This window comes from Aegilops tauschii, chromosome 3 (assembly GCF_002575655.3).
Source record: "Aegilops tauschii subsp. strangulata cultivar AL8/78 chromosome 3, Aet v6.0, whole genome shotgun sequence".
Lineage (NCBI taxonomy): Eukaryota > Viridiplantae > Streptophyta > Magnoliopsida > Poales > Poaceae > Aegilops > Aegilops tauschii.
This window is the reverse complement of record NC_053037.3, coordinates 43426390-43498478: the sequence shown is the minus strand read 5'-3', so window position 1 is coordinate 43498478 and position 72089 is coordinate 43426390. Positions and strand designations below refer to the sequence as shown.

At 45.8% G+C, this 72089-nt stretch overlaps 1 protein-coding gene across 1 annotated transcript; it reads left to right on the top strand.

Moving 5' to 3' along the window:
- Positions 1-51789: 51789 nt before the first annotated feature.
- Positions 51790-53498, top strand: LOC123497505 (uncharacterized). Its single transcript, XM_073495891.1, has one exon. It carries the CDS (start codon positions 51881-51883, stop codon positions 52541-52543), a length of 663 nt encoding a protein of 220 aa, XP_073351992.1. The 5' UTR covers positions 51790-51880; the 3' UTR covers positions 52544-53498.
- The last annotated feature ends 18591 nt before the right edge of the window (positions 53499-72089 follow it).

Below are 72089 nucleotides of genomic sequence, written 5' to 3'. Positions count from 1 at the left end.
TATGATTTGTAGCTCCACTATCGAGCAACCATGATCCCCCACCAGAAGCAAACACCTACAAGAGATCAATGCTTGGTTTTAGGTACCCATTTTGTAATGGTTCCTTTGATGTTAGTAACAAGGGTCTTAGGAACCCAAATAGACCAATCAATGTACTCATGAGGAGAACCAACAAATTTGGCATAAACATGCCCATCACTAGCACGACATAACACATAAGAAGGATTAAAGTCACCGGCTTTGTTGGAAGGAGCGGCATTGCCCTTCTTGACACCGCCACCCTTCGCATTGTTCTTCTTCTCCTTGGAAGCACCCTCTCCCTCCTTCACAAAAGTTTGCTTGAGAGGAGGAGGTCGTTTGATCTTGTCATTCTTCTTCTTGTTCTTGGGATTGGGTGCGAACCTAATCCCCTCCTTGGCCACAACTTCCTTTTGATTGCTCAAAAGGTCGTTGAGGTTCTTCTCACCTTGTATGCATGACACAAGGCCTTTCTCAAGTTGCTCCTTCAACTTATCATTCTCCTCAACAAGATGCACATGCTCACAACACGGGTTAGTAGCATTTGCATTATCAATTAACACCATAAGAGGAAAGGTGGCTTTCTCCTTAGTTAGCTTCACTTGGAGTTGATCATGAGACTCCTTGAGGTTAGCATGAACACCCTTCAAGACTTTGTGAGCCTTGTCGAGAATGTCAAACTCCTCTTAGAGTCTAGCAAGATCAACCCCAAGCTTTGCCTTCTCGGAGTTTAGCACACGAGACACAACAAGAGCATGGTCAAGATCTTTCTTTAACTTAGCATGATCATCGTTGTGTGACTCCTCAAGAGCCAAACGAAGACCACGCTCTTCGTCAAGAGCATTGGAAAGATCCGAAATCTCATCGGCATAGTCACGACTATGCCCCTCCATCTTAGAGATGGTATCTTCGTGAGTCTCGATCATGTCATTGGCTTCACCAAGTTGTTCCAAGAGAGCAACGAAGTGCTTCTTGGATTTAACCTTGAGTTTACCCATAAAGGTCTCAAACTCATTCTCCTCCACATTTGTCCCCTCATGTTCATCAAAGCTATCCGTCGAAGAAGGATGATTAATGATGGTAGTTTTGATGTTGGGGGTTACCTTGTTGGTGGCTTTTGCCATGAGGCACTTGGCGGTGATGTTCTCATTGGGTGAGTCGAAGAGAGACATCCGTGGAGTCATCGCAATGGCAACGGAGGCCATGGCAACCGACTCACCATCTTCATTATCGTCATCATCCTCATTGTACTCTTCTTGTACCACCAATGCCTTGGGAGGAGTCTTCTTGGTGAAATTGCTCTTGTTGGGGAACGACTTGGCCTTGTCCTTTCGGATGAGCTTGCCACCATTGTCTTCCCTCTTCTCGTAAGGGCACTCCGCAACAAAGTGGCTCACATTGCCACAATTGAAGCAAGTCCTCACTCGTTTCTTGCCCTTTGCGCCACTTGAATTGTTCTTGTTGAAGTTTGGCCTTGAGTTCTTCTTGCTCCAAAATTGCCTTGAAGCAAGAGCCATGTGTTCATGATAGGCATACTTCGTATCTTCGAGGTTGCTCTCCTCTTCTTCCTCTTCATCCTCTTCCTCCATACTAACCTTGGCCTTTAGAGCAAGGTTGGGCTTGTTTACTCTTTGAGAGCGAAGAACCGCATTGTCGGCGGTCTTGTCCAAGATGCTCATAGCAACGAACTCATCCAACACTTCACTTGAGGACAAGGTGTGGAAGTCCGGCCTTTGACGAATGACGGGGGACATGGCTTTGTGGTAGGGCATCATTGCCTTGAGGAATTTGCGCTTGATCCAATTGTCATCCATGTCCTTACTTCCATGACCTCGGAGAGAGACCGCGAGTTTGGTTACTCTCCGATAAAGCTCACGAGGTTCTTCATCTTCTTTCATTGCAAACTCATCGGCTTCATCTTGCACTACTTCATAGTTGGAGCGTTGAATGCTTGCGCTTCCCCGATAGAGGGAAATTACTTGTTGCCAAGCATCTTTGGCAATGGTGTAAGGCCGGAGATGAGGAAGATCTTCGGGTGGGATTGCTTCTTGGATGATGAAGAGAGCATTCTCATTGAATTGATGGTCCGCGACTTCTCTAGGAGTGAAGTTGCTTTGGTCATGCGGATAGAAACCTTCTTCAATGATTCTCCAAAGGTTAGAGTTCACATGATTTAAATGACGCTTAAAACGATAGACCCAAGAATCAAATTCTACATTCTTCTCAATCTTAGGGGCCGGGCCGGCATGATTCAAATGAGTGGAAGGAAGCGGTCCACCATAGACAAGTGGAGGTTCCACATGGGCAAAGATGCCGGTGCCATTTTTACCACTAGAAGAAGGAGCTTTCTCGCTAGTAGCTTCCCCCTTGTCGGAGGTAGCATCCGTCACCTTATTAGCGGGATCACCCACTTTCAACGGTGCGGTAGAAAGTTTAAGCCCTTCTAAGAATTTATTAAACATGCTTTCGACCTCGGTCATCATGGAGGTTTTCAATGTGTCCAACGCCACATTGAATTCCTCACGAGAGACCGCGGTTCCCGCATCTCCCGTAGACGAGACCGGATTCACACCGGAGTGCTCCTCCACACCGTCTACGACATCAACCATACTCTTCGGACGGTAAAGTCCTTAATAAAGAGACGAGGCTCTGCTACCAATTGAAAGGATCAATATAGTTGACTAGAGGGGGGATGAATAGGCAACTAACAAATTTTAGCTTTTCTTTACCAATTTAAACTTTGCATCAAAGTAGGTTGTCTAGATATGCAACTAGGTGGGCAACCTATATGATGCAATAACAATAAGCACACACGCAAGAAAGAGATACAACACAAGTAAGCTTGCACAAGTAAAGTCACGAGATAACCAAGAGTGGAGCCGGTGAAGACGCGGATGTGTTACCGAAGTTCCTTCCCTTGAGAGGAAGTACGTCTCCGTTGGAGCGGTGTGGAGGCACAATGCTCCCCAATAAGCCGCTAGGGCCACCGTATACTCCTCACGCCCTCACACAATGCGAGATGCCGTGATTCCACTATTGGTGCCCTTGGAGGTGGCGACCGAACCTTTACAAACAAGGTTGGGGCAATCTCCACAACTTAATTGGAGGCTCCCAATGATACCACGAAGCTTCACCACAATGGACTATGGCTCCGCGGTGACCTCAACCGTCTAGGGTGCTCAAACACCCAAGAGTAACAAGATCCACAAGGGATTAGTGGGGGGATTCAAATTTCTCTTGGTGGAAGTGTAGATCGGGGCCTTCTCAACCAATCCCTAGAGAATCAACAAGTTTGATTGGCTAGGGAAGGAGATCGGGCGAAAATGGAGCTTGGAGCAACAATGGAGCATGGAGGTGGACAAGGTAGTCAACTAGAGGAGGAAGACACCCCTTATATAGTGGAAGAACAAATCCAACCATTATCCACCAACTCAGCCTGCGCAGCGCGGTACTACCGCAGGGCCACGCGGTACTACCGCACCTGAGGCGCGGTACTACCGCAGGGGCACGCGGTACTACCGCAGGGCCCCGCGGTACTACCGCCCACACAACAGAGACAAGAACAACCGAAGGTGAACTAAGGCAGAGGGCGGTAGTACTGCTGGCGCGGTACTACCGCTCCCCCTTGCGGTACTACCGCAAGGCAGGGACTGTCGAGGGATGGAAGGCACGGATATAAAAAATTACATCCGTGGCTACTTCCGCAGAGTTGGAGTTGATGCAAAAACCTGACGCGGTAGTACCGTAAGCCAGCTGCGGTACTACCGCGCGGGGCGCGGATGTAAAAAATTACATCCGCCCCTTACTGCCGCGGACTTGCGGAACTAAGTCAGGGACCACGGTACTACCGCTTACTCGAAGCGGTACTACTGTGGGCCCTTGCGGTACTACCGCACCAGCGGGCGGTACTACCGCAAGGTCCTGCGGTACTACCGCTCTAGGGAGCAGTACTACCGCATGCCTTAGTTCGGCAAGCAAGAGCAATATTGCATAGACACGGAAAACACAGGATGCTCCAAAGGCTAGAGGAAAGGAGTTGCAAAGGGAGATGTGTACGTGATGAATCCACCCAACCTTTCCAACGCGGACCCCCTCTTAATAGTACGGCTTCCCTACGACTCAATACCACCGAAAAGAACCGAAGAGAAACACCGTCTTCCATAGCCTTCGAGGGGAACCAAAACATCTTGTGCCTATTCAATATATCTGAAATATTCGATGCACATGATTAGTCCGCAAAAGCATTGTCATCAATCACCAAAACCAACTTAGGGATAAAAATGCCCTTACAATGGATCTTCAAGAAGAAGACTGACGCTGACGGTAATGTTACTGTCTATAAAGCTTGACTTGTTGCGAAAGGTTTTCGACAAGTTCAAGGGATTGACTACGATGAGACTTTCTTACCCGTAGCGATGCTTAAGTATGTCCGAATCATGTTTGCAATTGCCGCATTCTATGATTATGAAATTTGGCAAATGGATGTCAAAACTGCATTCCTGAATGGATTTCTGGAAGAAGAGTTGTATATGATGCAACCGAAAGGTTTTGTCGATCCAAAAGGAGCTAACAAAGTGTGCAAGCTCCAGCGATCCATTTATGGACTGGTGCAAGCCTCTCGGAGTTGGAATAAACATTTTGATAGTGTGATCAAATCATTCGGTTTTATACAGACTTTTGGAGAAACCTGTATTTACAAGAAAGTGAGTGGGAGCTCTGTAGCATTTCTGATATTATATGTGGATGACATATTACTGATTGGAAATGATATAGAATTTCTGGATAGCATAAAGGGATACTTGAATAAGAGTTTTTCAATGAAAGACCTTGGTGAAGCTGCTTATATATTGGGCATCGAGATCTATAGAGATAGATCAAGACGCTTAATTGGACTTTCACAAAGCACATACCTTGACAAAGTTTTGAAGAAGTTCAAAATGGATCAAGCAAAGAAAGGGTTCTTGCCTGTGTTACAAGGTGTGAAGTTGAGTAAGACTCAATGCCCGACCCCTGCAGAAGATAGAGAGAAGATGAAAGATGTTCCCTATGCTTCAGCCATAGGCTCTATCATGTATGCAATGATGTGTACCAGACCTGATGTGTGCCTTGCTATAAGTTTAGCAGGGAGGTACCAAAGTAATCCAGGAGTGGATCACTGGACAATGGTCAAGAACATCCTGAAATACCTGAAAAGGACTAAGGATATGTTTCTCGTTTATGGAGGTGACAAAGAGCTAGTCATAAATGGTTACGTCGATGCAAGCTTTGACACTGATCCGGACGATTCTAAATCGCAAACCGGATACATGTTTACATTGAACGGTGGAGCTATCAGTTGGTGCAGTTCTAAACAAAGCGTTGTGGTAGGATCTACGTGTGAAGCGGAGTACATAGCTGCTTCGGAAGAAGAAAATGAAGGAGTCTGGATGAAGGAGTTTATATCCGATCTAGGTGTCATACCTAGTGCATCGGGTCCAATGAAAATCTTTTGTGACAATACTGGTTCAATTGCCTTGGCGAAGGAATCCAGATTTCACAAGAGAACCAAGCACATCAAGAGACGCTTCAATTCCATCCGGGATCTAGTCCAGGTGGGAGACATAGAAACTTGCAAGATACATACGGATCTGAATGTTGCAGACCCGTTGACTAAGCCTCTTCCACGAGCAAAACATGATCAGCACAAAGGCTCCATGGGTGTTAGAATCATTACTGTGTAATCTAGATTATTGACTCTAGTGCAAGTGGGAGACTGAAGGAAATATGCCCTAGAGGCAATAATAAAGTTATTATTTATTTCCTTATATCACGATAAATGTTTATTATTCATGCTAGAATTGTATTAACCGGAAACATGATACATGTGTGAATACATAGACAAACAGAGTGTCACTAGTATGCCTCTACTTGACTAGCTCGTTGATCAAAGATGGTTATGTTTCCTAGCCATAGACATGAGTTGTCATTTGATCAACGGGATCACATCATTAGGAGAATGATGTGATTGACTTGACCCATTCCGTTAGCTTAGCACACGATCGTTTAGTATTCTGCTATTGCTTTCTTCATGACTTATACATGTTCCTATGACTATGAGATTATGCAACTCCCGTTTATCGGAGGAACACTTTGTGTGCTACCAAATGTCACAACGTAACTAGGTGATTATAAAGGTGCTCTACAGGTGTCTCCAAAGGTACTTGTTGGGTTGGCGTATTTCGAGATTAGGATTTGTCACTCCAATTGTCGGAGAGGTATCTCTGGGCCCACTCGGTAATGCACATCACTTAAGCCTTGCAAGCGTTGCAACTAATGAGTTAGTTGCGGGATGATGTATTACGGAACGAGTAAAGAGACTTGCCGGTAATGAGATTGAACTAGGTATTGAGATACCGATGATCGAATCTCGGGAAAGTAACATACCGATGACAAAGGGAACAACGTATGTTGTTATGCGGTTTGACCGATAAAGATCTTCGTAGAATATGTGGGAGCCAATATGAGCATCCAGGTTCCGCTATTGGTTATTGACCGGAGACGTGTCTCGGTCATGTCTACATAGTTCTCGAACCCGTAGGGTCCGCATGCTTAAAGTTTCAATGACAGTTATATTATGAGTTTATATGTTTTGATGTACGGAAGGTAGTTCGGAGTCCCGGATGAGATCATGGACATGACGAGGAGTCTTGAAATGGCGAGACATGAAGATTGATATATTGGACGACTATATTTGGACACCGGAATAGTTCCGGGGGTTATCGGATATATACCGGAGTACCGGGAGGTTACCGGAACCCCCCGGGGGTTTAATGGGCCTACATGGGCCTTAGTGGAGAAGAGGAGAGGCGGCTAGGGCAGGCCGCGTGCCCCTCCCCCTCTAGTCCGAATTGGACAAGGAAGGGGGGCGGGCGGCACCCCCCTTTCCTTCCTCTCTCTCTCTCCTCTTTCCCCCTTCTCCTAATCCAACAAGGAAGAGAGGGAGTCCTACTCCTGGTGGGAGTAGGACTCCTCCTGGCTCGCCCCTCTCCTGGCTGGCTGCCTCTCCCCCCTTGCTCCTTTATATACGGGGGCAGGGGGCACCCCAAAGACACAAAAATTGATCATTGATCTTTCAGCCGTGTGCGGTGCCCTCCTCCACCATAGTCCACCTCGATTATATCGTAGCGGTGCTTAGGCAAAGCCCTGCATCGGTAGAACATCATCATTGTCACCACACCGTCGTGCTGACGAAACTCTCCCTCAACACTCGGCTGGATCGGAGTTCGAGGGACGTCATCGGGCTGAACGTATGCTGAACTCGGAGGTGCCGTGCGTTCGGTACTTGATCGGTCGGATCATGAAGACGTACGACTACATCAACCGCGTTGTGCTAACGCTTCCGCTTTCGGTCTACGAGGGTACGTGGACACACTCTCCCCTCTCGTTGCTATGCATCACCATGATCTTGCGTGTGCGTAGGAATATTTTTGAAATTACTACATTCCCCAACAAATATGTTTTGCGAAAAGCCAATTTTTCCCTACAACAAAGGAATATATTTTATTTAACTACAAAGTAGGTTGAAGACATTGAGAATGGTAAACCCCATCTCAATCCCAATTAAAAGGTAATTAATAACCCCAACAAAATTAATTTAGAGTGATGAGATCCACATGATAATCCAAGTACCAGATACTCAAGATGTCCATAACCGGGGACACGGCTAACCATGATTAGTTTGTACACTCTGCAGAGGTTTGTGCACTTTTCCCCACAAGACTCGATCTCCTCCGTTGGTTTTCTCGCACTACATGATGTTTGAGAAACGGATGACCGAGACACAGTCTTTCCGAAGAGGTCCCCTTAACCGATAGATAGGCCTGTACACCTACAATCCCCTACATCTGCTAGCCCATCATGGAAAGGTTTCCCACCTCTTACTCAACTATGCTAGAGCCCATAATGGCATGTGGCTGCACACGGAAGTTTCTAGCATGAATAATCTTATGATCCCTTTGAGCCTGGGTGGCAGTCCATAGGAGAATCACACGGTACCCTAGGATTTCCAAAAATACATGCAATCACTGGATTCCCCAGGTACCTCAATCCACCCAGATGTGTATTAAAGTTGCCACCTTAAGTTAACCATTAATTAACAATAGTCACATCTGTCATGAATGCGCTCAAACCCAATCCACGTCTACGAGCATAGCATAGCAATATAAGCAACGTAGAAGTAACTCCCATAGGTTTGATAGTAAACAGGTGAATAGGTACTACCTCAACTACTTCCCAAACCCACAATTTAATCAGATCCTAACCATGCAATTGTTTGAGGATTGATCTAATGCAATAAAACTGGGTAGTAAAGAGGTATGATCGAAGTGTTACTTGCCTTGCGGATGATCCGTGAAACCTAGAGACTCGTAGTAGCACGCTTCGCACTCCGGGTACTCTATCGCAAACAAACAAGCATACAATAAGCAATCAAGAAAGGGCACGAGTTAAACTCAAATAAGAAGATCTAACCAGAATGTTCAACTTAAGAACTCCGGTTTACAAAAAGAATCAAATCAAACAAAGCAACGAAACTCAAACTGCGAAAGAAACAAGCTTCGTTTACTAATCTGGACTAAAGTCAAATTTTACAGTAGCAAAAACTTGTTTAAGTTAATTAAACAGAAAGATGGCTTCGAAACAAAACTCTAGCCGCTTGAATCGCCTGATTCCGATAAACGACCAAAAAGATAAACTAAAACGAAAATCAAATCAGAAATCGCGATCGAAAATAATCGCGGAAAATCCGAGAAATAGAAAAACTGACGAACAGACTAACGAACGAACATTTGCTGTCTGCAGCTAAACGGTGAAAACCGTTCGTTAAAACGAACGAATGAACGAACGGGCGTTCGCTAAATAACTAAACCGGAAGAAAAAAAGATCTAAAATAAAAAACGCATCCAGGGTTTCGAAAAAAACCGATTGGTTTTCTCGCGAAAACCGAGGCGGCGGCGGCGACGACGGCGGCGGGGTCGGGCGGCGACGGGCGGTGGGTGGCGGCGCGAGGCGGCGGGGTGGCGGCGGCGGGGCTGGCGTGGCGGCTAGGGTTGGCGGGGTCGGGCTGGTGGGCTGCGGCCTCGGCCTCGTGGCTTATAAAGCTTCCCCCGGGCGGAGTCCCGGGCGGATACGACCCAAAGTCGGTTTCCTTTTTTCAAATATTCCGCGCAGAAAGACAAATAAAAGAAATACTAAACGGACTCCAAAAATCCTGAAATAAATTTTCCCCGTCCTCTAAAAATCTACCGGACAAGGTCAACATTTATGTGGGACTCTAATGCAATTTTGAAAAACGCATATTTTTCCTAATTCAAATAAAATAGCGATAAAACTCCGAATAAAATTCTTATTTGATTTTAATATTAAATCTCCAATATTTCTTTATTTTGAGGAAGTCGTTTTATCCTCTCTCTTTTATTTTCATAAAAGAAATATTCGAAGAGAAAATAATTCAAATCAAACGATCCTCTTTTCAAAATTCAAGAAAAACTCAAATATGAAAATAACGAAATTCCCAACTCTCGCCGTGGGTCCTTGATTTGTGTAAAATTTCTAGGATCAAACCAAAATGCAATAAAATATAATATGCAATGATGATCTAATGCATAACATTCCAAATTGAAAATTTGGGATGTTACAAACCTACCCCCCTTAAGATGGATCTCGACCTCGAGAGTCGGGTTGGCTAGAAAATAGGTGAGGGTGATCCTTCAGTAGGTCTTCCTCTCGTTCCCAGGTGGCTTCATCTTCGGTATGGTGGCTCCACTAAACCTTGCAAAACTTGATAACTTTGCTGCGTGTAACTCGGCTGGCAAACTCAAGAATCTTGACTGGCTTCTCCTCGTAGGTCAAATCGCTATCCAACTGTATCGCTTGCAGCGGCACTGTATCTCTCAGAGGAATATCAGCCATCTCAGCGTGGCACTTCTTCAACTGAGAAACGTGGAACACATCGTGAACTCCTGACAATCCTTCGGGCAATTCCAAATTGTAAGCAACTTCTCCCATACGTTCCAAAACTTTGTATGGTCCCACAAAACGTGGTGCTAACTTTCCCTTAACTCCAAAACGCTTCACTCCTCGAAGTGGTGATACACGAAGATACACTCTGTCTCTGACTTCGTAAACTGTCTCCTTGCGTTTAGAATCCGCATAGCTCTTCTGCCTAGACTGGGCTACCTTGAGCCTATCGCGAATCAGCTTAACCTTCTCTTCAGACTCTTTAATCAAATCTGGTCCAAACAACTGACAATCTCCAACTTCATCCCACAACAACGGGGTCCTGCACCTCCTTCCGTACAATGCTTCGAAAGGGGCCATCTTCAAACTGGCTTGATAGCTGTTGTTGTAAGAGAACTCTGCGTAAGGCAAATTGTCGTCCCAACTAGATCCATAGTCTAATGCACAAGGTCTCAACATGTCCTCCAGAATCTGATTGACTCTCTCAGTCTGTCCATCCGTCTGCGGGTGAAAAGCTGTACTGAACTCTAGCCTGGTTCCCAAAGTTTCATGCAACTGATTCCAAAACTTTGAGGTAAACTGGGTTCCTCTATCTGATACAATGGTCCTTGGAACTCCATGTAGACATACGATCCTGGTCATGTATATCTTTGCCAACTTAGCACTGGTGTAAGTGGTGTTCACTGGGATGAAATGAGCTACTTTCGTCAAACGATTGACTACAACCCATATCGAATCATAGCCTGAACGAGTCTTGGGCAATCCCGTGATGAAATCCATGCCTAGATTATCCCACTTCCATTCGGGCATCGGCAATGGTTGTAGCAATCCTACTGGCTTCTGATGCTCTGCCTTCACTCTCTGACATACATCACAAACTGCTACATACTCTGCAATATCCTTCTCCATTCCGGTCCACCAGAAACTATCCTTCAAATCCAGATACATTTTGGTATTTCCTGGGTGAATCGAATGCGGTGAGTCATGGGCCTCTTGCAGAATCAACTTCCTGATCTCCTGATCATTTGGCACATATACGCGGTCCTCAAACCATAAGGTATCATGCTCATCCTCACGAAATCCTTTAGCCTTTCCTTTGCTCATCCTTTCCTTTATATCGGCAATCTCCTTGTCCGTCTTCTGAGCTTCTCTGATCTTCTCCATCAGAGTAGATTGAATCTCCAAAGCTGCTACATAGCCTCTCGGAACTATCTCCAAACATAGCTCACAAAGGTCCTCTGCCAACTCCTTGGCTAACTCTCCGGTCATGAGGGTATTGACATGACTCTTGCGGCTCAACGCAGCGGCTACTACGTTAGCCTTTCCGGGATGATAATGCAATCTCATATCATAATCCTTAATGAGTTCCAACCATCTCCTTTGCCTGAGATTCAACTCCTTCTGTGTGAAGATATACTTCAAACTCTTGTGATCCGTGTATACCTCACAGTGGTTTCCGATGAGAAAGTGTCTCCATGTCTTCAACGCATGCACTATGGCTGCTAACTCCAAATCATGCGTAGCATAAATTTAACTTATGGGGTTTAAGCTATCGTGAGGCATATGAAACAACTCTCCCCTCTTGCATAAGTACGGTTCCAAGTCCTCGACGAGAAGCGTCGCAATACACTTCATAATCCTTGCGTTGATCTGGCAGAATCAACACTGGTGATGTAACTAAGCGTTTCTTCAACTCCTGAAAACTGGCCTCACATTCCTCAGTCCATTTGAACTTGGTGTCCTTCTTTAACAACTCCGTCATAGGCTTTGCAATCTTCGAGAAGTTCTCAATGAACCTCCGGTAGTATCCTGCGAGTCCAAGAAAACTCCGGATCTCTCCAACTAACGTGGGTGCTTCCCAATTTGTCATAGTGGCAACCTTGGTGGGGTCTACCGCTATTCCTTCTCCGGATATAACATGTCCAAGGAATCCAACTTCCTTCAACCAAAACTCACACTTGCTGAACTTGGCGTATAGCTGATGTTCTCTGATCTTCCCAAGTACTAAACGCAAAATGCTCCTCTACATTCTTCGAGTAGACCAGAATATCATCGATGAACACCACGACGAACTTCTCCAAAAACTTCATAAACACCTTGTTCATCATGTTCATAAAATAGGCAGGTGCGTTAGTTAGGCCAAATGACATAATGGTATACTCATATAGCCCGTACCTCGTGGTAAAAGCTGTCTTAGGTATATCCTGCTCTCGAATCTTCAGCTGGTGGTACCCTGATCGCAGATCGATCTTGGAAAACACCTTAGCTCCTTGCAGCTGGTCAAACAAATCATTGATCATCGGCAGTGGGTACTTGTTCTTGATCGTCACTTCATTCAATCCTTGATAATCAACAACCATCCTTAATGATCCATCCTTCTTCTCCACTAGAAGCACTGGCGATCCCCAAGGTGACGAACTTGGGCGAATATAACCTTTATCCAGTAACTCCTTAATCTGCTTCTTAATTTCCTCCAAATCCTTTGCGGGCATTCTGTATGGTCTCTTAGATATTGGTCCTGTGCCTGGCAAAAGTTTGATCAAAAACTCAATGTCTCTATCTGGTGGCATGTGTGACAACTCTTCTGGAAATACGTCCGGGAAATCCTTTCACCACTGGTACTTCCTCCTGTACAACTCCTGATAAGGAATTTACTTGAGTCCTATTCGGCACATGTCGGGATACATACTTGATCCTCCTTCCTTTTGGGGTGGTGAGCAAAATAGTCTTACTGGCGCAATCGATGTTTCCTCCATACATCGATAGCCAATCCATACCCATAATTACATCCAAACCTTGCGAATCCAAAATTATCAGATCTGAGGGGAAAACATGCCTACCTATGGTCAATGGCATCTGAAAACATCCTTGGCTTGCCATATACTCTGCTCCTGGCGAGCTTACTAACATGGGTGTACTAAGAACTTTCGTGGGCAGTTTATACTTATCCACACTTCCCCTTGATATGTATGAATGCGATGCACCAGTATCAAAAAGAACGACTGCAGTAAATGACTTAACCAAAAACTTACCTATTACTGCATTTGGTTGGGCTTCAACCTCCTCCACGTTAACGTGGTTCACTTGTCCCCTATTGAAAGGGTTGGGCTTCTTCCCAGAGCTTCCATTGTCGTTTCCATTCTTAGCTTCAGGACATTCATTGGCGTAATGTCCGGTCTTCTGGCACTTGTAGCAAGTAACGTGGCTTAGGTCTTTCTTGGCAGGCGTTGCCGGGTTGGAACAGTTCTGTCCGTTGCTTCCTCCATTACCATTCCCGTTCTTGGAGCCACTATGGTTGTGTGAACTTCCTCCATTGTGAGTGTGGCCTCCATGGTTATGGACAAGTCCTCCCGAGTTCGGGGTGAAACGGGGTCTCTGCTGGGTTCCAGAATTATACTTCCCTTGTCCATACTTCCTCTTGCGGTTGTTAATCTGCTGCTGCTTCCCTTCAATCATGAGAGCTCTATCTACCAACTCCTGGTAGTTATTGAAATTTGCCACCATCAATTGCATGCTCAGCTCATCATTCAGTCCTTCCAAAAATTTCTCCTACTTAGCTGCATCTGTAGCAACGTCATCTGGGGCATAACGTGCTAGCTTACTAAAGTCATCCACATACTGGCCAACGGTGGGCCCTCCTTGGCGTAAGTTGCGAAACTCACGCTTCTTCATGGCCATAGCTCCTATTTATACATGGGCAGTGCGAAAAGCCTGCTGGAACTGGTCCCATGTAACAGTGTCGATGGGGTAAGTGGCTGTGAAATTCTCCCACCATGATGCTGCGGGTCCATCAAGCTGATGTGCGGCAAAACGCACTCTCTCCGCATCTATGCATCCTGCAGTGGTCAACTCCCTTCCAATCTTGCGGAGCCAATCATCTGCAACTATCGGCTCGGTGTTACTGGAGAACACCGGCGGATTCAGCCTTAGAAAATGGGCTAAGTGATCAACAGGTGGTGGTGGGTTGTTGTTGTTGTTGTTGTTCCCCTAGTTCTGATTCTGGACTAGTATGTGCATCAATGCATTCTGCTGCTGGATCAACTGAGTGAGCTCCGGTGGGAAAGCAAATCCATTATCGCGTCTTGGAGGCATCTGTTGGGTTTAGAAAAGGTGAGAAAACAGAGTAGAATGAGGTCTAGGGGGAAAACACTACCCATATGCACATGAGGCAAACTCAAACATATCACTCAATCAATCAAACAAGGGCATACAATCGGTCTAGAACTATCGTTACAAAAGTGCTCGGACTATACTATATACATGGTGGAATGCTACTACTGATATGGTGGTCGACTAGAAAAATTGATCGGTCGAAGACTCCATGATATCCGCTCCAGCTTCATCAACATAGTCATCATCGCTATCGTCGCGGTCCGAGTCGGTGTCGTCAATGATGATATAGTTCTCCGGGCAAGTGGAACCGTCATCTTCTCCTCCTAGCATGGGGTCTCCCATGAATACTCCCAACTTCCTTGTCAGGTCGTCATTCTTCTCCACTAGTATGACGATTTCCTCCTCATAGTCTTCGCGAGTAGCCTTGAGTTCTTCCTCCAGCTCCGTGATCCTTTTCATCGCCTTCTTCAAATCTGTCATGCCTGCGCACATCTGGTTCTCCTGGCGTCGAATGTGCTGGTTTAACTCCTGGACGAAAGCTGCAACGGACCTGTCCTTCCTGGTGCTGATCATCTCCCATTGCTCATCTTGGCGCCCACAAATTTGGTAGATAGTATCCTTGAGATCCTTGTGGTAAACTTCTCCAATGCGTCCCATGGTGATGTGGGCTGCCATACTCTTTCCTAGACTCCAGGTTGGTGCATCAAAGGAAAACTCTATGGGCTCAGTGATTGGCGTGAATGTCCTTCCTGGAACTTGAACTTGAATCATCCAGCGCTCCTCTTCTGGTAAAGTGGCGTTATAAGTCCCGGTGAAGCTTGGTATTCCGATGTTCAGGTACCTAGTAACTTCCTTCAAGTGGCGTCCAAAAGGGATGTCTTCATCCGGTTGCGTGAACTTGATCCTTGCATCCGCCATCCTAAAGAGTAGAAAATGGAGAGGAGTTAGAAATGAGAAGAGAGTAGTGATATAGGGCTTTAGCTTAGTGGTCGTGTCCTACAGTCAGCGTGTGCTCTGATACCATCCTGTAGCGACCAGACCTCAAACAGTCCGATCTCTGTGCATCAGTGTCATCCCTAGATCGGTAATGCTGACACGCACAGTACTTGAAGGATTTATAACAGAGTAGCAATCACACACTTATTACATCGAATGTCTCAAAAGAGAACTTATTACAATAAATATGGCTTAAGGCCATCTAATACGATAACAGCGGAAGGCTTGGAAGATAAAGTGAGTCCATCAACTCCAACGTCATCACTGAGTGAAAGACCACGACCTAAGGTTCCTTACTCGTCGTCTGAAAAGTCTGCAACATGATGCGTTGCAGCCCGAAAACGGGTCAGCACATGGAATATGCTGGCAATGTAACACAAGAGAGTAATGAACAGAATAAAGTTATCACTATATGCATATATGGCTGGTGGAGGCTGTATGGTTAATATGTTTTGCGAAAAGCCATTTTTTTCCCTACAACAAAGGAATATTTTATTTAACTACAAAGTAGGTTGAAGACATTGAGAATGGTAAACCCCATCTCAATCCCAATTAAAAGGTAATTAATAACCCCAACAAAATTAATTTAGAGTGATGAGATCCACATGATAATCCAAGTACCAGATACTCAAGATGTCCATAACCGGGGACACGGCTAACCATGATTAGTTTGTACACTCTGCAGAGGTTTGTGCACTTTTCCCCACAAGACTCGATCTCCTCCGTTGGTTTTCTCGCACTACATGATGTTTGAGAAACGGATGACCGAGACACAGTCTTTCCGAAGAGGTCCCCTTAACCGATAGATAGGCCTGTACACCTACAATCCCCTACATCTGCTAGCCCATCATGGAAAGGTTTCCCACCTCTTACTCAACTATGCTAGAGCCCATAATGGCATGTGGCTGCACACGGAAGTTTCTAGCATGAATAATCTTATGATCCCTTTGAGCCTGGGTGGCAGTCCATAGGAGAATCACACGGTACCCTAGGATTTCCAAAAATACATGCAATCACTGGATTCCCCAGGTGCCTCAATCCACCCAGATGTGTATTAAAGTTGCCACCTTAAGTTAACCATTAATTAACAATAGTCACATCTGTCATGAATGCGCTCAAACCCAATCCACGTCTACGAGCATAGCATAGCAATATAAGCAACGTAGAAGTAACTCCCATAGGTTTGATAGTAAACAGGTGAATAGGTACTACCTCAACTACTTCCCAAACCCACAATTTAATCAGATCCTAACCATGCAATTGTTTGAGGATTGATCTAATGCAATAAAACTGTGTAGTAAAGAGGTATGATCAAAGTGTTACTTGCCTTGCTGATGATCCGTGAAACCTAGAGACTCGTAGTAGCACGCTTCGCACTCCGGGTACTCTATCGCAAACAGACAAGCATACAATAAGCAATCAAGCAAGGGCACGAGTAAAACTCAAATAAGAAGATCTAACCAGAATGTTCAACTGATGACCCACAAGTATAGGGGATCTATCGTAGTCCTTTCGATAAGTAAGAGTGTCGAACCCAATGAGGAGCAGAAGGAAATGACAAGCGGTTTTCAGCAAGGTATTCTCTGCAAGCACTGGAATTATAGGTAACAGATAGTTTTGTGATAAGATAATTGGTAATGAGCAACAAGTAACAAAAGTAAATAAAGTGCAGCAAGGTGGCCCAATCCTTTTTGTAGCAAAGGACAAGCCTGGACAAACTCTTGTATAAAGAAAAGCGCTCCCGAGGACACATGGGAATTATCGTCAAGCTAGTTTTCATCACGTTCATATGATTCGCGTTCGGTACTTTGATAATTTGATATGTGGGTGGACCAGTGCTTGGGTGCTGTCCTTACTTGGACAAGCATCCCACTTATGATTAACCTCTATTGCAAGCATCCGCAACTACAACAAAAGTATTAAGGTAAACCTAACCATAGCATGAAACATATGAATCCAAATCAGCCCCTTACGAAGCAACGCATAAACTAGGGTTTAAGCTTCTGTCACTCTAGTAACCCATCACCTACTTATTACTTCCCAATGCCTTCCTCTAGGCCCAAATAATGGTGAAGTGTTATGTAGTCGACGTTCACATAACACCACTAGAGGATAGACAACATACATCTCATCAAAATATCGAACGAATACCAAATTCACATGACTACAAATAGCAAGACTTCTCCCATGTCCTTGATGTCTACTACTCAACCTTCTTCTTGTAGACATTGTTGGGCCTCCAAGTGCAGAGGTTTGTAGGACAGTAGCAAATTTCCCTCAAGTGGATGACCTAAGGTTTATCAATCCATGGGAGGCGTAGGATGGAGATGGTCTCTCTCAAACAACCCTGCAACCAAATAACAAAGAGTCTCTTGTGTCCCCAACACACCCAATACAATGGTAAATTGTATAGGTGCACTAGTTCGGCGAAGAGATGGTGATACAAGTGCAATATGGATGGTAGATATGAGTATTTGTAATCTGAAATTATAAAAACAGCAAGGTAGCAAGCGATAAAAGTGAGCGTAAACGGTATTGCAATGCTAGGAAACAAGGCCTAGGGTTCATACTTTCACTAGTGCAAGTTCTCTCAACAATAATAACATAATTGGATCATATAACTATCCCTCAACATGCAACAAAGAGTCACTCCAAAGTCACTAATAGCGGAGAACAAACGAAGAGATTATGGTAGGGTACGAAACCACCTCAAAGTTATTCTTTCCAATCAATCCGTTGGGCTATTCCTATAAGTGTCACAAACAGCCCTAGAGTTCGTACTAGAATAACACCTTAAGACACAAATCAACCAAAACCCTAATGTCACCTAGATACTCCAATGCCACCTCAAGTATCCGTGGGTATGATTATACGATATGCATCACACAATCTAAGATTCATCTATTCAACCAACACATAGAACCTCAAAGAGTGCCCCAAAGTTTCTACCGGAGAATCAAGACGAGAACGTGTGCCAACCCCTATGCATAGGTTCATGGGTGGAACCCGCAAGTTGATCACCAAAACATACATCAAGTGAGTCACGTGATATCCCATTGTCACCACAGATACGCACGGCAAGACATACATCATGTGTTCTCAAATCATTAAAGACTCAATCCGATAAGATAACTTCAAAGGGAAAACTCAATCCATTACAAGAGAGTAGAGGGGGAGAAGCAACATAAGATCCAACTATAATAGCAAAGCTCGCGATACATCAAGATCGTGCCAGATCAAGAACACGAGAGAGAGAGAGAGAGATCGAACACATAGCTACTGGTACATACCCTCAGCCCCGAGGGTGAACTACTCCCTCCTCGTCATGGAGAGCGCCGGGATGATGAAGATGGCCACCGGTGAGGGATCCCCCTCCGGCAGGGTGCTGGAACGGGCTCCCGAGAGGTTTTTGGTGGCTACAGAGGCTTGCGGCGGCAGAACTCCTGATCTATTCTGTTCCCCGAAGGTTTTAGGGTATATGGGTATATATAGGTGAAAGAAGTACGTCAGGGGAGCCACGAGGGGCCCACGAGGGTGGAGGGCGCGCCCGGGGGGGTGGGCGCGCCCCCTGCCTCGTGCCTTCCTCGTTGCTTTCTTGACGTGGACTCCAAGTCTCCCGGGTTGCTTTCCTTCCAAAAATAACTTCTCCAGAAGGTTTCATTCTGTTTCGACTCCGTTTGATATTCCTTTTCTTCGAAACACTGAAACAAGGGAAAAACAGGAACTAGCATTGGGCTCTGGGTCAATAGGTTAGTCCCAAAAATAATATAAAAGTGTCTAATAAAGCCCATAAACATCCAAGATGGATATTATAATAGCATGGAACAATCAAAAACTATAGATACGTTGGAGACGTATCAGCATCCCCAAGCTTAATTCCTGCTCGTCCTCGAGTAGGTAAATGATAAAAACAGAATTTTTGATGTGGAATGCTACTTGGCATAATTTCAATGTAGTTCTTCTTAATTGTGGTATGAATATTCAGATCCGAAAGATTCAAGATAAAAGTTCATATTGACATAAAAGTAATAATACTTCAAGCATACTAACTAAGCAATTATGTCCTCTCAAAATAACATGGCCAAAGAAAGTTCATCCCTACAAAATCATATAGTTTAGTCATGCTCCATTTTCGTCACACAAGAATGCTCTCATCATGCACAACCCCGATGACAAGCCAAGCAATTGTTTCATACTTTAGTAATCTCAAACTTTATAAACCTTCACGCAATATATGAGCGCGAGCCATGGACATAGCACTATGGGTGGAATAGAATATAATGATGGGGGTTTATGTGGAGAAGACAAAAAAGGAGAAAGTCTCACATCAACGAGGCTAATCAATGGGCTATGGAGATGCCCATCGATTGATGTTAATGCGAGGAGTAGGGATTGCCATGCAGCGGATGCACTAGAGCTATAAATGTATGAAAGCTCAACAAAAGAAACTAAGTGGGTGTGCATCCAACTTGCTTGCTCACGAAGACCTAGGGCACTTGAGGAGGCCCATTGTTGGAATATACAATCCAAGTTCTATAATGAAAAATTCCCACTACTATATGAAAGTGACAAAACAAGAGACTCTCTATCATGAAGATTATGGTGCTACTTTGAAGCACAAGTGTGGCAAAGGATAGTAACATTGTCCCTTCTCTCTTTTTCTCTCATTTTTTTGGGCCTTCTCCTTTTTTTATGGCCTTTCTCTTTTTTTATTCCTCACTTGGGACAATGCTCTAGAAAATGATGATCATCACACTTCTATTTATTTACAACTCAATGATTACAACTCGATACTAGAACAAAGTATGACTCTATATGAATGCCTCCGGCGGTGTACCGGGATATGCAATGAACCAAGAGTGACATGTATGAAAGAATTATGAATGGTGGCTTTGCCACAAATACTATGTCAACTACATGATCATGCAAAGCAATATGACAATGATGAACGTGTCATAGTAAACTGAATGGTGGAAAGTTGCATGGCAATATATCTCAGAATGGCTATGGAAATGCCATAATAGGTAGGTATGGTGGCTGTTTTGAGGAAGATATAAGGAGGTTTATGTGTGAAAGAGCGTATCATATCACGGGGTTTGGATGCACCAGCGAAGTTTGCACCAACTCTCAATGTGAGAAAGGGCAATGCACGGTACCGAAGAGGCTAGCAATGATGGAAGGGTAAGAGTGCGTATAATCCATGGACTCAATATTAGTCATAAAGAACTCACATACTTATTGCAAAAATCTACAAGTCATCAAAAACCAAGCACTACGCGCATGCTCCTAGGGGGATAGATTGGTAGGAAAAGACCATCGCTCGTCCCCGACCGCCACTCATAAGGAGGACAATCAAATAACACCTCATGTTTCAAATTTGTTACATAACGTTTACCATACGTGCATGCTACGGGACTTGCAACCTTCAAAACAAGAATTTCTCAAATTCACAACTACTCAACTAGCACAACTTTAATATCACTACCTCCATATCTCAAAACAATCATCAAGCATCAAACTTCTCTTAGTATTCAACACACTCATAAGAAAGTTTTTACTAGTCTTGAATACCTAGCATATTAGGATTATTTAAGAAAATTACCATGATGTTTAAGACTCTCAAAATAATATAAGTGAAGCATGAGAGTTCATCTATTTCTTCAAAATAAAACCACCATTGTGCTCTAAAAGATATAAGTGAAGCACTAGAGCAAACGACAAACTACTCCAAAAGATATGAGTGAAGATCAATGAGTAGTTGTATAATTATGTAACTATGTGAAGACTCTCTAACATTTAAGAATTTCAGATCTTGGTATTTTATTCAAACAGCAAGCAAAGCTAAAGAAAATAAAATGACGCTCCAAGCAAAACACATATCATGTGGTGAATAAAAATATAGCTCCAAGTAAAGTTACCGATGAATGAAGACGAAAGAGGGGATGCCTTCCGGGGCATCCCCAAGCTTAGGCTCTTGGTTGTCCTTGAATATTACCTTGGGGTGCCTTGGGCACCCCCAAGCTTAGGCTCTTGCCACTCCTTATTCCATAGTCCATCGAATCTTTACCCAAAACTTGAAAACTTCACAACACAAAATTTAACAGAAAACTCGTAAGCTCTGTTAGCGAAAGAAAACAAAACACCACTTCAAGGTACTGTAATGAACTCATTCTTTATTTATATTTGTGTTATATCTACTTTATTCCAACTTATCTATGGTTTATAAACTATTTTACTAGCCATAGATTCATCAAAATAAGCAAACAACACACGAAAAACAGAATCTGTCAAAAACAGAACAGTCTGTAGTAATCTGTATCAAACGTATACTTCTGGAACTCCAAAAATTCTAAAATAAATTGTTGGACCTGAGGAATTTGTCTAGTAATCATCTGCAAAAAGAATCAACTAAATATCACTCTCCAGTAAAACGTTGAAGCTAATCTCGTGAGCGCTAAAGTTTCTGTTTTTTACAGCATGATCATAAAGACTTCACCCAAGTCTTCCCAAAGGTTCTACTTGGCACAAACACTAATTAAAACATAAAACCACATCTAAACAGAAGCTAGATGGATTATTTATTACTAAACAGAACCAAAAAGCAAGAAACTAAAATAAAATTGGGTTGCCTCCCAACAAGCGCTAACGTTTAATGCCCCTAGCTAGGCATGATGATTCCAATGAGGCTCACATAAAAGATAAGAGTTGAAACATAAAGGGAGCATCATGAATAATATGACTAGCACATTTAAGTCTAACCCACTTCCTATGCACAGGGATTTTGTGAGCAAACAACTTATGGGAACAATAATCAACTAGCATAGGAAGGCAAAACAAGCATAACTTCAAAACTTTAAGCACATAGAGAGGAAACTTGATATTATTACAATTCCTACAAGCATATATTCCTCCCTCATAATAATTTTCAGTAGAATCATGAATGAATTCAACAATATAACCAGCACCTAAAGCATTCTTTTCATGATCTACTTGCATAGAAAATTTACTACTCTCCACATAAGCAAAAGCCTTCTCATTCGGAATAGTGGGAGCATCATAAGAGACTTGAATACTATAAATTGTTTGCACATTAAAAGAGTAATGTTCAGAAAAAGGGTAATCATAATCATGACAAGTTTTATAAATATAATCATCACTACTTTTTATAGCATAAGTTTCTTCACAACAATCATCATAAGTAGCAACTTTGTTCTCATCATAATCGATTGAAACCTCTTCCGAAATAGTGGATACATCACTAAATAAAGTCATGACCTCTCCAAATCCACTTTCATAAATATTATAAGATTCAACATCCTCCAAAATAGTGGGATCATTACTTCCTAAAGTTCACACTCTTCCAAACCCACTTTCATCAATATAATTATCATAAGTAGGAGGCATGCTATCATCATAACAACTTTGCATATCAAAACTTGGGAGGCTGAAAATATCATCTTCATTAAACATAGCATCCCCAAGCTTGGGACAAACATTAATTGCAGCAAATATATTCTCAAAAACATCATCTTCATCAAACATAGCATCCCCAAGCTTGGGCTTTTTCATATCACAAGCATAATCACTCTCATCATTAATAGTATGGATAGCACCAATAGTATAGCAAACATTATTATCATATTCTTCCAAGAAAGTGCGAAAAAGATTTTCAAGATCATAAGAAGTATCATTATCTTCCCAATCATAATCAGCACAACAAGCAATAGGCATAACGAGATCATCATCAAGTGCATCATCTTCCACAATTATTTTTGATTCATTTTCATGAGGCACAACAATAATAGGAGCAACATTATTTGGGAGAGATATCTTTTTACCTCTCTTCCTTTTTCTTTTCTTCTTCTTCACCACATCATGTGTGGGTTCAATCCTCTTTTTGGAGCTCCTTATTAATGAGATTGGTTGAATAGAAGGCTCCTCCTCGTTACCTGATTCATCATAAGAAATAATAGGAGAATATTGGGAAGTCTCTTCCCTTTCGTTAGTATTCTCTTCATCTTCTATTTGCTTTCTTTTCTTTATGTAATTGGCAATATAAGGATTTTCAATGCAATTCACCGCACAATACATATAAATTTCCTCTAGATCAAAATGAAGCACCCTATCAAGGGCAAATTCTGGAATATCCTTAGTTATACGTTTCATTTCTTCATAACCCAAGAGCAAACTAAGTTCATTATGATGTGCAAGGGAAATCAAGTCATTACAATTTTTGGACACGATACAATCATGAAACAATTTGCATTGGGTACTGAAATGATCACGTTCATTGCAAAGTTCACAAGTATGGCTAAGAAAGTTTAAATTTTCAGCACACGCATCTAGCCTTTCTTGCAACCATTTAGTTTCTAAATGCTTATGCCTCTTGCAATATCTATCTTCTCTATTTGGTGTGTACTTGCAAACCCAATACACTCCACAAAAATTGACATGCTTATAGGGGATATTTTCATCATGACTAGTGCAATCATCATTAGTACTATGGATATTCAAGGAGTTCATACTAACAACATTGCAATCCTGCTCATCATTAAAAGATTTAGTGCCAAACATTTAATGCATTCTTCTTCTAACACTTTGGCACAATTTTCTCTTCCATCATACTCACGAAAGATATTAAAAAGATGAAGCGTATGAGACAAACTCAATTCCATTTTTTGGTAGTTTTCTTTTATAAACTAACTAGTGATAAAACAAGAAACTAAAAGATTCGATTGCAAGATCTAAAGATATACCTTCAAGCACTCACCTCCCCGGCAACGGCGCCAGAAAAGAGCTTGATGTCTACTACTCAACCTTCTTCTTGTAGACGTTGTTGGGCCTCCAAGTGCAGAGGTTTGTAGGACAGTAGCAAATTTCCCTCAAGTGGATGACCTAAGGTTTATCAATCCGTGGGAGGCGTAGGATGAAGATGGTCTCTCTCAAACAACCCTGCAACCAAATAACAAAGAGTCTCTTGTGTCCCCAACACACCCAATACGGTAAATTGTATAGGTGCACTAGTTCGGCGAAGAGATGGTGATACAAGTGCAATATGGATGGTAGATATGAGTATTTGTAATCGGAAGTTATAAAAATAGCAAGGTAGCAAGCGATAAAAGTGAGCGTAAACGGTATTGCAATGCTAGGAAACAAGGCCTAGGGTTCATACTTTCACTAGTGCAAGTTCTCTCAACAATAATAACATAATTGGATCATATAACTATCCCTCAACATGCAACAAAGAGTCACTCCAAAGTCACTAATAGCGGAGAACAAACGAAGAGATTATGGTAGGGTACGAAACCACCTCAAAGTTATTCTTTCCAATCAATCCGTTGGGCTATTCCTATAAGTGTCACAAACAACCCTAGAGTTCGTACTAGAATAACACCTTAAGACACAAATCAACCAAAACCCTAATGTCACCTAGATACTCCAATGTCACCTCAAGTATCTGTGGGTATGATTATACGATATGCATCACACAATCTCAGATTCATCTATTCAACCAACACATAGAACCTCAAAGAGTGCCCCAAAGTTTCTACCGGAGAATCAAGACGAGAACGTGTGCCAACCCCTATGCATAGTTTCATGGGCGGAACCCGCAAGTTGATCACCAAAACATACATCAAGTGAGTCACGTGATATCCCATTTTCACCATAGATACGCACGGCAAGACATACATCAAGTGTTCTCAAATCATTAAAGACTCAATCCGATAAGATAACTTCAAAGGGAAAACTCAATCCATTACAAGAGAGTAGAGGGGGAGAAGCAACATAAGATCCAACTATAATAGCAAAGCTCGTGATACATCAAGATCGTGCCAAATCAAGAACACGAGAGAGAGAGAGAGAGAGAGAGAGAGAGAGATCAAACGCATAGCTACTGGTACATACCCTCAGCCCCGAGGGTGAACTACTCCCTCCTCGTCATGGAGAGCGCCGGGATGATGAAGATGGCCACCGGTGAGGGATCCCCCCTCCGGCAGGGTGCCGGAACGGGCTCCCGAGAGGTTTTTGGTGGCTACAGAGGCTTGCGGCGGCGGAACTCCCGATCTATTATGTTCCCCGAAGGTTTTAGGGTATATGGGTATATATAGGTGAAAGAAGTACATCAGGGGAGCCACGAGGGGCCCACGAGGGTGGAGGGCGCGCCCGGGGGGGTGGGCGCGCCCCCTGCCTCGTGCCTTCCTCGTTGCTTTCTTGACGTGGACTCCAAGTCTCCCGGGTTGCTTTTCTTTCAAAAATAACTTCTCCAGAAGGTTTCATTCCGTTTCGACTCCGTTTGATATTCCTTTTCTTTGAAACACTGAAACAAGGGAAAAAATAGGAACTGGCACTGGGCTCTGGGTCAATGCGTTAGTCCCAAAAATAATATAGAAGTGTCTAATAAAGCCCATAAACATCCAAGACGGATAATATAATAGCATGGAACAATCAAAAATTATAGATACGTTGGAGACGTATCAGTCCTCAGGAACAAACGTAACTACTCACAAAGCATATTCATGTTCATAATCAGAGGAGTATTAATATGCATAAAGGATCTAAACATATGATCTTCCACCAAATAAACCAACTAGCATCAACTACAAGGAGTAATCAACACTACTAGCAACCTACAGGTACCAATCCCGGACTTAGAGACAAGAATTGGATACAAGAGATGAACTAGAGTTTGAGAGGAGATGGTGCTGGTGAAGATGTTGATGGAGATTGCCCTCTCCCGATGAGAGGAGTGTTGGTGATGGCGATGGCAATGATTTCCCCCTCCTGGAGGGAAGTGTCCCCGGCAGAACAGCTCTGCCGGAGCCCTAGATTGGTTCCGCAAAGTTTCCGCCTCGTGGCAGCGGAGTCTCGTCCCGAAAGCTTGCTTATGATTTTTCTTCGGACGAAAGACTTCATATAGCAGAAGATGGGCACCGGAGGGACAACAGGGGGCCCACGAGGTAGGGGGCGCGCCCTGGGGGGTAGGGCGCGCCCCCACCCTCGTGGCCAGGTGGAGGCCCCCCTGATGTATTTCTTCCGCTCAATATTTTTTATTATTTCCAAAAATAACTTTCGTGGAGTTTCAGGACTTTTGGAGTTGTGCAGAATAGGTCTCTAATATTTGCTCCTTTTCCAGCCCAGAATTCCAGCTGCCGGCATTCTCCCTCCTTATGTAAACCTTGTAAAATAAGAGAGAATAGGCATAAGTATTGTGACATAGTGTGTAATAACAGCCCATAATGCAATAAATATCAATATAAAAGCATGATGCACAATGGACATATCAACTCCCCCAAGCTTAGACCTCGCTTGTCCTCAAGCGGAAGCCGATAACGATAAATATGTCCAATGTTTAGAGGTAGAGGTGTCGATAAAATAAAATACGGACATGAGGGCATGATGATTATTCTCATAACAGCAACATATATGAATATTGTCATATGATTTCTTATGCTCAAGTAACAATCTAATCACAATGCAAAGTATGAATCAGAAACTTTATTGAGAACCAACAAACTATAATCTCAGTCACTGAAGCAATTGCAATTTATCATAACATCAGAAAGAGTCTATGTCAGAGCTATCTAGCAAGTCCACATACTCAACTATCACTTAGTCTTTCATAATTGCTAACACTCACGCAATACTTGTGGTTACGGAGTTTTAATCGGACACAGAGAAAGATAGGGGCTTATTGTGTCGCCTCCCAACCTTTTACCTCAAGGGTAATGTCAACAATAATAATTCATGCTAACCCACATCCAATTAGATATATATATCAGGATCTTTCCAACATCCTGTGCTTGCCAAAGGATAAAATATAAAAAGGAAAGGTGAAGATCATCATGACTCTTGCATAAGGTAGAAGATAATAATAAAAGATAGGCCCTTCGCAGAGGGAAGCAGAGGTTGCCATGCGTTTTCAGGGTTGGATGCACAAAATCTTAATGCGAAAGAACGTCACTTTATATTGCCACTTGTGATATGAACCTTTATTATGCAGTCCGTTGCTTTTATTTCTTCCACATCACAAGATCGTATAAAGCTTATTTCCTCCACACCAATCAATCATACATAGTTAGAGAGCAATTTTTATTGCTTGCACCGATGACAACTTACTTGAGGGATCTTACTCAATCCATAGGTAGATATGGTGGACTCTCATGACAAAACTGGTTTAAGGGTATTTGGAAGCACAAGTAGTATCTCTACTTGGTGCAAAGAATTTGGCTAGCATGATGGGGAAAGGCAAGCTCAACATGTTGGATGATCCATGGCAATATACTTTATCTCAGATATAAGAAAACATAACCCATTACGCTGTCTTCCTTGTCCAACATCAACTCTTTAGCATGTCATATTTTAATGAGTGCTCCCAATCATAAAATATGTCCAAGATAGTATATTTATATGTGAAACCTCTCTTCCTTTATTACTTCCTATTAATTGCAACGATGACCAAAGCTATGTTTGTCAACTCTCAACAACTTTTAATCATCATACTCTTTCTATGTGAAGTCATTACTCTCAATAAGATCAATATGATCTCTTTGTTTCTTTTTATTCTTTTATTCACTCAAGATCATAGCAAAATAATCAAGCCCTTGACTCAACACTAATCTTTATTATATATATAGCTCACGGACTCAATTACATAGAGGGATCGTAAAGCAAAACTCAAAACTAGATCATACCAAAACTTTTATTCTACTAGATCAAGATACTACTAAATAGGATCGAACTAAGAAAAACGGTAAAGAAAGGAGATGTGGTTGTGATACGATACCGGGGCATCTCCCCCAAGCTTGGCAGTTGCCAAGGGGAGTGCCCATACCCATGTGATTATGTCTCCTTTTTCGGTGATGAAGATGATGGTTTAGTTGATGGCGTAGTCTTCTTCCTTAATTTGTGCTTGAGGACAGAATTTTGATCCCTCAAGTCATCAATCTCCTGCTCCAGGCTTAATATCTTTTTGCATAATTCCTGCTTGTTTTCCTGCAAGAGACGAAAAGGGATAAACTCGATCTTACATTTCTTTGCTCTATCAGGGAGGCTTGACTTTTTGAACTCCACATGCATGTCCCCAGGTTGAGGTAATGGGACTTCATCTTCGTCTGAGCTTGTCTCCTCCTTTCTCTTGGGCTCATAGTCCTCTTCTTCTTCCGTAGTCCAACCACAACGCTCCACATCTCCATAGACCTTGGGATTTGCAAGGTAATCAGCCACATAGCTTTCTCCTTCAGAATCCTGGGACAACATGTTGCTTTGATCTGCAGCAGGACAGCTCAAAACGAAAATAGAGGATATTTGCGTCATACAGGAGTCAAAACCTTCGGGAGATTATATAATGAATTTTTGCCGACCAAAATACGTATCGTGCAAGAAAACGGAGTCCGGAGAGCACACGAGGTGCCCACGAGGTAGGGGGCGGGCCCTCCACCCTCGTGGAGGCCTCGTGTCCTTCCCGGACTGCTTCTTATTTTTCTATTTTTCTAAATATTCCAAAACGGAAACATTGCCATAAAAACTATTTTGGAGTCGGTTTACTTACCGTACCACATACCTATTCCTTTTCGGAGTCTGAAACGTTCCGGAAAGTATCTCTTATGTATTCCTCCGGGGTTACGGTTTCAATAACATTGGTTTCAACATTTATAGGATTACCTGAGATATAATGTTTGATTCTTTGACCGTTCACCACCTTCAAATTTGTGCCTTCGAAGTTGTTGATTTTTATGGCACCGGAACGATAGACCTCCTCGATAACGTAAGGGCCTTCCCATTTAGAGAGAAGTTTTCCTGCAAAAAATCTTAAACAAGAGTTGTATAGCAATACATAATCACCTACATTAAACTCACGCTTTTGTATTCTTTTGTCATGCCATCTTTTAACTTTTTCTTTAAACAATTTGGCATTCTCATAAGCTTGGGTTCTCCATTCATCAAGTGAGCTAATGTCAAATAACCTCTTCTCACCGGCAAGTTTGAAATCATAGTTAATCTCTTTAATGGCCCAATACGCCTTATGTTCTAGTTCGAGAGGTAAGTGACATGCTTTTCCATAAACCATTTTATACGGAGACATACCCATAGGATTTTTTTATGCAGTTCTATAAGCCCATAATGCATCATCATGTTTCTTGGACCAATTCTTTCTAGATCTATTAACAGTCTTTTGCAAAATTAACTTGAGCTCTCTGTTGCTCAATTCTACTTGACCACTAGACTGTGGGTGATAAGGAGATGCAATTCTATGATTAACATCATATTTAGCAAGCATTTTTCTGAAAGCACCATGAATAAAATGTGAACCACCATCAGTCATTAAATATCTAGGGACTCCAAACCTTGGGAAAATAACTTCTTTAAGCATTTTAATGGAAGTGTTATGATTAGCACTACTAGTTGGAATAGCTTCTAACCACTTAGTAACGTAATCAACAACAACTAAAATATGTGTATATCCGTTAGAGGCAGGAAAAGGTCCCATATAATCAAAACCCCAAACATCAAATGGTTCAATAACAAGTGAATAATTCATAGGCATTTATTGACGTCTACTAATATTACCAATTCTTTGACATTCATCACAAGACAGGACAAACTTACGGGCATCCTTGAAGAGAGTAGGCCAATAAAAACCGGATTGCAATACCTTATGTGCAATTCTATCTCCAGCGTGGTGTCCTCCATAAGCCTCGGAGTGACACTTGCATAGGATCTGTTCCTGTTCATACTCAGGTACACAACGTCTAATAACACCATCTACTCCTTTATAAAGATGTGGGTCATCCCAAAAGTTATGTCTCAAATCATAGAAAAACTTTTTCTTTTGCTGGTATGTGAAACTAGGTGGTATAAATTTAGCAACAATGTAATTAGCATAATCAGCATACCATGGAGCAGTACGAGAAGTATTTATGACATTTAATTGTTCATCAGGAAAGCTATCATCAATAGGTAGTGGGTCATCAAGAACATTTTCTAACCTAGACAAGTTGTCTGCAACGGGGTTCTCAGCTCCCTTTCTATCAATAATATGCAAATCAAATTCTTGTAGCAAGAGAACCCATCTGATAAGTCTAGGTTTAGCATCTTTCTTTTCCATAAGATATTTAATAGCAGCATGATCAGTGTGAATAGTTACTTTAGAATCAACAATATAAGGTCTGAACTTATCACAAGCAAATACAACTGCTAAGAATTCTTTTTCGGTAGTAGCATAATTTCTTTGAGCATTGTCTAGAGTTTTACTAGCATATTGAATAACATTTAATTTCTTATCAACTCTTTGCCCTAGAATAGCACCTATAGCATAATCACTAGCATCACACATAATTTCAAAGGGTAAATTCCAATCAGGTGGCTGGACAATAGGTGCAGAAATCAATGCTTTCTTAAGTATTTCAAATGCTTCTACACAATCCTCATCAAAAACAAATGGTATATCTTTTTGTAATAAATTAGTCAGAGGCCGAGAAATTTTTGAGAAGTCCGTAATGAACCTCCTATAAAAACCGGCGTGACCTAGGAAACTTCTTATACCTTTGATGTCCTTGGGACATGGCATCTTTTCAATAGCATCAACCTTGGCTTTATCAACTTCAATACCTCTTTCAGAAACTTTATGCCCCAAGACAATACCTTCATTAACCATAAAGTGGCACTTTTCCCAATTCAAGACAAGATTAGTTTCTTCACATCTCTGCAAAACTCGCTCAAGGTTGCTTAAGCAATCATCAAAAGAGGATCCATAGACGGAGAAGTCGTCCATGAAAACCTCACAAATCTTTTCACAAAAGTCAGAGAATATAGCCATCATACATCTTTGAAAGGTAGCAGGTGCATTACATAAACCAAAAGGCATACGTCTATAAGAAAAAGTACCGAAAGGGCAAGTAAAAGTAGTCTTTGATTGATCATTGGCTGACACAGGTATTTGAGAGAAACCAGAATAACCATCTAGAAAGCAAAAATGTGTATGTTTGGATAATCTTTCTAGCATTTGATCGATAAAAGGTAAGGGGTAATTATCTTTTTAGTAGCCTTATTTAATTTGCGGAAATCAATTACCATCCTATAACCTGTAATAATTCTTTGCGGGATCAACTCATCTTTATCATTAGGAACGACGGTAATACCTCCCTTCTTAGGGACACAATGGACAGGACTTACCCACTGACTATCAGCAATGGGATAAATTATACCTGCCTCAAGGAGCTTTAGTATTTCTTTTCTTACCACTTCCTTCATCTTAGGATTCAGCCGTCGTTGATGATCACGAACTGGTTTGGCATCTTCCTCGAAATTTATTTTATGTTGACATAGAGTGGGACTGATGCCCTTAAGATCATCAAGAGTATATCCAATAGCAGCACGGTGCTTCCTCAGAGTTTTCAATAATCTCTCTTCTTCATGCTCTGAAAGGTTAGCACTAATAATAACAGGATATATCTTTTTCTCATCAAGATAAGCGTATTTAAGAGTATTAGGTAACGGTTTAAGCTCAAACACGGGATCACCCTTGGGTGGAGGAGGATCCCCTAGGATTTCAACAGGCAAATTGTGTTTCGGGATGGGTTCCTGTTTAAAGAATACTTCATCTATTTCCCTTCTTTCATTCATAAACATATCATTTTCATGGTCTAGCAAATATTGTTCTAAAGGAGCACTAGGAGGTACAGCAATAGAAGCAAGGCCAATTATTTCATCCTTACTAGGCAATTCCTCTTCGCGGTGTTGTCTACTAAATTTAGAGAAATTGAACTCATGAGACATATCACCCAAACCAATAGTAACAACATCCTTTTTGCAGTCTATCTTAGCATTAACAGTGTTCAAGAAGGGTCTACCAAATATAATGGGACAAAAGCTATCTTGTGGGGAACCAAGAACAAGAAAATCAGCAGGATATTTAGTTTTCCCACACAAGACTTCAACATCTCTAACAATTCCCATTGGTGAAATAGTATCTCTATTGGCAAGTTTAATTGTGACATCAATATCTTCTAACTCAGTAGGTGCAATATCATGCTTGATTTCTTTGTATAAGTCAATAGGTATTGCACTAGTACTAGCACCCATATCACATAAGCCATGATAACAATGATCTCCTATTTTAACAGAAATAACAGGCATGCCTACCTCAGATCTATGTTTATCTTGAGCACAAGGGTTGGCAATTCTAGCAGTTTCATCACAGAAATAAATAACATGCCCATCAATATTATCAGCCAAAAGATCTTTAACAATTGCAACATTAGGTTCAACTTTGATTTGCTCAGGAGGTGTATAAGTTCTAATATTGCTTTTATGAACCGCAGTTGAAGCTTTAACATGATCCTTTATTCTAACAGGGAAAGGTGGTTTCTCAACATAAGAAGTAGGAACAATAGGATCATTATAAGTGATAGTCTTTTCTTCAACTTTAGTAGGTGTAGCTACTTTTACTTCTATGGGAGGATGATATTTAAACCACTTCTCCTTAGGGAGATCAACATAAGCAGCAAAAGATTCACAGAAAGAAGCTACTATCTCAGAGTCAAGTCCATATTTAGTGCTAAATTTACGGAAAACATCGGTATGCATAAAAGATTTAACACAATCAAACTTAGGTGTCATACCTGACTCCTTACCTTCGTCGAGGTCCCAATCTTCAGAGTGCATTTAATTCTATCCAATAAATCCCATTTGAATTCAATAGTCTTCATCATAAAAGAGCCAGCACAAGAAGTATCGAGCATGGTGCGATTGTTATCAGAAAGCCGAACATAAATTTTTTGAATAATTATTTCTCTTGGAAGCTCATGATTGGGGCATGAATATAACATTGATTTAAGCCTCCCCCAAGCTTGAGCAATGCTTTATCCTTCACGAGGCCAGAAATTATATATATAATTGCGATCATGATGAACAAGATGCATAGGATAAAATTTCTGATGAAATTCCAATTTCAATCGTTTGTAGTTCCATGATCCCGTATCATCACATAGCCTATACCATGTCAATGCATCTTCCTTCAAAGAAGGGAAGACCTTCTTCTTAATAAAATCACCGAGTATACCTGCAAGCTTAAATAATCCACAAACTTCATCCACATATATTAGGTGCTCATCAGGATGCTTTGTTCCGTCTCCTGCAAAAGGATTAGCTAGCAGTTTTTCTAACATACCCGAAGGAATCTCAAAGTGGACATTTTCATTTTCATTTTCAGTAGGTTCAGTAGGTTGAGGAGCAACTCTTTGCTCTACTGGTCGGGGTGAAGATACCCCGAACAAGCCCCTCAGAGGATTACTTTCCATAGTAACAAGTGACAGTAAATTTCAGCACACTATATAAATTTTTCCTTACCAAATTCCACCTACCAAAGGCGCTTCACTCCCCGGCAACGGCGCCAGAAAAGAGTCTTGATGACCCAAAAGTATAGGGGATCTATCGTAGTCCTTTAGATAAGTAAGAGTGTCGAACCCAACGAGGAGCAGAAGGAAATGACAAGCAGTTTTCAGCAAGGTATTCTCTGCAAGCACTGAAATTATAGGTAACAGATAGTTTTGTGAAAAGATAATTGGTAACGAGCAACAAGTAACAAAAGTAAATAAAGTGCAGCAAGGTGGCCCAATCCTTTTTGTAGCAAAGGACAAGCCTGGACAAACTCTTGTATAAAGAAAAGCGCTCCCGAGGACACATGGGAATTATCGTCAAGCTAGTTTTCATCACGTTCATATGATTCGCGTTCGGTACTTTGATAATTTGATATGTGGGTGGACCAGCGCTTGGGTGCTGTCCTTACTTGGACAAGCATCCCACTTATGATTAACCTCTATTGCAAGCATCCGCAACTAGAAAAGTATTAAGGTAAACCTAACCATAGCATGAAATATATGGATCCAAATCAGCCCCTTACGAAGCAACGCATAAACTAGGGTTTAAGCTTCTGTCACTCTAGCAACCCATCATCTACTTATTACTTCCCAATGCCTTCCTCTAGGCCCAAATAATGGTGAAGTGTTATGTAGTCGACGTTCACATAACACCACTAGAGGATAGACAACATACATCTCATCAAAATATCGAACGAATACCAAATTCACATGACTACAAATAGCAAGACTTCTCCCATGTCCTTGATGTCTACTACTCAACCTTCTTCTTGTAGACGTTGTTGGGCCTCCAAGTGCAGAGGTTTGTAGGACAGTAGCAAATTTCCCTCAAGTGGATGACCTAAGGTTTATCAATCCGTGGGAGGCGTAGGATGAAGATGGTCTCTCTCAAACAACCCTGCAACCAAATAACAAAGAGTCTCTTGTGTCCCCAACACACCCAATACAATGGTAAATTGTATAGGTGAACTAGTTCGGCGAAGAGATGGTGACACAAGTGCAATACGGGGGGGCGGCGGCGGGTGGCGGAGCGGGGCGGCGGGGTGGCGCGGCGGCGGCGACGGCAGTGGCGCGCGGCGCAGGCGGCGGCGGCAGCGGCGGCGGGGCTGGCGCGGCGGCTAGGGTTGGTGGGGTCGGGCTGGTGGGCTGCGGCCTCGGCCTCGCGGCTTATAAAGCCTCCCCCGGGCGGATACGGCCCAAAGTCGGTTTCTTTTCTTTTTTTAAAAAAAAATATTCCACGCAGAAAAACGAATAAAAGAAATACTAAACGGACTCCAAAAATCCTGAAATAAATTTTCCCCGTCCTCTAAAAATCTACCGGACAAGGTGAACATTTATTTGGGACTCTACTGCAATTTTGAAAAACGCATATTTTTCCTAATTTAAATGAAATAGCGATAAAACTCCGAATAAAATTCTTATTTGATTTTAATATTAAATCTCCAATATTTCTTTATTTTGAGGAAGTCATTTTATCCTCTCTCTTTTATTTTCATAAAAGAAATATTCGAAGAGAAAATAATTAAAATCAAACGATCCTCTTTTCAAAATTGAAGAAAAACTCAAATATGAAAATAACAAAATTCCCAACTCTCTCCGTGGTTCCTTGAGTTGCGTAGAATTTCTAGGATCAAACCGAAATGCAATAAAATATGATATGCAATGATGATCTAATGCATAACATTTCAAATTGAAAATTTGGGATGTTACACAAACAGAATGGTAAAGTTTATACTCCCCCTCCACCAACAAGCATCAATCCATGGCTTGCTCGAAACAACGAGTGCCTTCAACTAACAAGAGTCCCGGGGGAGTTTTGTTTGCAATTATTTCAATTTGATTTGCATAAAGCATGGGACTGGGCATCCCGGTGAACAGCCATTTTCTCGTGAGTGAGGAGCGGAGTCCACTCCTCTTGAGAATAACCCGCCTAACATGGAAGATACACACAGCCCTTGTTGGTACATGAGCTATTCGAGCATACAAAACAGAATTTCATTTGAAGGTTTAGAGTTTGGCACATACAAATTTACTTGGAACAGCAGGTAGATACCGCATATAGGAAGGTATGGTGGTCTCATATGAAATAACTTTGGGGTTTAAGGGATTGGATGCACAAGCAGTATTCCCGCTTAGTACAAGTGAAGGCTAACAAAAGACTGGGAAGCGACCAACTAGAGAGCGACAATAGTCATGAACATGCATTAAAATTAATGAACATTGAGTGCAAGCATGAGTAGGATATAATCCACCATGAACATAAATATCGTGAAGGCTATGTTGATTTTGTTTCAACTACATGCGTGAACATGTGCGAAGTCAAGTCACTTAAATCATTCAAAGGAGGATACCACCCTATCATACCACATCACAACCATTTTAATAGCATGTTGGCACGCAAGGTAAACCATTATAAACTCTAATTAAGCATGGCATAAGTAACTACAGTCTCTAATTGTCATTGCAAACATGTTTATTCATAATAAGCTGAATCAGGAACGATGAACTAATCATATTTACAAAAACAAGAGAGGTCGAGTTCATACCAGCTTCTCTCATCTCAATCAGTCCATCATATATCGTCATAATTGCCTTTCACTTGCACGACCGAATGATGTGAATAATAATAATAGTGCACGTGCATTGGACTAAGTTGGAATCTGCAAGCATTCAATAAATAGGAGAAGACAAGGCAATATGGGCTCTTGGTTAAATCAACAACAATGCATATAAGGGCCACTTCAACAATTTCATCATGGTCTTCTCCTATCGACCCCCAAAGGAAAGAAAAGAAATAAAACTATTTACACGGGAAAGCTCCCAACAAGCAAAAGAAGAACAGGAAATATCTTTGGGTTTTCTTTTTAATTACTACTACTACAAGCAAGAAAGTAAACTAGCTAAATGCTACAACTAGTTTTTTTGTTTTCTTAAGGTTTTTCAAACACACAAGAAGAAAGCAAGAAAAAGAAAATAAACTAGCATGGATATTACAGTGAAAAAGCATGAGCACCGACAACTAGAATGAGTGTGTGGACATAAATGTAATGTTGGTGAGAAATACGTACTCCCCCAAGCTGAGGTTCTGGCCTAAGTTGGTCTATTGCCACGGCTGGCCTGGCGGATATCCAAAGTTATAGTTGGGGTCGTACTGAGAAGAAGCCTCAGATTGCCACTGGTTGGCAATCACCTCCGGATCCCACTGGTAATTAGACTGACGTGGAGGATCAAATTGTGGTTCCGGCTCTGGCTCTGTAGCTGATGTAGGGTTTAGGTAGGCGTGAATAGTCTCCGGTGGAACAAGGTACTTGCCTGCAAACAAATCAAACAAGGAAGGAGCAGGCAGAGTAATAGTCTCAGGGTGATTTTTACCAAATATTAATTTGTACTTAAGCGCCCTTTCCCTATTCTTAACAATAAAATCATGTGCTACCATACTCTTATAGTCTAGAAAAGCAGGAGGCAGCAATTTTTCTTCTTTCTCATAATGCCTAATAGGTATATTATAGTATGCAGCGAGGCGCGAGGCGAAGATGCCTCCCAAGATGGGGCCCTTAGTATGGTTAAGGTTTAACCGCTTTGCAACAATAGCGCCCATACTAAATGTGTCATCACGAAACAAGGCATGGCATAAAATAACAATATCAGGGGCACTCAGGTTTTCACAGTTTCCGCGACCAATTAAGCATCTACTAGCAAATATAGCAAAGTAACGTAGAACAGGAAAGTGTATGCTAGTGATTCGTGCGTCGGAAACCTTCCTCATTTCCCCTACAGCAATTGTATCAATAAACCCCTCCACATCGTCATGATGTGGTTCTTCTATGATACCCGGAAAGGGCAACTTGCAAACCTCACAAAATTCACGAAGGGTCATCTCCTTATACTCATCATATAAATAAAAATCCACCGTAGGTAGTGACCTCCTAGAATGGAAATGAAAATTTTGCACAAAGATATTGGTGACTAAGAGATACGGTTCGCGTTGGTCGCGGAGGAAGTCGGTGAGGCCTGCATTCTCAGCCAACTCATAAAAATCATCATAAATCCCGGCTGCTCTCAAGAAATCATCACAAGGCCATTCACACGGCTAAACCTCCGCGGTGCGAGGCAGATTATATTTGGGCCTCTCTTCTTCTTCACTTTGCTTATCCTTCGAGCTTCGGCTCGAAGAGCCCCTCAAAAATCTCTTCATCATTTTCTGAAAATTTCTGAAATTTTTAGTAACTTCAAATAAAAGTGAACCAAACTCAACAAAATTGATAGCAACTACTCCTACAAGTGCCTAGAGACTATATCATGCATTAGAACTACTTGGGACCATATAGATTTGGCATGCAAGCTCAAGAACAGGGTCATCTAGGCAGCAAAAATTTGCAATGAATAAAGCACTAGAACAAAAACTAATTGGACCATTGGAGGAGTCACATACCAAGGAGCAATCCCCCAAAGCACTTTTGTGAGTGGAGCTTTCAGCAAGGAGATCGAAAATCGCCGCAAAATGAGCTAGAACTCGTGCTTGAGCTGGTTGGTGATTTTTTTGGGAGGAAGGAGTGTGTGGGTGCAGGAATAAGTGGAGGGGAGCCACCATGGGCCCATGAGGCAGGGAGGCGCGCCCTGTAGGGGTGGGCGCGCCCTGGACCCTCGTGGCCAGGTGCTTGCTCCCCCTGCTGTGTTCTCAGTGCCAGATATTCTCAAATATTCTAGAAAAAATCATATTTCAATTTCGGGGCATTTGGAGAACTTTTATTTTCAGGGTATTTCTTTATTGCACGGATAATTCGGAAAACTCAGAGAATATACTATTTTTGCTTTATTTCAACTAAATAACATAAAGTAAAAGGAGGGTACAGAAGGTTGTGCTTTCTAACTTCATCCATCTCATGCTCATCAAAAGGAATCCACTAACAAGGTTGATCAGGTCTTGTTAACAAACTCATTTCGAATTGCATGAAACCGGAGAATTTTCGAATAGCACTATGTTACCTCAACGGGGATATGCACGTCCCCAATAATAAAAATATCATATTTCTTCTTGACAGTAGGAAGAGGAAATTCAAAACCTCCAAAAATAACCGATGGAATTTTTCCAATAGAATTTATACTATGAACTTGAGGTTGTTTCCTCGGAAAGTGTACCTTATGCTCATTGCTATTAACATGAAAAAAGTGACATTGCCTTTGTTGCAATCAATAACAGCCCCTGCAGTATTCAAAAAGGGTCTTCCAAGAATAATAGACATACTATCGTCCTCGGGAATATCAAGAATAACAAAGTCCGTTAAGATAGTAACATTTGCAACCACAACAGGCACATCCTCACAAATACCGACAGGTATAGCAGTTGATTTATCAGTCATTTGCAAGGATATTTCAGTAGGTGTCAACTTATTCAAATCAAGTCTACGATATAAAGAGAGAGGCATCTATCCCTAATAATAAAGCACGGATTGACTCCGTGGGTTCACCGTCACAATACGCTTCTTCCCATGAATTTACGCTTTCAGTTTGAATTTAAAACATATACGCGAGGTGGTACTAATGTTGCCATCGGTATAGATTGGACAAATCACATTTTTCTATCTGTCATGGGCTTTGCCCCACATGGGCCGAGATTGTGAGCAGCGACTTTGCCCTTGCATATGGGCCGAGATTGTAGAGGAGCGCAGCAAAAATTAGTTGATTTCATGGGAATCGAACTCATGACCTGCCGTTTCATCTCAACATGCACAACCAACTGGACTAAAGCCGTGCATGTGTTAGCTTATGAATTTTCTGAAAAATAAGCAGAGCTGCCCCGAGAATCTAGAAAATAAATGATTATCTACAATTAGAAAGACAAGAAAGAAGGAATGACACCAAGAAAAAAAGGCAAATGAAGATGTTGACTCCACGGGAAGGCCATGATTTAATTAGTGCAGCTTGATAGCTTTCCTACTTAAAAGCGGAGATGCAGATCTAAAAAAAGCAAGATGCACGCGGGGATAATTATTGTCGCTGATTGCCTTCCTATTTAAAAACTGGGCATATATATGCATATCACGAAATTAATTAGTAGGAAATCTAACATTCAATTATTTTATTTTATATTTGAACTTTCTGTTATTAATCTGATTTTTTGATAAAATCAAGCTTTTTAATTGTACAATTTTGAACAAAAGTTTCTAAGTTCCATAATTTTCTTCCTCGGTTCCTGATTTTAGCTAATTTTCCTTTTTTTCTCTTTTAGTGAAACTCTGGCAGACACGACGACAATTACATTAGGTTTACACTATCACAAGAACAATCATTAGAGAGGAAAGTAATCTTTTTTGCTGGGGTGAGTAACCATATTTGTGACTTTTTAAGATATGGAGTGCACTAGATTTTTTCCAAAAAAATTTACCTTCCTCTATCGATATAGATATAAAATTTGTCACAGTTGAGCAAAGGAAGGGGCGCTTTTCAAAGTTGACTAGAAGAAGGTGCGCGTGGAGCAAGTTGGTGAAATGAACAAGATCGGACAATTCTTGCTAAATTTGAATCCACACCAAAAGTTTCCCCGTTGCAACGCACGGGCATCTGTGCTAGTAACACTAACACCAGCTCCAAGATCACATAAAGCAGTTCTAACATAATTTCTTTTAATGGAGCATGGTATAGTGGGTACTCCTGGATCTCCTAACTTCTTTGGTATTCCACCCTTAAAAGTATAATTAGCAAGCATGGTGGAAATTTCAGCTTCCGGTATCTTTCTTTTATTTGTAACAATTTCTTTCATATAGTTAGCATAAGGATTCATCTTGAGCATATCAGTTAATCGCATACGCAAAAAGATAGGTCTAATCATTTCAGAATAGCGCTCAAAATCCTCATCATCCTTTTTCTTGGATGGTTTGGGAGGAAAAGGCATGGGTTTCTGAACCCATGGCTCTCTTTCCTTACCGTGCTTCCTAGCAACAAAGTCTCTCTTATCATAACGTTGATTCTTTGATTGTGGGTTATCAAGATCAACAACAGGTTCAGTTTCTACATCATTATCATTGCTAGGTTGAGCATCAATATGAACATTATCATTAACATTATCACTAGGTTCATGTTCATCACCAGATTGTGTTTCAGCATCAGAAATAGAAATATCATTGGGATTCTCAGGTGTGTCAACAACAGGTTCACTAGAAGCATGCAAAGTCCTATCATTTTTCTTTTTCTTCCTCTTAGAAGGACTAGGTGCATCAATATTATTTCTTTGAGAATCCTGCTCAATTCTCTTAGGGTGACCTTCAGGATACAAAGGTTCCTGAGTCACTTTACCCCCTCTAGTTGCAACTCTAACAGCAAAGTCATTATTCTTACTATTCAATTCATTGAGAAAATCATTCTGAGCTTTAAGTACTTGTTCTACTTGAGTGGTAACCATAGAAGCATATTTACTAATGAGTTTAAGTTCACCTTTGACTCTAGACATATAATCACCCAAGTGTTCAATCATATAAGCGTTGTGTTTTAATTGTCTACCAACATAAGCATTGAAGTTTTCTTGTTTGACAATAAAATTATCAAACTCATCTAAGCATTGGCTAGCAAACTTAGTAGGAGGGATTTCAGCTTTATCATATCTATAGAGAGAATTTACCTTTACTACCTGTGTCGGGTTATCAACACCATGTGTTTCTTCAATAGGTGATGGATTAAAACCATGTATTTCATCAACAGGCGGTAAATTAAGACCATGTATTTCTTCAACAGGAGGTAAATTCTTAACATCTTCAGCTTTTATACATTTTTCCTTCATAGATTTCTTTGCCTCTTGCATATCTTCAGGACTGAGAAATAGAACACCCCTTTTCTTCGGAGTTGGCTTAGGAGTTGGTTCAGGAAGTGTCCAATTATTTTCATTGGTCAGCATATTATTCAATAGAATTTCAGCTTGATCAACAGTTCTTTCCCTGAAAACACAACCAGCACAACTATCCAGGTGGTCTCTGGAAGCCTCGGTTAGTCCATTATAAAAGATATCAAGTATTTCATTTTTCTTGAGAGGATGATCAGGCAAAGCATTAAGTAATTGGAGAAGCCTCCCCCAAGCTTGTGGGAGACTCTCTTCTTCAATTTGCACAAAATTATATATTTCCCTTAAAGCAGCTTGTTTCTTATGAGCAAGGAAATATTTAGCAGAGAAGTAATAAATCATATCCTGGGAACTACGCACACAACCAGGATCAAGAGAGTTAAACCATATCTTAGCATCACCCTTTAATGAGAACCGAAATATTTTAAGGATATAGTAATAGCTAGTTTTCTCATCATTAGTGAACAGGGTGGCTATATCATTTAATTTAGTAAGGTGTGCCACAACAGTTTCAGATTCATATCCATAGAAAGGATCAGATTCAACCAAAGTAATTATCTCAGTATCAATAGAGAAATCATAATCCTTATCAGTAACAAAGATAGGGGAAGTAGCATAAGCAGGATCATACTTCATTCTAGCATTCAGAGATTTTTGTTTAAGCTTAGCTAATAATATCTTAAGATCACTTCTATCATTGCAAGCAAGAAAGTCTCTAGCAGTTTCTTCATCCATAACATAGCCCTCAGGCACAACAGGCAATTCATATCTAGGGGGAGAATCTTCATCATCACTTTCATCAATATTAGCACGTTCAATAATTTCATTCTCTCTAGCCCTAGCAAGTTGTTCATCAAGAAATTCACCAAGTGGCACAGTAGTATCAAGCATAGAAGTAGTTTCATCATAAGTATCATGCATAGCAGAAGTGGCATCATCAATAACATGCGACATATCAGAATTTATAGCAGAAGCAGGTTTAGGTGTCGCAAGCTTACTTAAAACAGAAGGTGAATCAAGTGTAGAGCTAGATGGCAGTTCCTTACCTCCCCTCGTAGTTGAGGGATAAATTTTGGTTTTCTCATCTTTCAAGTTCTTCATAGTGATCAACAGATATAAATCCCAAGTGACTCAAAGAATAGAGCTATGCTCCCCGGCAACGGCGCCAGAAAATAGTCTTGATAACCCACAAGTATAGGGGATCGCAACAGTTTTCGAGGGTAGAGTATTCAACCCAAATTTATTGATTCGACACAAGGGGAGCCAAAGAATATTCTCAAGTATTAGCAGTTGAGTTGTCAATTCAACCACACCTGGATAACTTAGTATCTGCAGCAAAGTGTTTAGTAGCAAAGTAGTATGATAGTAACGGTAATGGTAGCAAAAGTAATATTTTTGGGTTTTGTAGTGATTGTAACAGTAGCAACGGAAAAGTAAATAAGCAAAGAGCAATATGTGAAAAGCTCGTAGGCATTGGATCGGTGATGGAGAATTATGCCGGATGCGGTTCATCATGTAATAGTCATAACATAGGGTGACACAGAACTAGCTCCAATTCATCAATGTAATGTAGGCATGTATTCCGAATATAGTCATACGTGCTTATGGAAAAGAACTTGCATGACATCTTTTGTCCTACCCTCCCGTGGCAGCGGGGTCCTAGCGAAAACTAAGGGATATTAAGGCCTCCTTTTAATAGAGTACCAGACCAAAGCATTAACACATAGTGAATACATGAACTCCTCAAACTACGGTCATCACCGGGAGTGGTCCCGATTATTGTCACTTCAGGGTTGCCGGATCATATATAACACATAGTAGGTGACTATAGACTTGCAAGATAGGATCAAGAACTCACATATATTCATGAAAACATAATAGGTTCAGATCTGAAATCATGGCACTTGGGCCCTAGTGACAAGCATTAAGCATATCAAAGTCATAGCAACATCAATCTCAGAACATAGTGGATACTAGGGATCAAACCCTAACAAAACTAACTCGATTACATGATAAATCTCATCCAACCCATCACCGTCCAGCAAGCCTACGATGGAATTACTCACGCACGGCGGTGAGCATCATGAAATTGGTGATGGAGGATGGTTGATGATGACGATGGCGACAGATTCCCCTCTCCAGAGCCCCGAACGGACACCAGATCAGCCCTCCCGAGAGAGTTTAGGGCTTGGCGGCGGCTCCGTATCGTAAAACGCGATGAATCTTTCTCACTGATTTTTTTCTCCCCGAACACGAATATACGGAGTTGGAGTTGAGGTCGATGGAGCACCAGGGGGGCCCACGAGGCAGGGGGCGCGCCTGCCACCCTCGTGGAAAGGGTGTGGGCCCCCTGGCCTTGATTCTTTCGCCAATATTTTTAATTATTTCCAAAAATAATCTTCGTGAAGTTTCAGGTCATTCCGAGAACTTTTGTTTCTGCACAAAGATAACACCATGGCAATTCTGCTAAAAACAGCGTCAGTCCGGGTTAGTTCCATTCAAATCATGCAAGTTAGAGTCCAAAACAAGGGCAAAAGTGTTTGGAAAAGTAGATACGACGGAGACGTATCAGGGGCCCACGAGGGTGGAGGGCGCGCCCCCTGCCTCGTGGCCTCCTCGTTCGTTTCTTGACGTCCACTCCAAGTCATCTGGATCACGTTTGTTCCAAAAATCACGCTCCCGAAGGTTTCATTCCGTTTGGACTCCGTTTGATATTCCTTTTCTGCGAAACACTGAAATAGGCAAAAAAACAGCAATTTGCACTGGGCCTTGGGTTAATAGGTTAGTCCCAAAAATAATATAAAAGTGTATAATAAAGCCCATTAAACATCCAAAACAGAATATATAATAGCATGGAACAATCAAAAATTATAGATACGTTGGAGACGTATCAATCCCCCTCCGGCAGGATGCCGGAAAAGGCCCCAAGATGGGATCTCACGGGTACAGAAGGTTGCGGCGGTGGAAAAGTGGTTTCGTGGCTCCCCTGGATGTTTTTGGGAATATACAAGCCAAGTTCTATAATGAAAAATTCCCACTAATATATGAAAGTGATATCATAGGAGACTCTCTATCATGAAGATCATGGTGCTACTTTGAAGCACAAGTGTGGCAAAAAGGATAGTAACATTGTCCCTTCTCTCTTTTTCTCTCATTTTTTTATTTGGGCCTTCTCTCATTTTTTTGGCCTCTTTTTTTCATCCGGAGTCTCATCCCGACTTGTGGGGGAATCATAGTCTCCATCATCCTTTCCTCACTTGGGACAATGCTCTAATAATGAAGATCATCACACTATTATTTACTTACAACTCAAAAATTACAAGTCGATACTTAGAACAAAACATGACTCTATATGAATGCCTCTGGCGGTGTACCGGGATGTGCAATGAATCAAGAGTGACATGTATGAAAAAATGATGAACGGTGGCTTTGCAACAAATACGATGTCAACTAGATGATCATGCAGAGCAAATATGACAATGATGATGTGTGTCATAATAAACGGAACGGTGGAAAGTTGCATGGCAATATATCTCGGAATGGCTATGGAAATGCCATAATAGGTAGGTATGGTGGCTGTTTTGAGGAAGGATATGTGGTGGGTTTATGGTACCGGCGAAAGTTGCGCGGTACTAGAGAGGCTAGCAATGGCGGAAAGGTGAGCGTGCGTATAATCCATGGACTCAACATTAGTCATAAATAACTCACATACTTATTGCAAAAATCTATTAGTCATCGAAACAAAGTACTACGCGCATGCTCCTAGGGGGATAGATTGGTAGGAAAAGACCATCGCTCGTCCCCGACCGCCACTCATAAGGAAGACAATCAATAAATAAATCATGCTCCGACTTCATCACATAACGGTTCACCATACGTGCATGCTATGGGACTCACAAATCTCAACACAAGTATTTCTGAAATTCACAACTACTTACTAGCATGACTCTAATATCACCATCTTCATATCTCAAAACAATCATAAGGAATCAAACTTCTCATAGTATTCAATGCACTTTATATGAAAGTTTTTATTATATCCCTCTTGGATGCCTATCATATTAGGACTAATTTTATAACAAAAGCAAATTACCATGCTGTTTAGATACTCTCAAAATAATATAAGTGAAGTACGAGAGTTCATCAATTTCTATAAAATAAAACCACCGCCGTGCTCTAAAAAGATATAAGTGAAGCACTAGAGCAAAATTGCCTAGCTCAAAAGATATAAGTGAAGCACATAGAGTATTCTAATAAATCACGATTCATGCATGTCTCTCCCAAAAGGTATGTACAGCAAGGATGATTGTGGCAAACTAAAAAGCAAAGACTCAAATCATACAAGACGCTCCAAGCAAAACGCATATCATGTGGTGAATAAAAAAATAGCCTCAAGTAAAGTTACCGATAGACGAAGACGAAAGAGGGGATGCCTTCCCAGGGCATCCCCAAGCTTAGGATTTTTGACATCCTTGAATATTACCTTGGGGTGCCTTAGGCATCCCCAAGCTTGGGCTCTTGCCACTCCTTATTCCATAGTCCATCAAATCCTTACCCAAAACTTGAAAACTTCACAACACAAAACTCCAACAGAAAATCTCGTAAGCTTCGTTAGAAATAAATCATCACTTTTGGTACTATTGTGAACTCATTCTTTATTTATATTGGTGTAATATCTACTGTATTCCAACTTTTCCATGGTTCCTACCCCCCGATACTAGCCATAGATGCATCAGAATAAGCAAACAACACGCGAAAAACAAAATCTGTCAAAAACAGAACAGTCTGTAGCAATCTGGATATTTCAAATATTTCTGAAACTCTAAAAATCCTGAGAAAATATGAAGTCCAAGATAATTTATCTATTAATCTTCTTCAAAACGAATCAACTAAAAAGCACTCTCCGGCTAAAAATGAGAATTGTTTTCGTGAGCGCAAAAGTTTCTATTTTTCAGCAAGATCAAATTGACTATCACCATAGGTTATCCCATAGGTCTTACTTGGCACAAACGCTAATTAAAACACAAAACCACATCTAACCAGAGGCTAGATGAAATATTTATTTGAAAACAGGAAAGAAAAATATTTGGTTGTCTCCCAACAAGTGCTTTTCTTTAAAGCCTTTTAGCTAGGCGTTGATAATTTTTAATGATGCTCACATGAAAGATAGCAATTGAAGCACAAAGAGAGCATCATAAAACATGTGACAAACAAACTTAAGTCTAACATACTTCCTATGCATAGGTATTTTATAAGCAAACAAATTATCAAGGCAAGCAAAAACTAGCATATGCAAGGAAGAAGAAAGAGACTATGGCAATCTCAACATGAAGAGAGGTAATTTAGTAACATGAAAATTTCTACAACCATATTTTCCTCTCTCATAATAATTACATGTAGGATCATAAGCAAATTCAACAAAATAGGTATCACATAACATATTCTCAACACGATCCACATGCATGCGAAGTTGACACTCTTCCAAAATAGTGGGTTTAACATTAACTATAGTCATGACCTCTCCAAACCCACTTTTATCAAAAAAATCATAAGACTGAACATTCTCCAAATATGTGGGATCTAAAGTTGACACTCTTCCAAACCCACTTTCAATATTATTTCAAACACTATTATCAATCTCATATTCATCATGGGGCTTAAACAAATTTTCAAGATCATAAGAAGAATCACCCCAATCATGGGGCAACAAATAGTGGACATACCAAAACTAGCATCCCCAAGCTTAGGGTTTTGCATATCATTAACACAATTGACATTAATGGAATCATCATCGCAATCATGCTTTTTATTCAAGGCACTAACGTGAATCACTTTATGATTTTCTTCTTTCAACACTTCATCACAATTTTAAGATTCACGAATTTCAAGCAAAACCTCATAAAGATAATTTAGTGCACTCAACTCACTAGCAATAGGTTCATCATAATTGGATCTCTTAAAAAGATTGGCAAGCGGATGAGGATCCATAAATCTTAGGTTCTCTGATTTGCAATAAATACACAATTATTCCAACCAAACGAGCAAACGAGCCAAATAAGACATCAAGGCAAACGAAAAGCCGAACGGAAGAAGGGCAAAGAAAAGGTGAATCTTTTTGAAAATCGTTTTAAAAGTGGAGAGAGGAAAACGAGAGGCAAATGGCGAATAATGTAATGCGAGGGATGAGAGTTTATGATGGGTACTTGGTATGTCTTGGCTTGGCGTAGATCTCCCCGACAACGGCTCCAGAAATCCTTCTTGCTACCTCTTGAGCTTGCGTTGATTTTTCCCTTGAAGAGGAAAGGGTGATGCAACAAAGTAGCGTAAGTATTTCCCTCAGTTTTGAGAACCAAGGTATCAATCCAGTAGGAGACAACGCAACAAGCCACCGAATACCTACACAAACAAACACCAACTTGCCACCAACGCGACAAAGGGGTTGTTATTCCCTTCACGGTTATTCGCAAAGTGAGATATGATAGAGACGGATAAACAGTAAAGTAATATTTTTGGTATTTTTGGTTTATGGAATAAAAAGTAAAAGATTGCAAAATAAGGGAACGGTGACAGAAATTAGCAAGTTGACGGAAAACTAATATGTTGTAAAATAGACCCGGGGGCCATATGTTTCACTAGAGGCTTCTCTCAAGAAAGGAATTATTATGGTGGGTGAACAAATTACTGCCGAGCAATTGATAAAAAAGCGCAAAGTTATGACGATATCTAAGGCAATGATCATGAATATAGGCATCACGTCCGTGTCAAGTAGACCGAAACGATTCTGCATCTACTACTATTACTCCACACATCGACCGCTATCTAGCATGCATCTAGAGTATTAAGTTCATAAAGAACGGAGTAACGCCTTAAGCAAGATGACATGATGTAGAGGAATTAACTCAATCAATATGATGAAAACCCCATCTTTTTATCCTCGATGGCAACAATACAATACGTGTCAGTTCCCCTTCTGTCACTAGGATCGAGCACCGCAAGATTGAACCCAAAGCTAAGCACTTCTCCCATTGCAAGAAAAACCAATCTAGTTGGCCAAACCAAATCAATAGTTCGAAGAGACTTGCAAAGATATCAAATCATGCATAAAAGAATTCAAAGGAGATTCAAATAATATTCATAGATAAGCTGATCATAAATCCACAATTCATCGGATCTCGGCAAACACACCGCAAAATAGTATTACATCGAATAGATCCTCAAGAACATCGAGGAGAACTTTGTATTGAGAATCAAAGAGAGAGAAGAAGCCATCTAGCTACTAGCTATGGACCCGTAGGTCTGAGGTAAACTACCCACGCTTCATCGGAGAGGCAATGGTGTTGATGTATAAGCCCTCCGTGATCGAATCCCCCTCCCGCAGGATGCCGGAAATGGCCCCAAGATGGGATCTCACGGGTACAGAAGGTTGCGGCGGTGGAAAAGTGGTTTCGTGGCTCCCCTGGATGTTTTTGGGGTATAAGAGTATATATATAGGAGGAAGATCTCGGTTAGGAGGTCAACGAGGGGGCCACAAGGTTGGGGGGCACGCCCTACCCCCTTGGGCACGCCCTCCACCCTTGTGGCTGCCTCGTGGCTCTTCTGACTTGCACTCCAAGTCTCATGAGTGTCTTCTGGTCCAATAAAAATCATTGCGAAAGTTTTATTCCGTTTGGTATTCCTTTTCTGCGAAACTCTAGAACAAGGAAAAAACAGAAACTGGCACTGGGCTCTAGGTTAATAGGTTAGTCCCAAAAACATATAAAATAGCATATTAATGCATATAAAACATCCAAAACAGATAATATAATAGCATGGAACAATAAAAAATTATAGATACGTTGGAGACGTATCAGGCTTCTTCTGCATTTGCTCATGGCCTATTGCCCTAGCCTGTTCACCTCATGGCCTGTATTTGTTGATCCCCAGATTAGTCCCGAATAAATCAGGTATGATCCTTCGATGCAAGAACTGGATGCCCTTGATCCTCTGCCCCTAGGTAAGCTTCTGTCCTTCCGTTCCTTTTGGTACAATATAGTTCAAACAAGAAACATAACATTCATGCTCTGGAATGCCAGATCAAGCGAAAGAATGAAGGGGATAAGAACCGATATCTTACACGAAATCCCCTAAATGGCATTATCAGAATGGGAGATCCATTTGAAAATTAATACACACATAAAAAAAAGCATGCTTTTGTAATAGTGCAGAAGATTTTGCGTCTTAAGGATGTTTTTAAGTTAACATGAACCATCTGAGAACAATTAATTTAGCCAAACCACCAACCATAACACATATCCTCAATCGATTCCTATCAAAATTTTAGCCATCTCAACAATGAATTACATTCTTGGTATCCCAGGGATATTCAAACTATAACAGAAATAAAAAATATGGATAGTTATTGCCATGCACACAAACGCAAAGTCAAAAGAGAAGCATGGGCGCTTACCCATATGTTCAGTTGCCACTCGTAGTGGGTGTAAAGGGATAAGCGCATTGCACCAAACACAAGGAGGTCGTTGTTTTGATTGATTAATTGACTACTAAAGCTGCAGCAGTGAACTCACAGAAGAAGATGACTGCCCAGCCTAGTCCATGGGAACATGCCTTTGGTACTGTGCAAGGATATGAATACATCAAAAAAAAAAAGTAGATGACCTAAAAGACATCAAGACCAGGTTGTTTCATGACAGAAGAAGGTCATGCATCAGCAGATATGTCTCGGGCTGCACATATAATTAAAAAACAATATAAATGCCAGGAGCAATACCAATGGTAAGGCATGACCACAAAGAAGGGAACCAATCATCAACTGTATAACTGTACTTCCATGAACCCACAACAATACTACGGTGCTCAAGAGATAAAAAGTAATATGCACTGGTCTAAATAAAGTTGTACAAGTTCATAGTGCTTGGCTGTGACCCACACAACGAGATAGCTGGTGGATATGTTGACGTCCTTATCGGACTACAAATCATATAAACCACAGGAGATTGCAAATTTCGAGTCCCTCACGGCACGACCATGGGTACTCTACTCAGCTCTAAAAGTATAGTAAGTAAACATTGAACAAACATAAGTACTCAGTCTCGTACCTGATATTAGCTAATTTGCTGCTTGCTATCTCTTTTTTTAGACCATTGCTGCTTGCTATCTCTTTTTTGAGACCATTGCCGCTTCCTATCTGTATACACTACAGTTGCGTTACACAAGTTAGACCAGATACGAATTCGTAATAAATCCTCAGGTACAATTTAGACCATGTATGAGTTAATTTGCTGCTTCCTACCTATATGCAAGTTCTTGTAATCTGATATAGTTTGACACGAAACCCCATGAATCTACAACCAATTTTTAGATGTGTAATTCTAGAATTAAAACTTCCTGTACCACACACCCCTTTTCCTTCAACTGAAACAAAGTAGTACGTGAATAAAAATGCGCAAACTGTACCTACCAGCACAAGGCAATGTACTAACAGTTAACTAAAAAAAACGTTGACCCACTCCAACGCCTCAATGGCTGGAGGATGACCGGCACATCCGTGCGGCAGGATGTGTGGCGATCTCGCGGCAAGAGCTGGTGGTCGGTCGGCGGCAAGAGCTGGATTCTGGTCGTGGAGGGAGGGCAAAGCGGCGAGATCGGTGGACGGAGATTCCGGGGACAAAGGAATCCATGTGCTGGAGGAGCCGGTGGTGGCCGGACCGCCGGAAACTGGGCAGCAAGCGGTCGCTGCCGTGTGCGTCCACGTCCCCAGCGGCGGCGGCTCCCGCGTGCACACGCATCCCAGCGGCATGGGAAAGGCAGGAAGTAGAACAATAAAGATTCGGAGATTGAATGGGAAGAATTGGAGAAGAAAAGGTAAGTCATGATTCTTTTCATAACTGTTGATTGGTTTTTCTTTGGAGAAGGAAGGTTTAGATATATATCGGTTAAGTAGCTAATCAGTTTTTTTCTTAAATTCCGTTATTTGTTTTCTTAAAATTCGTTATTTTATTTCCTAAAGCAAATTGCATTGATGGAAGAAATCGGTTAATTTAGGAAAGTTAGACATGTGTTTTTTTGTACCTTAGAAAAGTGCTGGTTTACAAAGAAAGCATGGAGAAGAAAATAAATCCGTAGAAAAAGGATGATGAGAAGGGACAAAAAAACCAGTCAAGAAAAAAACCAGATGAAAGTGGTGAAATGAAAAAAATCTGAACGCAATCCTATTAACTGCGTCATTACAAATAAAAATAGAGATTCAGGTGTCAAAATCTGACGAGTAGCCTCACGATGGGAGGCTATGCGCCCTATCCCCATAACACCCGAACATCAGGCACCAGCACATGGCAAATCCAACGTGAAAGTCCCGTTCGTTTAGAATTTTCGCCGGGCACCTCGCTGCTTTGCCGCTGCTGTCCGTCAGGGATCGGGTTCTCTTCCCTCATCCAAAGCCGCCACCCACCTGCTGCTAGCTCACGTCACGTAGCTAGCTTTCTTCCTCCTGCCACTCCCAGCCCCGGTCCAACAAGATCCATCTAGCTCAAGAAACCAGGCTGAGCGAGCCATGTGCTGCAGCGAGTGCGGCTGCTACGACGCATTCTGCGACCGCTGCTGCCCCTGCGTCTCCTACGACGCGCGCGAGGCCATCCTCTGCTGCGCCGCCTGCCTCGCCGTCCTCGCCGGCGCCGTCCTCCTGGCCGTGCTCCTCGCCGCCTACGGCTTCATCCGCCACGCCGAAGTCATCGTCCGGGACGCCTCCCTCACGCGCCTCGCGCTCGCCGTCTCCCCGGCCACCGCGTTCGCCTACAACCTCTCGCTCACGCTCACCGTCCGGAACAAGAACTGGGCCATGAGCGTCAAGAACACCAAGCAGCTCGAGGCCCGCTACAGCTTCGACGGCCAGCCCTTCGAGCGGATCAGGCTCGCCGAGGCGGGGTCCACGCAGCCCGCCGGCGACACCCAGGTGTACCACCTCGTCTCCGGCGACGACGGCGGCTACGTCGCGCTAGGCAACGCCGGCGTGGCCGAGTTCAAGGCGGAGAACGCGACGGGGATGTTCAAGGTGGAGGTGGCGGTGTCGGGCGAGGTCAGGTACCAGGCGCACTACACCAAGTGCAAGTTCGAGGCCAAATGCCCGCTGGTGCTGCAGCTCGCGCCGCCGGGCACGCCGGCCGTCGTGTTCCAGGAGGTCAAGTGCAAGCCCGTCACAGCCGACAAGAACTGCTAGTGAATTTAGGAGTGACTGATTGATTGATTGCTTCGTCGGTTTTTTTTTTTTTTTGAACTTTGCTTCGTCGTTTTCAGTAGTAAAAAGAGTTACTGTATTTCGCTTTTTTGTTTCGAAATGTTGGTAGATTGTCCCCACTTTGTGGGTGCTTTTCCACTTAGATCATTGGGGGTTGCTTTTCACTGTCGCATAAACTTTATTATCTACATATAGTTATGGACGACAAATCTCTACTATTAAAGAAGAGTTGGTGTATCACGTCCGCCTTCTCTTTGACTTTTTCCTTCCCATGCCCCTTCATTCTTTGATTTATTTGTTATTTTTCTAGTAATCTCACCCGATGGTGCAAAAAATAATAATACAAATAGAGTAACTTGGAATAATCTAAATCAAATTGGTACTTCCCCAAAACCATGCCATGCATTGACTCAATGAAATCAAATCTTATCAAAATCTCAGTCAAATCAAAAAAACTCTTGCCTTTCACTACCCATACCCAAATCAAATCAAATCTCACCAAAAACTCAACTGAATCAAAACTTTTTTGACTTCTCCTATCCATGCTCAATAAAATTAAATCTTACCAAAATCCATAATGTGGTGGATGTCTATATTATTAAATCTATATTGTCTTTACTAAAAGGCGTGGTCGGCCCTCCAATCAAGCATGGTAGGGGCCTTAGTAAAGTGGGCCCCCCTCTCTCCCCTTCTATTCGTCATTGCAATAGATCCCCTTCAACATCTTCTTGACTTGGAAACTATAAGGGGGCCTTCTCCGCAAGATTCGACGTCGTGGTACCTTGATTCGAACCTCCCTATACGTGGACGGTGTGGCGGTTTTCATGGCACCCATCAAGTGTGATATTAACAACCTCTCCGGTATCCTATAATGTTTCGGCGATACCACGAGCCTCGCTACCAACTTTCAAAGAGCTTGGTCGTCCCAATTTGTTGTGGCTACCTCAATCTTGGGTGAATCCTTCAAAATCTTCCTGCCGCAAAGAACCTCCTTCCCGATGAGACACTTAGGGCTTCCCCTCTCGGTTTGGCTTTCAGTACCTTGAAGACAAAGTGGCATCCAATCTAATTCCTTGGGATGGGGGCAACATCACCACCATTGGGTGTGTCACCTTACTACATCACCCACCCTCATCATCCATCTGAGTACCCTCCACAATAATAACAAGATCGAGCGTGCCTTCCTTTGGTCCGGTTCGAACAAAACCACCAGGGCGAAATGCAAAGTGAATTGGGGCTTGGTATACCGTCCTTTTGAAAGAAGGGAACTAGGAGTGCCGAACACCGGAAAATTCGCACGCCCCCTAAGGTTGTGATGAGGAAGGCCTTGATCTCTTATATGCCTCCACCATCATCACCGTACGCAGTGGTTCTAGGACACCCTTTTGGGAGGCGCCATGGGTGCACGACCAGAAGCCCAAAGAGACCGCCCCTCTCATCTACGAGGCATCCACTAGGAGATGCTAGAGGAAAAAAACGGAAAGTGGGTGGGGGGCTATCCATGGAGATGCTTGGGTATCAAAAATTTAAGATCGGGGCCAACTTCTCCAAAGATCACATGCAACAAATTATTGATCTTTGGACACTCCTACGAGATTTCCAGTTTGATGAGCATGCGGAGGATGACATAGTTTGGAAGCAAACGGAAATTGGGCTATACTTGGCGGCTTCCGCTTATTTGGCGCAATACATGGGAAATTTCTACTTGCCTATAGAGCAGACGATTTTGGAAGGCTTATGCCCCTCCCAAGGTCAAGCTTTTTGCTTGGTTGGCTATCCAGGATAGGATTTGGACCGCCGATCAGTTGGTCAAGCGAGGTTGGCCAAATTGTAGTCTTTGCCGCCTTTGCAAAAGAGAACAAGAATCCGGGATGCATCTTTTCTTCAAGTGCCACTTTACCCTTTGCCTTTGAAACTTTGCAAATGAGACTACACCTTGGGAACATTGACACTGTTGGGGAACGTAGTAATTTCAAAAAAATTCCTATGCACACGCAAGATCATGGTGATGCATAGCAACGAGAGGGGAGAGTGTTGTCCACGTACCCTCGTAGACCGAAAGCGGAAGCGTTAGCACAACGCGGTTGATGTAGTCGTATGTCTTCACGATCCGACCGATCAAGTACCGAACGCACGGCACCTCCGAGTTCTGCACACGTTCAGCCCGATGACGTCCCTCAAACTCCGATCCAGCCGAGTGTTGAGGGAGAGTTTCGTCAGCACGACGGTGTGGTGACGATGATGATGTTCTACCGACGCAGGGCTTCGCCTAAGCACCGCTACAGTATTATCGAGGTGGACTATGGTGGAGGGGGCACCGCACACGGCTAAAAGATCAAATCAATTGTTGTGTCTTTGGGGTGCCCCCTGCCCCCGTATATAAAGGAGCAAGGGGGGAGGTGCGGCCGGCCAGGAGGAGTCCTACTCCCACCGGGAGTAGGAATCCCTCCCTTTTCCTTGTTGGGTTAGGAGAGGAGAGGGAAGGAGAGAGGGGGAAAGGAAAGGGGGGCGCCACCCCCCCTCCTTGTCCAATTCGGACTTGGGGGGGAGGGGCGCGCGGCTGCCCCTTGGCCGCCTCTCCTCTTCCACCAATTGGGCCCATGAGGCCCAATAGCCTCCGGGGGGGTTCTGGTAACCCCCCGGTACTCCCGTATATATCCTATAACCCTCGGAACCATTCCGGTGTCCGGATATAGTCATCCAATATATCAATCTTCATGTCTCGACCATTTCGAGACTCCTTGTCGGAGTAAATGGCCACGGGTAGCCTAACCGACCACCCCTGGCTCTTCAGAAAATTTATCAGGCCTTTGGGCCTTCAAGCGCTCCAAGCATTTGGGCCGCCTTCCCCGGCCGGCTACCACTAAAGCCGACTCCCGGAAGGCGACCCAGCCTCACCGACTCCAAGAAGCCGGCCAAGAAGGACGCCGACTCCTAGAAGCCGGCCAAGACCACAACCACTCCTACATAACGACGACCTGATGGGGCATGGCCACAGTGCGGCCCACGACCCCCGAAGCCCGAGGCGGGCATGGCTACAGGAGGCCGTACGGGAGGGATGTCTCCCGTGCGACCCAGCACTGTAGCCACGCCAGCCATGACGTCATCCACGACCCCCTCCTGTACGGCCCAAGGACTGCGGGCCCCTTCAGCCAGAGAGAGGCGTGAAGGCGGCCCGGCTCTTCCTAGTCGGCCGAGAGTATAGCCGGCCTCCAGAAGCCGGCCACTCCCTTCCTCGAAGCAGGAGCCCCATTAAGGAGACAAGACGAGGTGAGGCTACAGTGATAGCCCCCGAGGCGGCCCACTGTAGCCACGCTCACATCGACAAAGCCCTCATCATCAGAGGCGCGGCTACAGTAAGCAGCCGCCGACGAAACCCTAGGCGGTGGGGCCGGCCTGTCGACCAGGTAGCCGGCAGCCGGCGGGACCCACCAGCCGGCGGGACCCAGTAGCCGGCGGAGAAGCCGGCGAGCGTAGACACTGACGGCTGGGACCAGATCCCAGTCGGATTACCATTGTACCCCCGGGGGGTAGGCCTATATAAACCCCCCGGAGCACCCATGCAAAGGGTTCGCATCTCTGCATGTGTTGGCTTCCAAGCATAGCACACACACACACACCATAGATAGAGAGAAGCAAGAGCTAGCCTTGTTCTTCTTCTCCCTTGATCCCAATAGCTCTACGAGCGATTGTAGCTACCCTTTATCGATCTAGTGATCATGCGGAGACCCCGCAGAGCAGGACTAGGGGTGTTATCTCCTCGGAGAGCCCCGAACCTGGGTAAGATTCGCCGGCGTGCATGTCTTCGCCTCATCCCGTTTCCAGGCACCGGCGACGTTTTATTGGCTCCCACAATGATAAGCCATCCCTTGGCATATGTCGCACCAACCACCCGACATTTGGCGCCCACCGTGGGGCCAGGTGCACCGTTGTCCGGAGACCTGTTCTGGACGGGAACTCTCTTCCTTCCCCGCGAGCGCAGCCAGCCTGCTGCACCCGATGGCGTTTGCCCCGACGCGCTGCAAGACGTCGACGACGCCTGCGCAGCGAGCCGCCTCGCCGATCTGTTCGGCGAGACTCGCATCTCCGACGAGCCTGCGTCCGACGTAGGCACCGACTACCCAGAGAGCCGCCTCGTCAGCCTCCTCGACCAACTTCACATCTCCAGCGAGCCTGCTGCGGACATGGAGTCGGTCGGCTCCACCGACCCGATGCTCATCGACTCCGACACCGCGTCGCTCGACGCCTACCCCTCCGACGTGGTGGTCTTCGACGACCCCCTCCCTCGAGCTGACAGCGGCAGCAGCGCTGTCACCGAAGTGCTGGTCATAAGCCACGTCTCCAACTCGGGCGAGAATGCCCGCGATGCTCAGCAAGCGGCGATGCACGACCTCTCCGTCCCCCTCCCGGCCGACGCCGACGCCGAGACCTTGGAAGCACGCCGCCTCGCCCTCATCGCAGAGGGCAAGAAGATAGCCTCGATGAGACGCCTCACCGAGGCCCACCAGCGCGAAGTCGACCGCGCCGCCTTCGGGACGCCGCCGCCTAGCGGCCCGAGCCGAGCCGGCTTCGTACAGAAGCGCGGCGCAGCCGTTGCCAGCATGCTGGGCGTAGATCGCCCCGTCTACGCCACCCCGCTCGAGAATCTGCGAGCCGCTCGGGCGGCTGCAGAGGAGCTCAATGGGCTGGGAGCCGATGAGCTCCCCTACATAACAAGACGGATCCAGCAGCTGATCGACGCGGCTGCAGAACGGCACGAAGCCGGCGCCCGAGCTGATAGCCATCCCCCGCGCCGGAAGCACGCCGCGACGTCCCGGTCGCCGACTGCGAGCGGCACGCGCCAGAAGAAAGACAAGGAGCCGGCTACCAGCCGCAGCCGGACTCGCATTACCATCGAGCGCGACGCGGATGGCCGCCCTCGAGCTGTAGAGCACCAAGGAAACCTGCCTCCTCCCCCGCCTCGAAGAGAAAGACGCCTCACTCCACCGCCTGTCACCCATCCGACTCTTGGCGACCGACTTGGCCGCCGAGAAGGAGTCGGCGAGAATGACGCCCGCCACAGGATCGACCGCCTTGCTCGGTCCTTGGCGTTAGAAGAAGAAGACGATGTCGGCCCGCCATGCTTTGGCCCCCACATCCGCGACGAGCCCTTCCCCAAAGGGTTCTCGCTCCCCAGAGACACACCCAAGTACAACGGCTCAGTGAAGCCGGAAGATTGGCTCATCGACTACTCCACAGCCGTCAGCATCGCCAACGGCAATCGGCGCGTCGCCGTGAAGTACGTCCCCTTGATGCTGCAAGGCACGGCGCGCACGTGGCTCAACAGCCTCAAGCCCTACAGCATCAACAGCTGGCTGGACTTCACCGAAGTCTTCGTCCGCAACTTCACCAGCACCTACAAGCGGCCTCCCAAGCCTCGCCAGCTCTCCCTCTGCGTCCAAGGGCCCAACGAGTCGACCCGCGACTACCTCACGCGATGGGCCGAGCTCCGCAACTCCTGCGAGGGAGTGCACGAGGTCCAGGCCATCGAATACTTCACCGCCGGGTGCCGAGAGGGCACCCTCCTCAAGCACCGACTCCTTTGCGACGAGCCGGCTACCCTCGACGAGTTGCTGATCACCGCCGACAAGTATGCCACTGCCGGCTCCTCCATGAAGACCGAGCTCCGAGTGGATGCCTCGGGAAAAGTAGTTGCTCCGGCTCCCAAGACGCCGGCTGGCGACCCAAACCGGCGCCCCTACCAGAATGACCACAAGCGCAAGGGCCCCATGCCGACTTCCTCCAGTCGGCAGGTGGCCACCATTGAAGACGAGCAGCCCGAAGAGCGGCCCGCTCCCAAAAAGAAGGGTGGCCGGCCGCCTTGGCAGCCGTCCTTCTCCTACGAACAAGCACTCGATGCTCCCTGCAAGTTCCACAGCGGCGCGAAGCCGTCCAACCATACAACACGGAAATGCCACTGGCTCACCCGCATCACCAAGGGTGAAGGGATGGTGCCGCCTCCGCCACCCGGCCCGCCGCCTCCAGCTCCCCAGCAGCCGGCGGCCCGGCCGGCGGTCGGCGCCATCCAAGACGAGTTCCCCGAAGCGCACGACGCCTACGTCATCTTCACAAGCCAAGTCGACGACAAGCGCAGCCGACGCCGACAACACCAAGAAGTAAACGCAGTCGCCTCTAGCACCGCCGAGTTCATGCACTGGTCGGAAAAGCCCATCAGCTGGAGCCAGGCCGACCACCCAGAGGTGATGCCTTCGCCTGGCTCCTATGCTATGGTCTTGGACGTCACCCTTGCGACGGAGAGGCGAGCTGCCAGATTTTCCCGCGTCCTGATAGACGGCGGAAGCAGTATCAACATACTGTACCGCGACACCATGGACAAGCTGAACCTCAAAGCAAAGCAGCTCATGCCGAGCCGCACTGTCTTCCATGGTATCGTACCCGGCCTATCTTGCTCCCCAATCGGCAAGATCAAAATGGATGTTCTCTTCGGAGACAAAGATCACTTCCGCCGGGAAGCAATATGGTTCGAGGTGGTGGACCTGGAGAGCCCCTATCATGCGCTGCTTGGCCGACCTGCGTTGGCGAAGTTCGTGGCTGTGCCCCACTATGCCTACCTGAAGATGAAGATGCCGAGCTCCAAGGGGATCATCACGGTAGCCGGCGACTACAAGAAGTCCATCGAGTGTGCCATGGCCAGCAGCCGGCTGGCCGAGTCCCTCGTGGTGGCAGAAGAGAAGAAGATGTTGGAACGGGTTGTGGCCATGGCCGGCAAGCAGCCGGCCTTGTCCCCCAACCCCAAGGACTGTGACGCGCAGGGCTCCTTCCAGCCTGCGAAAGAGACGAAGAAGATACCTCTGGACCCGGAGCACCCGGAGAGGTTCGCCGTGATTGGGGCGAACTTGGACAGTAAAAAGGAAGGCGAGCTCGCCGACTTCCTCCGTGAGAATCGAGACATCTTTGCATGGTCCCCAAAGGACATGCCGGGGGTGCCGAAGGATTTCGCCGAGCACAAATTACATGTCCGAGCTGATGCGAAGCCGGTCAGGCAACCCCTCCGCCGACTATCAGAAGAGAAGCGAAGAATCGTGGGAGAAGAGATAGCCCGGCTCCTTGCAGCCGGCTTCATCATGGAAGTGTTCTTTCCAGAATGGCTTGCCAATCCAGTTCTGGTTTTGAAGAAGAATAACAAGTGGCGCATGTGTATAGACTACACGAGTTTGAACAAGGCCTGCCCAAAGGATCCGTTTGCTTTGCCACGGATTGACCAAGTGATAGACTCCACAGCCGGATGCGAGCTGTTATGTTTTTTGGATGCATACTCAGGGTATCATCAGATCAAGTTGGACCCGGCTGACCGCCTGAAGACTGCCTTCATCACACCCTTTGGAGCTTTCTGCTACCTGACAATGACATTCGGCTTAAGAAACGCCGGTGCCACTTTTCAGCGTTGCATGCAGAAATGTCTATTGAAACAACTCGGCAGAAATGCCCACGTCTACGTAGACGACATTGTGGTGAAGACAGAGAAGCACGGTACCTTGCTGGAAGACCTGAAGGAAACATTCGCCAACTTGCGCCGATTCCAGATCAAGCTCAACCCCGAGAAGTGCGTGTTCGGAGTGCCAGCCGGCCAGCTGCTAGGCTTCCTGGTCTCCGAACGCGGCATTGAGTGCAACCCTGTCAAGATCAAAGCCATCAAGAGGATGGAGATTCCCACCAAACTGCGAGATGTGCAGAAATTCACTGGCTGCTTAGCCTCCCTGAACCGATTTATCAGCCGACTAGGAGAGAAGGCCCTCCCCCTGTACCGACTCATGAAGAAGTCCACTCACTTTGAGTGGAATGATCAAGCCGACCAAGCCTTCCATGAGTTGAAGAAAATGTTGACCACTCCGCCTGTCTTGGCTGCGCCGACTGAGAAGGAGCCCATGCTCCTCTACATCGCCGCGACAAGCCGAGTCGTCAGCACTGTTGTTGTGGTCCAGCGCCCGGAGGAAGGCCGAGCCCAACTGGTCCAGAGGCCGGTCTACTATCTTAGTGAAGTACTGTCCAGCTCAAAGCAAAATTACCCGCACTACCAGAAGATGTGCTATGGGGTGTACTTCGCTGCCAAGAAATTGAAGCCCTACTTCCAAGAGCACCCCATCACGGTCGTGTGCACTGCCCCGCTCGCCGAGATCATAGGCAGCCGGGATGCATCTGGCCGAGTGGCCAAATGGGCCATTACCTTGGCGCCCTACACGATCTTCTATCAACCCCGCACCGCCATCAAGTCGCAAGCATTGGCCGACTTCCTCGTCGACTGGGCCGAGACCCAGTACTTACCGCCGGCTCCCGACTCCACCCATTGGCGGATGCACTTTGACGGGTCCAAGATGCGCACCGGCTTGGGAGCCGGCATCGTCCTCACCTCTCCCAAAGGCGACAAGCTCAAGTACACGCTGCAGATCCACTTCGCCGCCTCCAACAACGTAGCCGAGTACGAGGCGCTCGTACATGGGCTCCGGCTAGCCAAAGAACTCGGCATACGCCGGATCCTATGCTACGGCGACTCAGACTTAGTGATCCAGCAATCATCTGGCGACTGGGACGCCAAGGACGCAAACATGGCAAGCTACCGTTTCCTCGTCCAGCAGATGAGCGGATACTTCGAAGGGTGTGAGTTCCTTCACGTGCCAAGGGCCGACAATGACCAAGCAGATGCCCTAGCACGGATCGGCTCCACCCGACAAGCCATACCGACTGGCGTCTCCCTCCAGCGCCTCCTCAAGCCGTCCATCAAGCCGTCTCCAGAGTCGGATTCCATCTTCGTACCGCCTGCGCCAGAAACAGCCGGATCCGGCTCAGGAAATCCCGCAGGCGGCACGGGGACTTCGACGACTGCCCCGGGGACTGACGTAGTCGCACCCGGCCCAGGGACTTCAGAGCCCGGCCCGGGGACTGCAGCAGTCGGCCCGGGGACTGCTACGACACAAGAAGCGGTGGTCGACTCTAATGCAACACCCAACCCACCCACCCGAGTCATGGTGGCCACATTAACAGCAGAAGAAGTCACAGCTCCCTCATGGGCCCAGCCCATCCTCAAGTTCCTAGTCAGCAGAGAGCTGCCGGCTGACGAGATCGCAGCAAGACTAGTGCAACGACGAGCCGCAGCCTACACAATAATCAACAGGGAGCTTGTGAAGCGCAGCGTCACTGGAGTCTTCCAGCGTTGCGTCGAGCCAGAAAAAGGAGTGGCAATCCTCAAAGACATCCACCAAGGCGAATGCGGCCATCACGCCGCCTCAAGATCCCTCGTGGCCAAGGCTTTCCGCCATGGGTTCTTCTGGCCGACTGCCTTGGAGGATGCTAAAGAAATAGTCAAGACCTGCAGAGGATGTCAAGTCTTCAGTTCCAAACAACACCTGCCGGCTTCTGCCCTCAAAACCATTCCCCTCACCTGGCCTTTTGCCGTCTGGGGACTGGACATGGTGGGCCCTTTCAAGACAGCCCGCGGCGGCTTGACACATCTACTCGTCGCTGTGGACAAGTTCACAAAGTGGATTGAAGCCAAGCCAATTAAGAAGCTGAACGGGCCGACTGCCGTGACATTCATCACCGACATCACTACTCGGTACGGCGTGCCGCACAGCATCATCACCGACAACGGCACGAACTTCGCCAAAGGCGCACTGGCACGTTTCTGCGCGACACAGGGCATCCGACTGGACTTAGCGTCCGTTGCCCACCCGCAGTCAAACGGCCAGGTCGAGCGAGCAAATGGACTTATCCTCTCCGGCATCAAGCCCCGATTGGTTGTACCACTGGAGCGATCGGCCGGCTGCTGGCTCGAAGAGGTGCCGGCTGTCCTCTGGAGTCTGCGCACTACACCCAACAAGTCAACCGGCTTCACTCCATTCTTCCTTGTGTACGGTGCCGAGGCTGTCATCCGAACAGACATCGAGTTCGACTCGCCTCGGATCACCATGTACACGGAGAAGGAAGCCAAAGAAGCAAGAGAAGACGGTGTCGACCTACTGGAAGAAGGCCGGCTGTTGGCCCTCAGCCGGTCCGCCATCTACCAGCAAGGCCTGCGCCGCTACTACAACCGCAAGGTCAAGCCAAGATCCTTCCAAGAGGGCGACCTTGTGCTCCGGCTGATCCAGCGAACAGCCGGCCAGCACAAGCTCCCGGCCCCTTGGGAAGGCCCCTTCGTCGTCAGCAAGGCACTTGGCAATGACTCCTACTACTTGATCGACGCGCAAAAGCCAAGAGCACGCAAGAGAGACGACTCCGGCAAGGAGTCGGAGCGATCATGGAACGCAAATCTCCTAAGACGATTTTACAGCTGAAAAACAGTATGTATCACGCTACCCCTTTTGTATTAAGTTACAAACCAACAGGCCCGCCGAACAGTACTCGGGGACTGCCTTTTATTTATTTATGAATGATGTGTCATATCCATGAATGTATTATTACATTTTGAATTCTTGTCCGGCACCGGGTCCGACTAGTCGGCCCGGGGACTGGCCGCCTTGAGCTATATTCTAAGTTCTTCCCGAAGTCAGCAAAGTAGTGTGCCGGCTCCCAAGTCCTCACTTGTTGAAAGTCGCAGCTCAAAGAACTGACTGTCCGACTAGCAAGAGGAAAGACAGAAAAGACGCCCACACGAAAAACGGCTAAGGAACAACTAACCTATATAGCAAAGAGACGGCCTCCATATACGCCTGCCGGCTGTCACAGCAGCCGGCTGGCCGGCTTCCTAAAAAACTTAGCTTAAGTCCAGCAGAGCTAAAAGTACTTCCCCCTCCCCAATCGGCCAGGCACTCCCCGGCTACAGATTGCAGAGCAACTGTTTGACTAGGGAGGCGGCAACCAAGGGAGGGCGGCAAAGGAAAAAAGCAGAAGGACAAAAAGCGAAAGTACAAGAAAAAACCGATTGCATAACTTATATACATAAAGCCGCCCACAGGCCGGCAACAGACTTAAGTTTGAATAGAACCAGTGGGTGGAATTGTGCAGACTTAACCAAACATTGTTCAAAAGCAACAAGACAGGAAAACAAAAGAAAGAAGACTAAGGCGCGACTTGGAGGCCGAGCTGGTCGGTGAAGGCAGCTCGCCGGCTGAAGGAGTGGCCGCCTAGTTGGTCCCGGCTTGACCACCTCCCGCGGCAGGAGACGCACTCGCACGCGACGTAGTGCTGGAGGCGCGGTCAGGCTGGCCGGCTTCTCCACCAGCCGGCTCGGCGTCTTCACCCTCCTCCTCCTCCTCCTCGCCCTCGTCACTGGAGTCGATCTCCTCCGCCGAGTCCTCGCCATGCACCGGGTCCAGCCCGAACCAATCTTCCGGCTGGGCGACTCCATTGTCGTCCACCTCGGGGGCGAAGACGTTGGTGTCGGTGTAGTCGGCGATCGCCGAAGCTCGCCGAATGATGGCCAGCCGCGCCGGCTCCAGCTCCGTGTCGGCTTGCTGCCGCCAGGTCGACAGCTGGTCCAGGTTCAGGCCGGGATACCAGGCCTTGACAAACTCCAGCGCCCTCCTGGCGCCGGAGCGAGCCGCTGACGCCTTCCAAGCCTCGAAGCGGCCGACGGCCACCTCCAGCCAATCGGCGGTCCGACTGGGAGTGCGCGGGACCACTTGGTCGGGCCAGAGGGCGGCCAAGACCGCCGACCCGGCACGCTGAAGCCGGCGGAGCAGCCTGTGAGCCGGCTGGATGCGAGCCTGGATCGCCAGGAGCTGCTCCTCCAGCGAGCGGCCGGCGGTTGGCGAGATCTCGAAGCCGGCTTGCCTCTTCGCTTGGCGACGGGCTTCGATGGCCTGGTTGGCGGCAGTTGAATAGCCAGGGAAGTACTCTGCGCAAAGAAGAAAAGAAAAGAAGAACACCAAAATCAGAAAAACAAGCCTAAGTGGCAGATGGCAAGAAAGGATGAAGGGATAGACGACTTACCGTCAACCAGGTCCTCAATCTGGCCATAGCCGGAGACCAGAGTCTGCCTGGCCTCTGCCCAGCCGGCCGCCTCCGTCTCGAACTCGGCCTGAAGGGTGGCTTCGCGATCCTGCACAGCCTTCAGCGCAGCCTTATGGCCTTCCTCCTGGTCGGCCAGCTTCTTGACCAGGCGGTCGCGCTCCTGCACCAAGGCGGCGAGCTCCGCGTCCTTGGCACGAAGAGCAGTTTGGGACTCCCCCAGCTGTGCCCTCAGACTGGCGTTGGCCGCTGCAGAGATAGAAGAAGAAGAAGAACAATAAGAAATCATCAAGGAAGATCTGAGCCGACTGCTCAGCAGTCGGCCCGAATCTCGGGGACTACACCCAGTGGGTGCGCTGACGCGCGCCCACATGAGAGAAAGATCAAGTCACATACCTCGGCTTTCAGTGAGATCGGCGGTCTTCTGAGTTAGCTCCCGAGCCTGGGAGTTGAAGGCGGCCGCTCGGAGGTTGTGGTAGTCCTGCAAGACGGACAGAAGACCAACGTGAGAACAAAAGCAGCAAAAACAAAATCTCCAAGAAGTTCCAAGCCGCCTGCTCAGCAGCCGACTCGGAACTCGGGGACTACACCCAGTGGGTGAGCTGACGTGCCCCCACAAGAGAAATCAAGTTCAGGAAAGAACAAGATGAGAATACTAACCCGGATGGCCGCCCGCGTGGCGAGGAATTCGTCGGTGAACTGCCTCAGCGCCGCGGCTTGGCTTTGCAGCCGGGTCCGGACGTCTTGCGCAGCGACGTTCACCACGGCTGACCCTCCGCCCGGCGTCCACCCCGAGGTAGCACTGGCCGCCTCCGCGTCTCGGGCCGACGAGCTGGAGCCCACGGCCGGCTGTGGCTCCGACGCTGCCTTCTGCGGTTCAGACGCGGCCCTCCCTGCACGCCGGCTTGGCGGAACCCGGACCGCCACCTCAGCCCCCGCAGTCGGCTCGCCCTCCGCCGACTGCGCGGGCGCAGGCTCAGGCTGACGGCCTTGGGTCGCCCTAGTCGGAGGAGTCGGCCCCGGCGCTTCCCCCAAGATGACGACGTCGTCGCCGCTTCCTCCCAGCCCCGGCTGGGAACCGCCGGCTCCCCCTGGCGAGGGATCCACGTCCCCGGGCGCCATGGTGCGCAGGGGGGTGACCATCAAGGCCTCCCCTGCCGCCGCTTCGGCCTCGGCCTCTGCCTGGGCCTTGGCTGCGGCCTCGGCGAGCGCCTTCGCCGCCTCCTCCTCCCGAGCTGCTTGGGCGGCGGCTGCCCTCCGTGCCTCCGCCTCCCGCGCTTCCTGCTCCTCCCGCGCCTCCCGCACGTTCCTTTCCGTCGCCTCCAGGAGGGCGGCGCGGGGATCTACGCGGCGGGTGGTGCTCCCAGAGCCCCCTGGCGACTCGATGACGGAGCCGGCGTCCGCCCGCTCAACTGATAGCGGAGCTCTGACCATTGAAAAAGAAGACGAAGACTCAAGAACCATCAAAGGAAAGAAAGAAGGACAGTACGAAGAAAGAGAAAACTTACGCCGACACAGTCTGCGGCTGCTTCACCACTTTGCGGAAGCGAGCCGCCTTCGCGGCCGCCTCTTCCCGCCTGGTGGCTGCCGCCCCACCCCTGGGCTTCTTCGTCCGGCTGCCGAACATGCCCTGGGTGGCGCGACGTTTCTGGCCTCTACCCCGAGCAGGCTGCGCGCCGGAGGAGCCCGCGCCGCGCCCGGAGGCCGGCTGACGGGGCGGGACGGCTTCGGCTTCGTCCTCGCCCGGCCAGTCGTCGAAGGTCGCGGTGAACCCAGAGCCGCCTGCTTCCCCGCCGGCTTGGCCGCCGGCTGGCTCGGCGGCGTCCTCCATATGGACCGCCCCCAGGTCGGGGTCCTCCTGGTCGTGCTCGGTCCGGTCGGGGACGAAGCGGCGCTCCACGTCCGCTCCGCCGGCCGGCCGAAGCAGAGGATTCTGTCAAAAAGAGCGAGCCGACTGAGTTAGAGTCGGCCCAGAGGAACTCGGCGACAAAGCTGAGAGAGAGAAAGAGAAAAAGAGAAGGGGAGCATACCATAGGCGGAGGATTGGCGCGGCTGTATGGCTCCTTGCCGAATTGCCAGTCGTCGGAAAGCTGACAGTTGGCGAGGTAGTTCACCATGTCGGCGGCGTCGGGCTGCGGCATCTCCTTGGTGCACATCCGGCTCGGATCGAGCTGGCCGCTCATCTGACAGATCAGATGAGGCCGGCTCTGGAGCGGGAGGACCCGGCGCGTGACGAACGCGGCCAGGAGGTCGGGCCCCGTCAGGCCCTCCGACTGGACCATCACCCGCAGACGGGCGATGGCGGCGTTTCCTCCCTGCGACAGCGTCACCGCCCGGAAGGACCACTGGGGCAGCCTCCCCGCCAGTGGGCCGGCTACGTAAGCCGGCAGGTTGATGTAGTCGCCCCGTGGAGCGATGTTCCGCACGTAGAAGTATGACTTCTGCCACTTCTTCACCGACTGGATCAGCGTGATGACGGGGAAGGGGTTGTCGGCGCCCGATCTCCGCAACGCGATGAAGGCGCCAGTGTGGGCCGGCACGCCCTTGCTGCGCGTACCCAGCTTCGACTGGAAGAACTCCCCCCAGAGCTCGAGGGTGGGGAGGACGCCGAGATAGCCCTCGCACAGGGTGACGAAGGCCGACAGCAGCACCACCGCGTTGGGGGTGAGGTGGTGCAGCTGGAGCTGATAGAAGTCCAGCCAGGAGCGGAAGAAGGCGCTCACTGGCAGGCCGAAGCCACGCAGGAAGTGCGAGCGGAAGACCACCCGCTCGCCATCCCGCGGCGCCGGCCTGATTTCCTTCTCCGGCGCGAGGCGGACCTCCACTTTGTCCGCGCTGGGCAGACGCCGGGTGTCGCGGAGGAAGTCGATGTGGTCGTTGTGAACGATGGAGCCGAAACTGCCGCACGGAACGTGCGGGCGGTTTCGGGATACAAAGGATCCGCGCCTGGGCCGGGGCGCGGACGTGGCGGGCCCCCTCCCTGCGGCAACGTCCCGTCACGCGCGTGGGCTGGCAGGCTTTCCGGCCACGTGGCACGCCAACGGCCCGAGGCCGGCCCGCGGCCCGGTGCACGAGCCTGCGGGTTCCCGCCTCCCGACTCCAGAAGAATTCGACTAAAGGCGGCGCGCCTGCACCAAGGCCGGCTGCCAGCTGCCGGCTTGTCACGATAGGAAGCTGATCGAGCTTCTCGAACCCCACTCCACCTCGAAGCCCAATCAGCTTCGGGGACTACTGTCGGAGTAAATGGCCACGGGTAGCCTAACCGACCACCCCTGGCTCTTCAGAAAATTTATCAGGCCTTTGGGCCTTCAAGCGCTCCAAGCATTTGGGCCGCCTTCCCCGGCCGGCTACCACTAAAGCCGACTCCCGGAAGGCAACCCAGCCTCACCGACTCCAAGAAGCCGGCCAAGAAGGACGCCGACTCCTAGAAGCCGGCCAAGACCACAACCACTCCTACATAACGACGACCTGACGGGGCAGGGCCACAGTGCGGCCCACGACCCCCGAAGCCCAAGGCGGGCATGGCTACAGGAGGCCGTACGGGAGGGATGTCTCCCGTGTGACCCGGCACTGTAGCCATGCCAGCCATGACGTCATCCACGACCCCCTCCTGTACGGCCCAAGGACTGCGGGCCCCTTCAGCCAAAGAGAGGCGTGAAGGCGGCCCGGCTCTTCCTAGTCGGCCGAGAGTATAGCCGGCCTCCAGAAGCCGGCCACTCCCTTCCTCGAAGCAGGAGCCCCATTAAGGAGACAAGACGAGGTGAGGCTACAGTGATAGCCCCCGAGGCGGCCCACTATAGCCACGCTCACCTCGACAAAGCCCTCATCATCAGAGGCGCGGCTACAGTAAGCAGCCGCCGACAAAACCCTAGGCGGTGGGGCCGGCCTGTCGACCAGGTAGCCGGCAGCCGGCGGGACCCACCAGCCGGCGGGACCCAGTAGCCGGCGGAGAAGCCGGCGAGCGTAGACACTGACGGCTGGGACCAGATCCCAGTCGGATTACCATTGTACCCCCGGGGGGTAGGCCTATATAAACCCCCCGGAGCACCCATGCAAAGGGTTCGCATCTCTGCATGTGTTGGCTTCCAAGCATAGCACACACACACACACACCATAGATAGAGAGAAGCAAGAGCTATCCTTGTTCTTCTTCTCCCTTGATCCCAACAGCTCTAGGAGCGATTGTAGCTACCCTTTATCGATCTAGTGATCATGCGGAGACCCCGCAGAGCAGGACTAGGGGTGTTATCTCCTCGGAGAGCCCCGAACCTGGGTAAGATTCGCCGGCGTGCATGTCTTCGCCTCATCCCGTTTCCAGGCACCGGCGACGTTTTATTGGCTCCCACAATGATAAGCCATCCCTTGGCATATGTCGCACCAACCACCCGACACTCCTCGTTATGTCCGTGATCACATCCGGGACTCCAAACAACCTTCGGTACATCAAAACTCATAAACTCATAATATAACTGTCATCAAAACTTTAAGCGTGCGGACCCTACGGGTTCGAGAACTATGTAGACATGACCGAGACACGTCTCCGGTCAATAACCAATAGCGGAACCTGGATGCTCATATTGGCTCCCACATATTCTACGAAGGTCTTTATCGGTCACACCGCATAACAACAAACGTTGTTCCTTTTGTCATCAGTATGTTACTTTCCCGAGATTCGATCGTCGGTATCTCAATACCTAGTTCAATCTCGTTACCGGCATGTCTCTTTACTCGTTCCGTAATACATCATCCCGCAACTAACTCATTAGTTGCAATTCTTGCAAGGCTTAAGTGATGTGCATTACCGAGTGGGCCCAGAGATACCTCTCCGACAATCGGAGTGACAAATCCTAATCTCGAAATATGCCAACCCAACAAGTACCTTCGGAGACACTTGTAGAGCACCTTTATAATCACACAGTTATGTTGTGACGTTTGGTAGCACACAAAGTGTTACTCCGGTAAACGGGAGTTGCATAATCGCATAGTCATAGGAACATGTATAAGTCATGAAGAAAGCAATAGCAACATACTAAACGATCGAGTGCTAAGCTAACGGAATGGGTCAAGTCAATCACATCATTCTCCTAATGATGTGATCCCGTTAATCAAATGACAACTCATGTCTATGGCTAGGAAACATAACCATCTTTGATCAACGAGCTAGTCAAGTAGAGGCATACTAGTGACACTCTGTTTGTCTATGTATTCACACAAGTATTATGTTTCCGGTTAATACAATTCTAGCATGAATAATAAACATTTATCATGATATAAGGAAATAAATAATAACTTTATTATTGCCTCTAGGGCATATTTCCTTCAGTCTCCCACTTGCACTAGAGTCAATAATCTAGACTACACAGTAATGATTCTAACACCCATGGAGCCTTGGTGTTGATCATGTTTTGCTCGTGGAAGAGGCTTAGTCAACGGGTCTGCAACATTCAGATCCGTATGTATCTTGCAAATTTCTATATCTCCCACCTGGACTAAATCCCGGATGGAATTGAAGCGTCTCTTGATGTGCTTGGTTCTCTTGTGAAATCTGGATTCCTTCGCCAAGGCAATCGCACCAGTATTGTCACAAAAGATTTTCATTGGACCCGATGCACTAGGTATGACACCTAGATCGGATATGAACTCCTTCATCCAGACTCCTTCATTTGCTGCTTCCGAAGCAGCTATGTACTCCGCTTCACACGTAGATCCTGCCACGACGCTTTGTTTAGAACTGCACCAACTGAGAGCTCCACCGTTCAATGTAAACACATATCCGGTTTGCGATTTAGAATCGTCCAGATCAGTGTCAAAGCTTGCATCGACGTATAGCAAGGCACACATCAGGTCTGGTACACAGCATTGCATACATGATAGAGCCTATGGCTGAAGCATAGGGAACATCTTTCATCTTCTGCTATCTTCTGCAGGGGTCGGGCATTGAGTCTTACTCAACTTCACACCTTGTAGCACAGGCAAGAACCCTTTATTTGCTTGATCCATTTTGAACTTCTTCAAAACTTTGTCAAGGTATGTGCTTTGTGAAAGTCCAATTAAGCGTCTTGATCTATCTCTATAGATCTTGATGCCTAATATATAAGCAGCTTCACCGAGGTCTTTCATTGAAAAACTCTTATTCAAGTATCCCTTTATGCTATCCAGAAATTCTATATCATTTCCAATTAACAATATGTAATCCACATATAATATCAGAAATGCTATAGAGCTCCCACTCACTTTCTTGTAAATACAAGCTTCTCCAAAAGTATGTACAAAACCAAATGCTTTGATCACACTATCAAAGCGTTTATTCCAACTCCGGGAGGCTTGCACCAGTCCATAAATGGATCGCTGGAGCTTGCACACTTTGTTAGCTCCCTTTGGATCGACAAAACCTTCCGGTTGCATCATATACAACTCTTCTTCCAGAAATCCATTCAGGAATGCAGTTTTTACATCCATTTGCTAAATTTCATAATCATAAAATGCGGCAATTGCTAACATGATTCGGACAGACTTAAGCATCGCTACGGGTGAGAAGGTCTCATCATAGTCAATCCCTTGAACTTGTCGAAAACCTTTCGCAACAAGTCGAGCTTTATAGACAGTAACATTACCGTCAGCGTCAGTCTTCTTCTTGAAGATCCATTTATTCTCAATGGCTTGCCGATCATCGGGCAAGTCAACCAAAGTCCACACTTTGTTCTCATACATGGATCCCATCTCAGATTTCATGGCCTCAAGCCATTTTGCGGAATCTGGGCTCACCATCGCTTCTTCATAGTTCGTAGGTTCGTCATGGTCAAGTAACATAACCTCCAGAACAGGATTACCGTACCACTCTGGTGCGGATCTTACTCTGGTTGACCTGCGAGGTTCAGTAACAACTTGATCTGAAGTTTCATGATCATCATCATTAACTTCCTCACTATTTGGTGTAGGCGTCACAGGAACCGGTTTCTGTGATGAACTACTTTCCAATAAGGGAGCAGGTACAGTTACCTCATCAAGTTCCACTTTCCTCCCACTCACTTCTTTCGAGAGAAACTCCTTCTCTAGAAAGGATCCATTCTTAGCAACGAATGTCTTGCCTTCGGATCTGTGATAGAAGGTGTACCCAACAGTCTCCTTTGGGTATCCTATGAAGACACATTTCTCTGATTTGGGTTCGAGCTTATCAGGTTGAAGCTTTTTCACATAAGCATCGCAGCCCCAAACTTTAAGAAACGACAACTTTGGTTTCTTGCCAAACCACAGTTCATAAGGCGTCGTCTCAACGGATTTCGATGGTGCCCTATTTAACGTGAATGCAACCGTCTCTAAAGCATAATCCCAAAATGATAGCGGTAAATCAGTAAGAGACATCATAGATCGCACCATATCTAGTAAAGTACGATTACGATGTTCAGACACACCATTACGCTGTGGTGTTCCGGGTGGCGTGAGTTGCAAAACTATTCCGCATTGTTTCAAATGTAGACCAAACTCGTAACTCAAATATTCTCCTCCACGATCAGATCGTAGAAACTTTATTTTCTTGTTACGATGATTTTCAACTTCACTCTGATATTCTTTGAACTTTTCAAATG

Excerpts from the sequence above, each read along its gene's own strand:
- LOC123497505 (XM_073495891.1), top strand. The coding sequence starts at position 51,881 with ATGTGCTGCAGCGAGTGCGGCTGCTACGACGCATTCTGCGACCGCTGC.